This window comes from Oryzias latipes, chromosome 6 (assembly GCF_053564925.1).
Source record: "Oryzias latipes strain Hd-rR chromosome 6, Olatipes_Hd-rR_3.1".
NCBI classification, from domain to species: domain Eukaryota; kingdom Metazoa; phylum Chordata; class Actinopteri; order Beloniformes; family Adrianichthyidae; genus Oryzias; species Oryzias latipes.
This window is the reverse complement of record NC_136242.1, coordinates 3,546,688-3,618,776: the sequence shown is the minus strand read 5'-3', so window position 1 is coordinate 3,618,776 and position 72,089 is coordinate 3,546,688. Positions and strand designations below refer to the sequence as shown.

Genomic DNA, 72,089 nt, shown 5'->3' with positions numbered 1-72,089 from the left:
GTTCTTTGTTTCATCCACAGAAGAGTAGAATTGGTGATTGATTTTGAAAAGCTGCTGAAAAAAGTATCTTTTTCAAATTGCAATTTCTAACTTGGGTTTTACATTTTGTGTTCCATTTTTTGTGCTTTAATTGGGAAGCATTTGTTATTTGTTTGGTGTTTTTAAGGTTCTGCAAATATACACATCATTTTTTAGAGACATTTGTTATCAGTTGTGTTTGTTGATTTGTAGTTTAATTTCATTGGATGTATAGATGTCGTGTGGGGGGGGAGGCTCGAGAGCAGGTAGGACCCAGGCGCAGAGACGGGAGGCAAACGGGTTCAGGGCAAGTGGGTTTATTTAACTAACAAAAAGCGCTGCAGAGCAGGATGACAAAACTAAAAACAAAAACTTACTGTGGCATGGCAAGGGACATGGACGCCAGACAAGAAGACGTGATCAACATGAGCAGAAGTTAATGGACCAGCACAGGAGGAAGGCAGAGACAAGACTTATATACAGACAGGGCAGACAAGACACAGGTGAACACGATTAGGGCAGATGGGGACCAAAGGAAGTAAAACTCAAGAAACATGACAAGACAGGAAACCTTTCAAAATAAAACAGAACCAAACAAGACAGAACAAGAACTAAAGCGAAAAAAAAGACAACAAACTGAAACCATGACAATAGAAAGGAAAAGAAGTTCAAACATTGATTATAAAAAAGGATATAAGAGATAAAAAAAAAGAAAAAGGAAAAGAAAAAAGATAAAATATTGATTTAATTGCATTTTGAATGAATAAAAAACAATGATTAATAGAATCAGAATCAGAATCAGAAATCAGAAAAAGTTTTATTGCCAGGTTCAGTAGAGCGCACTTTACAAAACGAAGAATTTGACTTGGTGTATAGTGCAATTAAGAATAAGTTAAAAATTAAGTTAACAACAACAACACACTATATACAGTAGTGTAAGGTGAATTAAAGTGGGAGCACAGATGGGCTGGGATGGTGGGGCCTGTAAGTGGCACCGACAGTCCTTTGGTGGGCGGGGGGGGGGGTCACCTGGGGGAGTTGGGGTACTGTTCAGCAGGCTGACTGCAGTGGGGAAGAAGCTGTTCTTGTGGCGCGAGGTCCTGATGGACCGGAGCCTCTTGCCAGAAGGGAGGGGCCGAAAGAGATTATGTCCTGGATGAGAGGGGTTGGCTACAATCCTGGCTGCCCGCCTCCAGGTCCTGGAGATGTGCAGCTCCTGGAGAGACGGGAGGTGGCAGCCGATCACCTTCTCTGCTGAGTGGATGACGCGTTGCAGCTTGGCCTTGTCTCTGGCCGTGGCCGCAGCGAACCAGACTGTGATGGAGGACGTGAGGGTGGATTCGATGATGGCGGTGTAAAAGTCTACCAGCATCTTTTCAGGGAGGTGAAACTTCTTCAGCTGCCTCAGGAAGTACATCCTCTGCTGGACCTTCTTAGTGATGGAGCTGATGTTCTGCTCCCACTTGAGGTCCTGGCTGATGATGGTTCCCAGGAAGCAGAAGGACTCCACAGAGGTCACCGGGGAGTCACAGAGGATGACAGGGGGGAGGGGGGCTGGGGCCTTCCTGAAGTCCACTGTCATCTCCACTGTCTTCAGAGCATTAAGCTCCAGGTTGTTAGCGCTGCACTATGACACCAGCCTGGCTATTTCACTCCTGTAGGCCGACTCATCTCCGTCAGAGATGAGGCCGATGAGTGTGGTGTCGTCAGCAAACTTCAGGAGTTTGACAGACAGGTGACCAGCTGTGCAGCTGTTTGTGTACAGGGAGAGTAACAGGGGTGAAAGGACACAGCCCTGGGGGGATCCGGTGCTTGTGGTCCGAGTATCTGAGACGAGCTTCCCCAGCCTCACATACTGCTGTCTGTCCGTCAGGAAGTCTGTGATCCACCTGCAGGTGGAGTCAGGCACATTCATCTTGGAGAGTTTTTAATACTAAAGATGTATGAAAGACATACCGAAAAAATATGTCTTTCAGTGTTTAACTGGCTGTCTTTGGATTATGCATGCCTGAGTAATGGCCATTCTTACTCCTCATCTCTCTGTTCACTGCTTGCTAATTTACATAGCAGGGGTCCCAGCAGGAGGGGGCGGGGTTGTAACACGACTCCTTCAGCAGAGCCAGGCTGAGAGAGGCTTTGACATGTAAGATGTTAGATGTTAGAATGCCAGATGTTAGAATGACCAGTTCATTTTATATCTATGAAAATATTCAGGGAGCTATGGGACATGTTCAGCTATAGGTCTGTGAAAATTGGTGTCGATTGTTGAAACATAAGTTACCATAAAAAAATGTTTGTTTGGAGTCTAGACAGATTTAACACAGGTTTTTGGATGAAAAAGGATTTTTTATAAATCATCTGTTACACTTTTAAGTCTGAAAAAAATATGGAAGGCAGCAAACACAGATCCCTACCGTTTGTAATTTTTTTGTGCTGATATTTGAAAGATAAGTTATGCAAAAAAATAGGTGTTTGCAGTTTTGCCTAAAAAGACGTTTTCGGACCTTTTTGGATCAAATGTTGTCTAAAAGTTCACCTGTAACTTCAATCATTCTGAATTTTTTTAGGAAAACTAAACCACTTCAACTGTGATCTGCAAGGCAATGGTAAAACTATATTTTTTATGGAACAGCCTGCAGTGTTTCTTGTGGGGATCTTTTCTGCCAGGGCTTGCCGGCTTGGTCGGTGGTTGTTGCTGTTACCAATCCAGTTGATATGGTTCTCCATCTGTGTCTAAGTGATAAAATCAGAATCAGAATCGTTTATTGTCATTGTACATGGGGATACAATGAAATTGCAGCAGCCTTGGAGTGAAGGAGTTACATAAAATAAAAATAAAAATAGAATAGAAAAAGAAATACTGTATTTACAACTCTTAACAAAAAATGAACAATATGGACAGAAACTGTTAAATATTAAATATTTGTGAATAAAATAGAATGGAATTACATGAGTTGCTGTGAGCACAGCTTAATAAATATCAAGTTATTGCACAGTGACCCGGTTAGACAGTCAGGATATTGCACGCATTGTAGTAAAATTAGAGTGAGGTGTGGTTGGTGGACGTATGTGCATTCCGTATGATAATTGCCTATGGAAAAAAGCTGTTTCTTAGTCTGTTTGTCCTGGTTCTGATGGACCTGTACCTCCTTCCAGAGGGCAGCAGTTCAAACAGAGGGAAAGCAGAATGGGTGGAGTTAGTGGTGATGCTAGTCACTCTGCTGATGCAGCGAGACTGGTAAATGTCCTTCAGTGAGGGGAGGGGGCAGCCGATGATCCTCTGCGCTGTCTTTACCACTCTCTGGAGACTCTGCCGTTCTGCTTCAGTGCAGTGGGAAAACCACACTGTGATGCCATAGGACAGGATGCTCTCAATGGTTGAGCGGTAGAACGTTACCAGCAGCTCCTGGCTGACGTCGTTCCTCCTAAGTTTTCTCAGGAAGTGCAGGCGTTGCTGGGCCTTCCTGATGACAGTCATGGTGTTGTTAGACCATGTGAGGTCAGCAGAGATGGTGGTGCCCAGGAGGGTGAAGCTGTGGACCCTCTCCACACAGTTTCCATCGATGTAGAGTGGGGGTGGATCTGTTCTGTTTTTTCTGAAGTCCAGGATGATCTCCTTGGTCTTGGTGGTGTTCAGGATGAGGTTATTAGCCTGACACCACCTTGAGAGTTTCAGGACTTCGTCTCTGTAGGCCGTCTCGTCGTCCCCAGAGATCAGCCCCACCACAGTAGTGTCGTCTGCAAACTTCACCACGGTGTTGCTGGTGTGGGCTGGTCTGCAGTCTGCTGTGTACAGTGTGTACAGCAGAGGACTCAGCACACATCCCTGTGTGGAGCCTGTGCTCAGCGTCCGGGTGGAGGAGAGGTGGGGGTCAAGTTTGACTGTCTGTGGTCTGTTTGTCAGGAAGTCCTTGATCCACGTGCAGGTGAGTGGGTGGAGTCCTAGTTCAGACAGTTTGTTGACCAGAATGTCAGGAATGATTGTGTTAAAGGCTGAGCTATAGTCCACAAAGAGCATCCTGGCGTAGGTGTCTCTGTGTTCCAGGTGGCTCAGCGCAGTGTGGAGGGTGATGGAAATGGCATCATCCGTTGATCTGTTTGCTTTGTAAGCAAACTGGTGGGGGACGAAGATTGGAGGGAGGGAGTCTTTGATGTGTCCCAGGAGCAGCCGCTCCAGACACTTTGTGATGACAGCAGTGAGTGCAACTGGGCGGAAGTCCGTGAGGAAGGCTGTGGATGAGGACTTTTTGGGTATCGGGATGATAGTGGATGACTTCAGGCAAGCAGGGATGAAAGCCTGAGCTAGCGACAGGTTGAAGATTTTTTTGAAGACCTGGGAGAGTTGATCGGCGCAGGCCCGCAGAACCTTTCCGGGAACTCCATCAGGTCCCGCCGCTTTCCTGGGGTTTACCCTGCTGAACATCCGTGCCACGTCCATAAAGGCATTGTTTTTATATTTAGAGCTTTAAGCAACCAAACAGTTGTCTATATAAAAGAGCTTTTACAATTGTGCACTTTTAGCAGGCTGAAAAAATTATCTTTTTAAAATTGCCATTTCAAATTTGGGTTTTAAATTTTGTGTTCCATTTTTCTGTGCTTGTATTGGAAGGATTTGTTATTATTTTGTTTAAAAGTGCTACATATTGTATATACACATAATTTATTTAGAGAAATTTGCTATAGGTTGTGTTTTTTGGTTTTGTAGTTTAATTTCATTGGATTTATATTAAGGAAAAGAAGTTGCAGCATTGATTAAAAAAGGATAAAAGAGACATTTACTGTCTAAGTCTTATGTTACATCTGTAGAACTGTACTGAGAGTTGGGTTTTGTTTTGGAGCACATTCATATGTTTTGTTTGTAAAAAAAAAAAGATAAAATATTAAGTTAATTGCATTTTACATGACTAGAAAAGCAATGATTATTCATAAAAATCTATGAAAGACATACAAAACAAATGAAAAAGCAGTCTGCCCTCCCTCTTGTGTCTAAACTATTGTCACCTCACTTCTGGGTTAGTTAGCATATGAACAGGCAGCTGGTGTGTGTGTGTGTGGTGGGGGGGGGGGTGAAATTTGACTCCAGCAACAGGGGAGATTGAGGAGCAGGCTGCAGCATGAGGAAAAGACTGAAGCATGTAAGAGGAAATGACATCCTACAGTTGACCAGTTCATTTTATATCTGTAAAGAATATTCAAGAAGCATTTAGACATGTTCAGCTATATGCGTGTGAAACTTGGTGTGGATATTTGAAGCATAAGTAATTTTAAAACACACTTGTTTGGAGTCCAGACGGAAAAAGCACAGGTTTTGGGATGAAAAAGGATTTTTTTAAAATCATCTGTTTCACCTGGACTTCTGAAAAAAATATGGAAGGCAGCAAACACAGATCCCTACATTTAAAAAAATAAATGGTGTTGATATATGATGATTAAGTTATGAAAAAAAATAGGTGTTTGCAGTTTTGCCTAAAAAGACGTTTTCGGACCTTTTTGGATGAAATGCTGTCTAAAAGTTCACCTGTAACTTCAATCATTCTGAATTTTTTTAGGAAGCAGTAGCACATAAATGCCTATGAAAGTTGAATTCTTGGTGCTGATAACCTAAACAGAATTTATGCTAAAAATCTTTGTTCAGTCCAAAATTGCATAGGAAAAACACCGGTATGAAGTTTCTCGTAGACCCTATAGTGCTATCTATCAAAGTTGGAGATTTGTAAGAGGCATCTAACTCTGAAATCTCAGCTTCCTGAGACAAACGGCTGATTTGCTATGAAGCTTTGTTTTATGAGTAAGTGCAATTGACCACTTCCTGTTTGGGGGGGCCTTATGAAGGCACAGTCAGATGTACACCCATGAAATTTTAGATGATGAGAGAGGACCTTTCTGAGTATCTCCAGTTTTAATTTCATGCACGTCGGACGAAGCGCAGAGAAAAGATAGGTCAGAATGTGACATAAAATGTATTTGTCAATATCTAGGTGGCGCTGTGGAGTTCGTCCAAGATTGTCATATCCATTGGTTCAGAATGGAAGCCTCATTACCTCCATTGAATTTCAGTGAGATTGGACAAGGAATGTGCACGTGAGAGCAACTTTTGTGTGCACGGCGAGACGCCCAACTTCGCCGCTCTGTCACGACCACACCCCTGCGTTGAAAGTTATGGCTTTTTATCAGAGTAAACTTCAATGGCTTTTCAACAGGTGGACATCATTTTGAGGTGTGTCGGCTCATCCTACTTGGAGCAGTGATGCTCCAAGTCAAACATGTCATTTCCTGCTGCCAGCAGGTGGCGCTACACTTGTTCCAGATTCTTCCACTGCAGATGTGTTCAGAGTCAGACTACAATCATGCATATCAACTTTGGATCAGATTGGATTTTGCATGGCTGAGTAATGGCCATTTTTCTTTTCATGGCGTGTTTTCAAAATGACCTCCAAGTTCGACGCGCCGCCACGGTCACAAACATCCGTAATACCTTTAAAGCTTCACAATTTAACATCGGACATGGGTCTAGTTTACAAAACCAAAGTTTGGAGTCATTATTCATAAATCTCTAGGAGGAGTTCGTTCTAGAAGGAGGCCTACAAATGTCCAAAATAGAGCAAAAATGACATATTGACACCAATATAGCAGACTTCCTGTGCGACTGACAGCTTGGTACCAAGAGACTTTTTTGTAGGTTTCCATCTGATGAACATGTCCTGAAAAAATCAAGCTTGTATGTTAAAGCATATGCGGGGGCTCGGGACAAATGTCACTGTAGGTGGCGCTGTCGAGCCGTTTTTGTGCGCCCATGCCAATCTCCTGTAAAATACGAAATTTTTCGCGACTCCTGATGTGTGTGCCAAATTTGGTGAGTTTTGGGGTATGTTAAAGGCCTCAAAAAGGCGACTCTTCCGTCGGAAGAAAAAGAATAATAATAATAACTCTTACAGATACAATAGGGTCCTTGCACTCCGTGCTCGGGCCCTAATAATAATAATAATAAACATTCGAATTACAATAGGGTCCTTGCACTCCGTGCTCGGGCCCTAAATACCAAACAATAATTTAGTATCATCAAGTACATTTTTGACATTTTTATCAATGACTGTTTATCCCTTGTGCTATCCTAGGCACTTTAACATTGAGAGTTGGGTCATCTAGACCCACTAGACAGTGCTCTGAACCTTTTTTCTTCAATGATTTGTGATCTTCACTGGTGTCCATGGATTACAAGAAATCTTTCCACCTTTATCCACCTTTGTCATGGTAGGAAGAACACGTCAATGTAAGGGTGGGGTCATCTAAGATAGCACAAGGGTTATAGAGCAATGTGTTAAATGTTAAAGGATCGATGACTTAAAAAAAATTGCCATTCAGTGATAAAAAACAACCAAAAAACACCTTTTCTTTCAACTTTAAATAATTTCTAAATGTATTTTTCTTAATGTTTGAAATTTTTTTTTTTATCGAGACTACAATATTCAAACTACTTCACATATGCTTTCTAACTGGTCTAGTTCTTTTGTGATGTAAAAAACCTACACTTTCAAAACTTTTTGTACAGATTTAGCATCCACCTTCTTTAGCTGTTTACCCCTGTGCAGAGCCAGGGGGTCTTGGTGAACCTTGGACAGTGGTCCATCAGATGTCCACACATGCTCACACCTGAGCGAAAAATAGTTTAACACCAATCAACAAATAAGACATGTTTCTGGACAGAGGGTGGAAGCTGGAGAGCCTGGAAAAAGAAAAAAAACTTGCATGCAAGGCAAGTCCAGAGGGCCTTCTTGCTGTAAGGCATTACACTACGCCAGGCAGCCCACTAAATGGACACCTCTCACCAGAAACAATGAAATAGTGTAACAGTCACCTTGAGGCTGTTTTTTTAAAACCCAAAAGTAAGGTCAGAAATGGTGGTGGAGACTTTCTTATTGGGCAGCAGTGGCTCAGGCGGTTGAGCAGGTCGATGATCGGCAGTTCGATCCCCGCTCCCCCCAGCCAACTGGTGTTGTATCCTTGGGCAAGACACTTCACCCTCACTGCCTCCAGTGTGGCTCCACTGGTGTGTGAATGTGCATGAATGTCCCGATGTGATAGTCAGAGGGGAACTGGCAGCCATGCCCCTGTCATCAGCAAGTATGAATGAGGAGGGAATGAATAATGGACACATTGTAAGCGCTTTGAGCGTCTGGAAAAGCGCTGAAAAATATTGTAAGAATACTGTCAGAATCACAGGTATGCTGCCTACACTAGACATAGAAAGATTCAATAACACTTGCGATAGATCAAACAACTGGAACAATTGGACTTGCTAAACGTGCTGTAATGAAGCTGGAGTTCGTCCAGACTGCTGCTGCTCTGGTACAACCATATCAGTCCTGTCTCACGCTAGGTGTGCATTTGAGTGTGGCAAACTGGCAAGTTGTTCAGGGTGCACCCCGCCTTGGCCCAACAGTAGCTGGGATGGGCTTCAGAAACCCTGTGACCCCAAAAGGGATTCAGTGGGTTCTGAAAATGGATGAATGAATGCATGATCCCATGACAGGGAGGTTGATATGATATGCTATTGATCATGTCAGTACAAACATGATCGAGGAACTTCTGTACTAGTCAACTTTGCTGATTAATGTCAGGTGTAGTCAAATGTTTTTCAATAAGACAAGAGCTCAAGAGTAAAAGCTACTGTTGGAATACTATAAATCAAAAAAACGGACTTAAATTGTATAAATAAGCTTTAGCTTTGACAGACCTCCAGACCAGATTGTTTTTTACATCCCAAGGCAGATTCTGTAATGGCTCATATGAAATGTTTTTTCATCTGATGTAACATCTTCTAGAGTTCTGGGCCAGATAAACATCGCACACAGCAGTTGTTGAACAGTTGGCTGTGAGTTTCTCTTTATGTTGAAAATGGGGTGAGTTGAACACAGTACATGATGTCATCAGTACAGTTATTGGCAAGCCACAAAAATAACCCCCAATGCACCAATGGGATATCAACCACACCTCTCTCCTGCTGTGCTTTCCAGCAAGTATTATTTAGTCCAACTTAACATCAACTAGGAGTGTGATGCATCCAGTAAAAACATGTTTCTCTGGTTGCTTCTTACCAAACAGATGGATGTCTACAGAAGAAGATGCATGGAAAAAACCCATTGTGGAATATTTCTAAGAGTTAGTAACGGTCAAACTGACTGCTGAACATAAGGCATTTCTCCTTGTTAATTTGAAACTTAGTTAATGGCATATTTCAACAAACTCAGGTGAAAAAATGTAACTCACACTGAGATATAAATGTAGTGAGTATTGTTTTCTTCAAAGTTAAAGTGCAATTTTATTGCTGTTTTAAGGAGCTGGTTTTGATCTGCCACAAACCACTGGCTTTGATTCAGCAGCCAAGCAAAACTGAGCTCCCAAAGCTCAATTGATAAGATGAGATGAGATGGGATGAGAAAAAACTGCATTCATACCTGAAAAGGAGAAATAAATGTTAAAATAAATGTTAATTTCAGTCAATAAGTTTCCAGATACATTATAAAAGATAAATACAACCGTCCATGACACTGTACATGCACAGTCCATAAAATATTAGATATATAGTTAAAACAGCATCTTAAGTAAGGTCACTCCTCCGTCCTTAGGCTTTAGTCGCATTTACCAATATCAGTGAATAGGGGCTGTATGCAGGGAAGAAATAGTCAAACCTGTATTGGAAATGCAGGTTTCCCATAGGAAATATCATGGTCGTAGACTACTCAGTGAGCATGTAGAGATCTAAGTAAAGGAGAAGTAGCATGTATGAATCTTTCATTTTTTTAGCCCCTCCAACCCCTGCAGATTGTGCAAGAGGCCCGTTAGAATGCCTTTAGTGTCACTATACACATGTACAATTCGCATCACACGCGCATACAGTGAAATGAGACATACAGTGCTGTTCAAGTGATACATGTGTGCTCCTTACATGTGGCCTGCCTGACAGAAATGTCCTACGGACACTTATGTATTACGTGCACATCCCGTGAATGCAGCTTTGGCACGCAATCCGTAAGGAGCCAACTCACACCTTATTAACGACTAAAGAGTGGCGTAAGGACGCTACATGACAGCATCCCCTGCATGTTATAAGTCGACATTTACGATACATTTGCCACAAGCAGGACAATGGTACACTCCATTTTCATGACATCTCTTAAGGTGGCCACAGGGAAACTGTAAGACACACCTGCACTCCCTTTAACTCCTCTCTGAGCCTCGATGGGCCTGGATGACCCAACCCATAGCTCAGCATACAGGTCCATGTGACTAAGGCATTAGGTTGCCACATTCCACAGCCTAACTGCAGCAGAAGACCTCCTAAAACATTTCTACATCTCAAAGAAAGGAGATACTCTCTCCTCACTTTTCTGAGCAGTAACTGTCCCAAACATGTAGTTGTGGAGTTAGATAAGTTAAGTCTTCTCTAGGCGTTCTTGTACATCGCCTGTCCATTCAGGGAGAGGATTTCTCCTTCATTCGGATATCCCTGAGGTTTCTTCTTTTCTTTCCTGGAATCTGGGTTTTTTTCCTTACAGAGAAGGAGCGTCTAAGGGCAGGGATGCCCAGTTTAGCTTAGTCTGTTTAGTTTTGTTTAGTTGAGCAATCAGCTGTTATATTTCATAACTGAAATTTATGTTTTGTAATTGTGAAGCCTGTTGGGACCACTGTATTGTAACATTGGTCTGTATAAATAAAATTGAATTGAATTTAAAGAATGGTCCCTGTTGGTAATGATGACCTGCATTTTTTTGTTTTATAAACCTCTCCAGTACAGTCCGTTTAGAGTCCACATTAAGTAGACAGCACATTAAGTATTTTTATTAGTGTAGTGTAGTCCTCTCCCGGGATGGACAGGTGATGCAGCAGGACTGTTAACTGTGTTTTCAGGACAAATTAAGTGATCTCAGTTTAGTTCTTGAAAAGAAATGTTTAAAATGGAATTTTCAAAGCACAGTTAAAATTGAAGTAGTTTTCACACACCTTGATATGTCAAACTGGTTCACTGCATTTGACCCATCTGTTGGGGTAGTAGTAAGATGCAGAAACAGCCACACTTGGTATTCATCTGGTGGTTTAACCCCCCAAATCCAAGCATCTTGGCGTCTTGGGTTTGACCTAACCACAGTTTTGAACCCACAACCTACCAGTCTCAGGGCACTGTTCCACTAGGCCACTGAAAGTTTAAATTGCTCAAATCCCGCTGATTGGTTAGATTACATTGTATTCATCTTTTAACCTAACAACATAACCAATTTCTTTAGAGATTTTCAAGCTTCATTGCTTCACTAATGAGAATTTTGAGCAATAGATACGTGTTATCATAAGGTTGTTATTCATTTTAGACAAAAGCAATCTGTTTGCTTGCAATCCCAGCTCAGCCTTTAAATCCTTAAAACCTGTACAAAGGAGTTGAACTTAACCTTTATGGCCTCTCCATTTAAACGGATCTCAACTGAAAGGTTCATGAACTCAAAGTTCATGACCCTAAAATGTGGTCGTCGCATACCCAACCCCACTTGCAGCAACGTACTGCTGCTCCAATGGTAATCTCCCCAATGACCCTCTGACAAAGGGTTAAAATAAAGCTCAAATTCTTTCAACGTAGGGGAAACATAAGGTCCTCTACTGTTCTGTCAATGATATTTTCAGTCTTTACAATTATTCAAAATTCATTACTTCTTTGGCTGTTCCCTCTCCTACAGTGATTGACAGGTGGGTAGAAGGGACAAACCAACTTTACCACATGACAAACCAAAAAAGTTTATTTACACTTAAACCTTTTTTTTATTGTATTTGAATCATGCATTTTTTTTCTTGGATAAAGTTGAGACAGAAGAGGACGTGGATGCAGGTGGAGTTGGCAGACGCTTGCGGTCAATTAGAGTCCAAGTTGGAATTGGTGAGCGGGTATAAAGTAGGTGATGATCAGTGCAGAAGGTCATTTGGAGCTTAATTTAGTTGGCAGAGAGTTAGTCATTAGGCTACAGAAGAGACAGAGCTGGCAGGCCGGCTGGTGAGCTAAAAACAGGTCACTTCTCAGCAGTAACTAGCAACTAATGAGCAACATTCAAGCCCTTCTGTAGAATCTTCTCAACAAAACTAATGTAAACAATGGGATTCTGGCAACACGTGTTTGTTTTGTCAGTTTTTTCAACATTTTAAAGAATTCTACATTTTCCATCCAGGTTTCTGTGTAACATGTAATACCAGAATGTGCAATAACTCTCTTAGCAAACATGATGAAACTATTTAAACATATGAAAGTGGCACTTTTGTCACTCTAGCACCTCAGTTTAGCTGAGATATTGGAGAGAAGAAAGGGCACTTTGTCTGTTAAATATAAGCATTCTAGACATAGGTCATCTAAATAACAGTTGATCAACCCTCAGTGATACCCTCCACCTGCTTTATTAAAAAAAATATGGTAAATGGCATGGCATGTTACTACCTTAGAAGGCCCAAAGTGCTTTATAGTCAGTCCCATTCACCTATACACACATACAGTGGTGGACAAAATTGTGGGTACCCTTCAGTTAAAGAAAGAAAGCCCACAATGCTCACTGAAATTACTTGAAACGTTCAAAAGTAAAAATAAATTAAAATTTATTGAAATTAAATAATCAAAATCAGCCATTACTTTTGATTTTTTGATTAACAGAATTATTTCAAAAAACAAACTAATGAAATAGGGCTGGACTAAAATGATGGTACCCATAACTAAATATTTTATTACACAACCTTTTAAGGCAATCACTCCAGTCTGTCTTTTTTAGGATTTCCTTTCAACAGTGGTGTCCTCCTTGGTCGTCTCCCATGAAGTCCACTCTGACTCAAACAACCACGAATGGTGCGATCTGACACTGATGTACCTTGATCTAGGAGTTCACCTTTAATGTCTTTGGAGGTTGTTCTGGGCTCTTTGGATTCAGTTCCAACTATCTGTCTCCTCAGTTTGTCATCAATGTTCCTCTTCCATCGTCCAGGGAGGTTGGCTACTGTCCCGTGGGTCTTAAACTTCTGAATAATATCTGCCACTGTCGTCACAGGAACTTCAAGCTGCTTAGAGATGGTTTTACAGCCTTTACCTTTACGATGTTTGTCTATAATTTTGTTTCTAATGTCCTGGGACAATTCTCTCCTTGGCTTTCTGTTGTCCATGTTCAGTGTGGTTCACACCTTTTCACCAAACAGCAGCATGACTATTTGTCTCCCTTTAAATAGGCAGACTGACTGATTATGGGTTTGAAAAAAGCTGTGATGTCAATTAAAGGATGTACCTGAGTTCATCATGACCCTCTGGGCAACTAGTTCTCAGTCTTTTATGGAGGTACCATGATTTTTGTCCAGCCCTATTTCGTTCATTTTTTTTTTTAATAATTCTTTTAAGCAACAACTCAAAAGTAATGGCTGATTTTGATTATTTAATTTTCAATACATTTTTATTGATTGTTACTTTTGAACGTTTCAAGTCATTTCAGTGAGCATTGTGGAGTTTCTTTCTTTAATTGAGGGGTACCGACAATTTTGTCCACCACTGTACAATTAAACAATGATGGTGCCTGCTCATGTGTCAAAGTGTCTTTGGGCAAAACAGTGAACCCCACAGTGCTCCTGTTGGTCATAGGTTGGTGTCGGTGTTGGGCAGTGGAACCTCAGTCAGTGTGTGTGTGTGTATGTGTGAATGGGACTGTGATTGGACTGCACCTAAGGCTTATGAGGAAGGTAGTAAAGCATTATTTAAGTTTTACTATTTAATATGTGTTGTGTTAATCTGCTCTTTCCAGAAAACTACAGGGGTTTACTGCTAATAAACAGTGTTTTTTATTTATTTTCTGCAAAAAATGATAGAAGGGGGCTTTGCCTCACAGCGAGAATCCCAGCTGTGACCCTTCTGTGTGGAGTTTGCATGTTCTACTTGTGCATGCGTGGATTTTCTTCGGGTACCCCGGCTTCCTCTCGCAGGTGTACCCTGCCTTTACCCAACAGTAGCCAAGTCAGTTTATGGCAGCCCAGTGACCCCGACAGGAATAAAGTGGGTTAAGAAAATGGATGGATGGATAGATGGAATGATAAAAGTGGTATGAGGTTTCCATGTTATGACTCATTTATAATTATAAGTACAGAATGTTGATTTTAAGTTTTGTCCCAATGCGACTTTCCAATTAACCCTTGTGCTATCTTAGATGACCCCCCCCCCCCCCGTACATTGACGTGTTCTCCCTACCATGACAAAGGTGGATAAAGGTGGAAAGATTTCATGTAATCCATGGACACCAGTGAAGATCACAAATCATTGAAGAAAAAAGGTTCAGAGCACTGTCTAGTGGGTCTAGATGACCCAACTCCCAATGTTAAAGTGCCTAGCACAAGGGTTACACTTAATTTATTGACCCTGTTAGTATTTGCTGCCCAATGACTCTCTTTAATTCACTTTGTCCTGGTCTCCTGGTTACTCTGAACTTCAGAACCATTTCCAGCTTTTTTATTGCAACAAAAATAAAGAAAATAGTATTTTGGCAAAATTTCAAAAGACTTAACACAAACTAGGCCTGTCAGGTTTTTGTTCTCATCAAACATTATTTAGCAAAGTATTAATTGAAGGGGTAACTAGTAATCAAATTCTTTATCTCATATTTTGTGGAACAACAAACAGAAGTCTGGATTTGCAAGGGCTACTTATTTGCAATCTAAGAACAAATCCAACATAGAAAAGCAGACATCCTTAGATTTCTTAGGCTTGACACAGTAGTTACCAAAGTTGCATGTGAAAAACCTAAAGCCAAATAATTTTATATAAAAGTATCTCTCTTTTGTGTGTTCTTTTAAAATCAAACTCCCGAATAAAAAGTTAAGGGAGCAGGAAATTCTAATAAATTAAAGACATAACGGGCGGGATAATGTTTTTTTTCTGTAAGCCCTTCTGGGTCAGAAGAGGAAAGTCTAAATACACCCCCCACCCCCATTTAAAGGACCACACATTTTTCTAAAACTTTTAATAGAGATTCATGAGACCACTTTCAATCTGTTACATAACACTAACACTGGTGGTATAAAAGGTGTTAAGTTTTTGGTAGTTCATTGATAAAAATAAAAATAAATATAAAATACTGCTTGATTATAGGTTTCATACATTAAAAAAACTGCATTTTTGAGTCTTAATTGTTTAAGGTTTTATTTTCAGAATTAAACAAAAACCTCCAAAAATGGCTTCTGTCAATGAATATAAATTGGGGTTCATATGAAAAAAAAACACAAAACAAAACCAATCAATATTGCTCTTGCACTATCAAACATTCTTGTAAACAACTAACTGTAACCATCGGCGTATGAACCGGGGTGAGACGTCAGATCAAAACAATGATAGGAAGCCTGATCCAAAAAAAGCAAAAAAAATAGTTGGACTTGTGCATAACATGTGCATAACATCTGTTTTATGTGAGTTGTTTTCTTGGTAAACCTGGAAAAGGTTACTTCTCAAAGGATTAAGATGATTATCTGTTTTTAGCTTGAAAAATTCTATTCAAATTAAATTTAACCTTCTTGATCCTTCAGGGGGAACATTAAGCAAATTAAGACATTGCAGTCACTGTCTGGCAGACAGTGACTGCATTGAATTATGGCTGAAGAAAGAAAAAAACCTCCTCTACCAGTCTTTGTTGTCTGCAGAAGTCTATAAGACTCTCTCCGGTCTTACCCGCACATTATAAAAGACATGGCTATCAACCTGCATTCTTCAAAACTGTTTGTACAATTAGCTCTAGAGTTTAGAGAGGTTCTACAGCACAATGTCAGCCTGGCCATCTCTCTTGCCTCTGTTTGAAAACCCTTATTTATGATTGTAGTAGGTTTAGGGGTTGTCTTTTGGACTTAGTTTTTAAAGTTAGAAGACGTTTCACCTCTTATCCAAAAGGCTTTGTCAATTATTTATTATTTATTTATGATGTGACACTTTCATGATTCAGCTGGCAGCTGCACCCTCCTCCTCCTCCTTCTGTGCGTTCACCTGTTTTTCTCAGCTGTTTTTAGTTTCCTGATTATGTGGTTAGGTATTTAAGTTTCTGTGCTTGTCGTTTTTTAGTGTCGCAGAGTCCTGTTTGTTTGTACAACTGGATGTTTGACTTCCTTGAGTATTCGAGTAAACCTGTGAAGTTCTACTTTGAGTTTCGAGTCCTTCCTTCCTGCGTTTGGGTTCCTTCGGTCACGAGTCATTACAGACACAAGGACAGCACTGCAAACTGTAACTACGCTGAACTTTATTTACTTTCACCTAAGACAAAAAATTAGTTGTAGGTATCTCTGATAATAGGGTCGTAGGGTCAGTTTCCAGTATGCCCGCCCATGTATCAAAGGGTCTGTGCAAGACACTGAACCCCACATGAATCCAAATGCTCCGCCAAGCGCACGGCTGCCATCAGTGTGTGAATGGTTGGACAAAGGGTTATGGGACATGTGATTATGAAGCCTTTTGGGCCCTTATAAGGATAGAAAAGCACAATAAAAATAAATGCCAACAGTCCATCTCACTGTCGGATGTATTCGTTGCTAAAAATAGATGGTAAATGGCAAGAAAATTGTTAGGTTTTAATAAAGTAGTTCCAGTGCCGATTTCTTTAAGCTATTAAAACAACACTGTTAGGATTGAAAAGATCATTTAGGAAAAAGCCTGCCAGCCTTTGGTTTTGGTTTTAAACCTAGATTAAAGTGCTCTATCTAAGGCAATGGGCAGCAGTTCGCAGAATTTTTTATTTGATGTTTTTTCTTCTTTTTCTCTTTTTTATTTAGACACAGCTCTTTCCAAGGACACTCACTGTTTACACTGATGATGGCCTACTTTGTGGAAGCCAATTACAGCAACAGTAAGGACCATTCAGTAGATTAAAAAAAATGTTTGTGACAGACATAATTAACACTTTAACAATAATATTTAATGTAGAAGTTATTATGTAACACTCCCCCTCTAAATCATGCATTCTTCTCTTTGTATTTTAGGGCATGGAAGAAGTTTTATTGTCAGTTGTTTGTAAAGATACATTGCACCAAATCCTGCTGTTAAAAATGAGTTATATGCTAGCTTTAGGTTACATCTGAAGGGCTTCCCTCCCCTATGACTACTTATTGCTCCAAATTTAGGAGTATTTAAAGCTGTAGTGGTGTCCAAAGGTGTTTTTTAATAAGCGGTCGTAGCAACTGTGGGCTGGCTATCCCTCCACTAGTAGTGTGATCCACGTCACGCTGGCACAGAGGAGAAAAACATCACTTCTTGTGGGTGTGCTCTGAAGCGCAGAAGTTTAAATTTAAATTTAAGCATTTATTTTTACATGACTTTTTAAAGATATAAAACCAATGTTATACATTTTCTGAACGCCCGGAAGCTACGTGCTAACATAGTTGACTGGCGACTATTGATGACATCATCAAGTGGTTAGTGACATCCAAATTTGAGGACGCTATTCTCTCCACATCTAACCGCTTGAAGGGTAAAATATAGGGATAGGGAGATGCCGTAAGGGTATGGAAGCAATTTGGATTCAGCCTTAGTGTTTAGCTGGGTTTGGCCAAAATGGCATAAAAGATAGAAAAAAGACAAATGATTTTGGTTTTAGTTGCCCAGTTTGGCTGCATTTCATCAGAAGTCTGTGGAAGTGACTGACACAAAAATTACAATGGCATCCCCAATCACCACAACCTTCAGGAAGCCATTTTTGAAAAAAAAAATCCCTGTTCATTTTAAAATGGCTTCCATTAGTCCAAATTTGTTGCAGTACGACTGGTTCAGTTTCACAGCAAAACTGAACCTGTGTCAAAAAGGAAATGTTTGAGTCTGAAAGACAAACAGAGATTTCGAAACACAGCAAGGATTATAAACTTTAAAGGTTCTAGCCCCCTATTTTATCATTAGAAATGCTGGGAACCACAAGATATTCTGAAAACTGGTAAGAAAAATGCTCAGCTTAAACCTTCTACCAGTTCTGATCAAAACCTTGACTGCAGCCCAAGGCTTTTTTTTATTTTAAAAGTTTGGAATGAAAGGTAAAACAGTTTGATTACTGTGTGAGCAACAAATTCAATTAATTTAGTTCAGCGATAAAGCACCAGTTCACAAGAAATGTTTTCTCAAGGCGCAATAGAAAAGAAACAAAGAAGAAAAAAATGTAATAGTGCACGCTAGTGCTGTGTAGGGTCAATGTCATTTAAGGATATTGCTATGAAATTGATATTCACAATAACATCATAAACAGAGGCCAGAACCCACAGTTTTGTCGTTGCAGCTTAGATGACACCTTCAAAATGCTGATGTCAGGATCAGTCTGAAGAAATTAGATTCTATTTTTTCACTGCTGAAAAACTCAGACAAGACTCCGAAACACTGTCTGAGAGTGCAGTGGCATGGGATTGAATAGGAAGAAAGGTGCAGGGAGGAAGAAGATGAGGAGCGGATTGAGCGCCCAAGGTAAACTTCTGACATCTGCAAAAGAAAAACTATTAGGTCCACCTTGCTAGTACCGGGTTGACCCCCTTTTGCTTTCAGAACTGCCTTAATCCTTGGTTCAATAGATTTAAAAAGGTACTAGAAACATTCCTGAGAGAGTTTGGTCCATATTAACCTGATAGCATTGCTGCAGATTTGTCGGCCCGTTCCACCACATCCCATTTGAGTCCAGAGAACTCATGTCATGTTCAAGAAACCAGTCTGACATGATTCCAGCTTTATGACATGGTGATTATCCTGCTAGAAGTATCCATTAGAAGATGGTACACTGTGGTCATAAAGGGATGGATATGGTTAGCAGCAAAGCTCAAGTAGGCTGTGGCGTTTGAACCATGCTCAATTGGTACTAAGAGGCCCAAAGTGTGCCAAGAAAATATCCCCCACACCATGACACCACCACCAGCCTGAAACGTTGATACCAGGCAGGACGACAAATTCTGACCCTGCCATCCAAATGTGGTAGCAGAAATGGAGACTCGTCAGACCAGACAATGTTTTTTCAAAACAAATATAAAAGAAACAAAGGTGACATATCGGACAAGGAGGGGCAGGCAATTAAAATTGTTCAATGTAGACATGTTAGTTGTCATATGAACCAGTTTTTTTAGTGCTTTTTAAACAGAGTGTATGTGGTGAGGTCTCTAAAAATGTCATGAATATGAAACGTACCATTGTTGTGCGAGTGGTAAGTGTATTGTGTAGTATTTGTAAGGATATCCTAAGTTGCACGCACTTATGACGTATGAGTGTGGCTGCCGTGTGGTGGTCTTACACCACACTCAAGTCTTTAGAAAGGTGTGAGTACTGGCTCCTTACTGAATGCCGCCCACACAGGTAGAGCATGTGATACATAAGTGCCTGTAGGACTGTCTAATTTCCTCATTTCTAACAGTCAGGCTGCATGCAAGAAGCGTATCTTTTACAAATGATCAGCACTAAAGGGGTCTTTGTTAAGTCTATAGGATTTGGGAAAGTTGAAAAAATGAAAAATTAGAACGACACACCTGCATCTCGCCTTCTTCACTCTTGCTTACCCTTGTGAGTTGTATGAGTTTTCACTATGACCCATTTTCCGGAGCATTCCCGTAGAAAAATTTTGCATGAATACTTTTACTCTATAGGCTCACCGAGCTTTGTTATTTTTGTTATGGACCACCAGCATGCTCCGCACAGATTTGTCCATTTTTCCCCCATATCCATTCATAAGGGCAGTTGTGACGTAGGCCTCTGCTTTTCAAAGGTTTGTCCTTTTCTTGTTCAAAAAATTTCTCCATGCCCTGAGTTAAGATTTGGAGGTCTGGACTTGATTGATTGAAATATAGGAGACACCTTTTTGCCAGAGGAAAATGCTTTTGCAGCAGTTGTAGAACTGTACTGATTAATGACAGCCGTTTACAAGTTTAGCTTTCTAAATTCTTGCCATTGCGGTTTAGATTGCATGTTTAGATTTTCTCTTAAAGTTCTGTAACCCCACCTTCTTTTTTTGTTGTTGTTTTTAGTGAAGTACTAAAACTGATGACATACTGAAGTTATAGCAAAATACAATAAGTGAAATATGGTTCCCTCTGAGCACAGACATAAGAGTAGCTGGGGCGGCCGTGTTTCAGAGGCAGAGCAGATGACCTCTGATCGGAAGGTCGTAGATTTGGTTCCTGCCCTGCCAGCCCATGTGTCGAAGTGTCCTTGGACAAGACACTGAACCCCACATTGCTCCTGGTTGGCACCAGTATTATGTAGCAGTGCCACCGTCAGTGTGTATGGATGAATGGGACTGTCCCTGTAAAGCACCTTTGACTTCTAAGAAAGTGGCAAAGCGTTCAATACGTATAAGCCATTTACCATTCAGCTGAGTTTCAGCCACAGAAAACTTGTCACCATAGCTCATGAAATAATATTTAGAAAATCAATTAATGCATAAGCCTATGTTTGCGTTATTTTATTTTAATTGAACTTTCATCAATTCTCTGCTCTTGACTTATCATTTGGATTTTGGGGTATATTATTTTACCACTTTCTGCATTTTTACTTCTCTGCCTTCATCCATGCATTGATGGCCAGAGGCACTTAGTCCTTGTTCTGCATTCTTTGACTCTGCTGAATCCTAAATAGTGCTTCTTCCTGCTCCTGGTGCTCAGATCGGTTTTCGTTAAAAAAAAAAAATTGATGTAGTCACGTTCATTTCCTCTTATGACATTCCACTGAAAAGCCTTAAACCACCAAAAGCAATTGCTCAACATAAAAAAGTGGGTAGAAGCATATTGACGCCCACACTTTGTCAATGGAAGAAAGTGATTCTTACTCCTGTTAAAACAAATAAAGTCACAAACGATAAATAGAGTAATGACAGGTAGAACACATGAGAACCGGCTTTTTTCTTGGGAAAAAAAAACAACATTCTCTCTCTCCTGAGGCAAGTCAGTACATTGCTACTGGAATTTCTGAAGCGTGAACTGTTTTTACTACAGTTCAACAGTTTTCTAGATTACTCATAAGGGAAAGCACCTGAAGCATTTCCGTCTAGCACCAGTGTCACAGCATAGACACCCATTAGACCTGAAAAGTTTAAACTCAGCACATCGTAGAAGTGCTGAGTTATGATGTTTATTTTATGAGTAATGATGATTATTTTATCAAAAATTTTAAAAACATTGTGCTCACAGTTTTTCATTTTCTTCTGCATCTTATCTAAAACGTTCCACTCTGTAAAACTGAAACATCATTTTACACCTTTTCCCATGCTTGGAAAGCTTTACATTTGGTCAAAATAACCACAAATTATGGAAGTACATATAATCAAAGTGGGATCTACATTAGACTGTGAGGTATGAGATACCATTTACTGCTATCAGTTATGAAGGAAACTCCAGGAAAGGACTAGTTTTCCTTTAGGGTTTTTGATTACTGATTACATAAATAACTGAGACTATATTGAGACTAGTGAAAATGCTGACCTGTACAGAAAACATTAAGGGGCAAACATGGTGTTCAGCTTTATGTTTTTGTTGGATCTCTACGCTCAAGCCACATTTTTCAGCTTCCTCATTTAATTGAATAAAATAAATTACTTGTTAAAATCTAGAAGCATCTCATCAAGTCGTCAAGCTATTTTGAGAAGATATTCTTTGACGTTTCTAGCACTAGAACCATCACAAGCCATACTAAAACGGACAAAATCTTTATAGAACATCTTTTGAAAATAATCGACAAACATTTAACTTTAAAGTGTTTCTTGTTGTTTTTGTGTGTTGTGGTACTTGTACATCTGTAAATTCTTACGTATGGTTCATTCAAGCAGCTCAGAGTCTCTCTGGACTTCAGGGGTCTTGACTGGAACAGGACTGAGGATAGGGAGAAAGAGATTTTTTAATGCATTTCATTCACTAACATTTCTGAATGCAATTCAGTGAGATGTTCTTGTTCACCTTTCAGCACATCCCCTCAGGGGTCACTACCACGAATCAGCATTCACCGATCCACAGATTTGGTTTGGCAGACAGTTTTACGCAAGATGCCCTTCCTGACAGCTGGGGACCAGCACTGGGAGACCCAGACTTGCCTCGTTTTTTTTTTATACCTGCTTATTTCTGTTTATTGTCACAGGGAGGCTACTGTCTGGATAAAGGTGGTCCACACCTCAGACAGTTTGCCAGTCCGTTTTTCAGAGGGAGCTGGAGTTCTCGAATAAAACGCATCCATGCACAGGGAGAACATGCAAACTCCGCACAGAAAGAACCCAGCCAGGATTTGAACCAGAACCTTAATACTGTGAGGCTAGAGGGCTTGCCGCCGCAGCACCGTGCAACCCAAATGGATGTTAAATTATTTAAGGTTCTGGTCGGAGTCAAAATTCTTATGTGAGCTTTGTGATTTACTAAGCTTAAACAGCCAAATAAAGATATTAATAATCTATTTTATGAATAGGATGCCTTTGAAAACTCACTACAGTAAATAGGACACTGAGCATTCACTCACCGAAAGGTAAAAGGTACTATGCAGAGCTGTTCATAAAACAGAGGCAGCTAAGACAGTACAGTACAAGTTTTCACATACCATCTGTATTTCACTCTCTGTAGCGGAGGAATTATTAACCCAGGCCAAAGTGCCCAAGGCTTGGGGGAGGTCAGAGCAGATAATAAATCTTGGTGGCATTTTCTGTCAGCCAGCCATGTCCTTGACTGACAGACTCTTTGAGACGCTCAGTGACATACTTAGCAATTTGTTGTTCACCTGGGGCCCTCTGCAGCGGTTGTATATATTTTTTTTTGTTCTTAACTATAGGGTAAAATGTCAAAAAACTTCCTTACTGATTAACTTTTAGACAACATCAATGTCAAGAATCCAAATGTATTGATTATTAGAATTTAAAAACAGAAATCACATTTCAATATCATAGAAATGCATTTTATTTTATATCCATTACTTTTACTTGGAAAAACAATAAATGTATTAAATGCAAGAATTTGGTAATCCCTCACTTCCTAAAAGGAACAAATAATGATTTTCTACCTGTTCTTTACATTGTTAAGTTTTACTAAAGAAGCAAAAGAAACTGAGTTTTTTATAGAGTTTTTCTGTTCTGTTGTTGATTATTATGTTTTATCTGTCTTCCAGCACTTTTGGAAGTTTGCCATCAAACATCTTGCTTTCTCTTTGCTTTTGCGCAACACCAACAGTAAAAATCCTCCCAAAAACGTATATCTGCATTCATAAAATAAATGATGTATTGTTTTTATGAATATAACAAATATCTCAGTTGTTTTTCTGCCTCATTCTGTCTTTTCAGTGCAGCTTCACATTAGATCTGAAGTGAAATATATGGACTATCATATAGAAAGGAACGACATGGAATAAAAATGTCTAGAATGCAAAATAATAATAAGCTTTACATTTTTAGCAGACGCTAAGTAAACTAAAGTTTCAATCAACATGACTTCCCTCAAAATTGCGTAATCTCTTGTCAGTTTGCCAGTCGGCGTTTTGGGGGATGGGGCACCTGGGCTGAGGAGACCTGGGGGGGTTTGGGGGGCTGTTTCACCACCAGGGGACAGTCTACCAGCTGTCCCCAACTTACCCTCTTCCTCATATAATCACTTATTAGGGTGGGGGGTCGGGGGGTGCCAGCCTGCGATGCACCTTGGGGGGAAGAGCTACTTGGCAGTGGTCCCTCCTCCCATGGTTGCCATATGAAAACCCCCTTGTCCAAAGTTCCAACAGTGAGTGAGCCTGGTCGGACCATGTTTACATCACTCCTTGTGGACCCCCACCACTCTTGGGCATCCTCCTCCTGAGCAGGGGTGGCTGGCCCCTACCTCTCTCTCCTGGACCAACCTGGGTGGGTGGATGACTGGAGCATGGGGCGGGTCTCCCTTGGGGCGCCCGTGCATGGGGTCAGGGTGGGGGGATGCTCAGAACTCCTAGGTGGTAATGGGCTGCTCGTCTAGGGCTGGGGGTGCTCTCCCGGGGCAGAGCCAATTCGTTGGGCCCTCCTGGCGTGGGGGGGGGGGGGGGGGGGGTTCCCCTGGTTGGGCTGGAGCTTGCACTCTCTGTCCCCTCATGCCTCCCTGCTCTCTGGCATTGGGGGCCCCGTTGCAGTCCTGCTGGCCCTGACCTGGGTGGCGGATGCAATTACTCGGCGGGCGGTTGTTCTCTATTTGCTACTGTGTGGGTTCTGGCTGCCGCTGATGCTGCAGGGGAGGTCTTGGTGTGGGGATGACTGGGTACTCTCCCTCCTGCCTTTTAAATTCCATAATCCACCTCAGAAGAACAGAAACACTCACTCGAGCACAAGTGCTATCTCACCTTTCCACAAATAGTTTGGGTGACTGAATGAAATGTTTCACATGTGTTGGTCTGAAGGCATAAGTATGCGTGTGTGAACATGAGTTGTTTTGTGTACATGTTGACATGTTTGTATGTGAACATTTTTGGAGCCAACAGGTATGTTTATAACATTTGAGTGTCTGTGCAGACAGGCTCCGCCCCTTCTAGATTTGTATTATTTGTAAACATGACTGTTATGACTATAAACATCCAGCAACTTGTTGGTTTATGCTGCTTCATGGTTTTAACACCCCCCCTTTAATCATCCCCCTCTAACATCCCTCTCTCTTCCTTCCTCCTTTTCTTTTCTGTCCCGTCCAACAAATATAAGTAAGATTAATAAAGTCTATCCTAATTTACAAAAGGGGTTAATTCAAATATACACCTAGTGTATCAAATGTTTCATAACCCCTATTGTAACAGTGAAATATGTCCAACACAAGGCGCTTTCAGCTCTGATCTATCTGCCCAGCTGTTGGACACGACAAGTTAAAAAAAAAAACTGGAAATACGCAAAATAAAATAAAAATTATAAAAAATAAATCTTCAACAGACTGGCAACCTGTCCAGAGTGTCCCCTGCCTTCACCCACAAGTGGCCGGGATAGGCTCTGGCAGCCCCGTGACCCCGAAAGGGACAAAACAGTTAAGGTTTGTGTGAACACATATTTAATTTCTTATCAGTAGGCTTTACATCTCATTACTACAGGTGAGGAACATGACAGGTGAAACGCTCCCTGGTATCTGCCTCTCCTGAGACCACACTTCCCTGCTTGAAACGTGTGTCAGGAAATAAACCCGCCCAAATTATGTCCATCCACCTGAAGCAATTTTTGCCCAAAGTCAGAATTGAGCAGGAAACCTCCCAGACTGGATGAACACAGAGCTGATATCCTGGACATGGTAATCGCTTTTCAATCAGGGAAAATGGGCCATTTCCCACGGCACACCTGACCACATCTCGTGCCGTGGCACACCAGTTGAAAAACACTACTCTAGATATATCACTGTACACATTGTTTCAAGCTGTCCTCGCCCCACTTAATGTTGATTAGTTGAATCAAGTAATTCATGGTTTTGTTTCACTCATCTTACATTTTCTTAGTAAAAAGCAGGACGTAGAACATGGTTGTTTGAAAGACAAGCAGATATTAAGAGACATGGTTGTAAACCTACTGATGGCTTTGTTGCTCCCAGCAGAAATGACTAAAGTGTCCTGCACACATATCTTATGTAAAGTCTGCCTGTAATCTTCACTTGTTTTTAAAACAATGAACCCATTGTTTCAAAGGAGAGAAACATCCATATAATTTAGAAGACAGAATGCTTTAGCGGAGATAATAAATATTTTTTGAACAGCAAAAGGAACACTGGGTTTTACAAGAGAAAGCCCACCATTTCCTGTAGTAAAGAAAAAATGAAGTATTGGAAAGCCTTTCCTTAGCGATTTGATTTAATCACAGCTGCCGTCTACTTATGGGTCATTTAATGCAGTTAGGATCTCTTCAAAGAAAAAGCTGCCATCTGGACGGACCTGTGTCTTTGACTTCTTTTTTGTGTCTGGCCCCTGGCGGCCAACAAATAATTACAACAGCAACTACTAGGAGGGCCACTTTAGACTCCCATACTACACTTCAGACATGCTCAAAGTGTTAAGTCAAGGAAATCCAGAAAAGCTGGAGCACATCCATCAACCATGAATGCCTAGTATTTGCAGAACAACCACATTGTGCAATTATGCCTGCTAGACAGATGCCTTAGACGAGAGGTACATGGGTGCTTTGTTTCTCAATTAAGGCAGTGGTCACTCTGCAAACAGCTCCACTTTGTAATCCGATTTTCTCATGTGCTCAAGCCAAAGCCTTTAAAATTCAACAATCACACCAAAGGCCTGTGAAAGGCTGGAATGAGATACATGACACCTGAAGTCAGACGTCTCACATCCTCTTCCTTTGGATTCGGTACGTTCTTGACAACCAGGCAGTCAGACAAGTTTCCTCAAAATATAAAAATACTGTATACTGAAAATGCAAATTGCAATGGTATTTAATTGCTTGAAGGGCAACTGCTGTTTAGTTTGATGCAGGAAATAATAAATGCATGTGTCTGCAATGAAATGTAGACCCTTAAAAAAAACATCTATCTTAGATGACCCCACCCTTCCATTGATGTGTTCTCCCTACCATGACAAAGGTGGATAAAGGTGGAAAGATTTCATGTAATCCATGGACACCAGTGAAGATCACAAATCATTGAAGAAAAAAGGTTCAGAGCACTGTCTAGTGGGTCTAGATGACCCAACTCCCAATGGTAAAGTGCCTAGGATAGCACAAGGGTTACACATTGTTTTATTGGCAGTGAAAGCATGTGCATGCAATTTTTATGACAACCCATATTGTAACATTTAGAAGATTTTGTACCATTAATAACTCTGCTCTGTTATCTGCTGTCATCTTTTTTACTGAAGCTTAACTGACTGTTTTATTACACTCAACATCTCAGATCATAAGCAGACAGACATTTATAAACTCTGCAGGAAATTCTGAAGAACAACTGAATTTTTAGCACCTCTGATGTGGTCAAACCTCCCAAAATGTCTTTTTTTTTAAGATTTACATATGAAAAGCGGATTACTAAAACATCTAATACAAGGTATTAGTGCATTTTGTTGTTATTAAAGAACAGAGTGAGATCACATGACTGGCTGGGTTTACCTTGTTTTCTTTTTTTTTTGTTTGTTTGACAAAACTTTTTTTATTCCTGTGTTTTCCACACAGGCTCAATCCCTCAAATTCCGTGACAAACGCTTTGACTCACAAAAATGAGTCATTTGCTCTGTGAGCCTCCATAGCAGCACAGAAAACCTCGCCATCTGCGATGTTGTACAATGCGTCTTTATTAAAAAAAAAGGAAAAAAACATGATCACAGGCCGAAACATCAAACTTGAAGCCTTTTTTTGTCTTTGTCTGAAAGAAGCTCTGTTGAAGCACTGGACCTGTGTCTCCCCTGAGATCTGTTTGTACTGGCAGCAGTGGTGTCAGAGGAAACCTTTTCACACTCTCCAGCCCGTCAGAGGGCGGCTCTTTGACTGCTTTTTACGCATCATTATAAAGGCTTAACTCCCTCCCTCTGCGCGCTGTCCCGCTCCTCCGCTGCCAGCCCTCAGTGTCTGGATCCATGTTGTAGCCTAGATTGACGGGTTGACATAACAGCCTATAAAGATTGAACGTTTGTTTACTTTTTACCTCCTTTTGGGTGCTTTTTCCCCCTTTTTATTCACCTGCATTTGGATACCTCTGACTCACTTAGGCATTGGATATGTGCACACAGGATGATGACAACCCCTTTCCTCCCCGTAGAAGTAAAATAAAATAGGCTTTCGCACACACTGGATTTAGGCTACTCCTGTCGTTCCATATGAAGAAGTCAAAAGTAAGTGTCAGCCTTTGCTGTTTTGCTGTCCTCTTCCTTGCTTGAGCCTGGGGATTAGCCGTTTGGGGCTGCAGCGCGTCACGCTCCTGCTGCGCTCCAGGAACCGGGAAGACGTTTGAATCAGAAACGGGGGTCTTTTTTGCGCCTTCCGTGAGAGCAAGAGCAGCGCTTTGGGGGACTTCAGGTGGACTCGAACGCGTCAGGGATCACAGCCAGCGGCATGGAGGCTTCCCTCCATAGTGCCACGCTTACCAAAGGGTTTCGCGTGTTCGCGCGGCGTGCAGCTCTGTGGAGTTTGTGATAATTCTAACTGCGCCAGTCTGGAGTCCCACCGGACTCTCACTTTTATTCATGAACGAGATTGTGGTCTAAAGTCACTTTTGATGCGCTGCAGTTATCCATCCAATGTGATGGAACAAAACCCAAATCGGGGCAACAGCGTACGATGGGGTTCGTTACGGTTGCCCCCCCCCCCCCCCCCCCCTCGTTAAAGCTACAGTTCTGAGGTGAGAATTCGGCGTCAGGTGAGTCCTGAAGCTGATCTGGACAAAAGCTGAGCTCCGGCGGCTTGACCCGCTGCGCGCCACCGCAGCCCTGACCAGCCTGCAGACTTTTAGCTTAGGTTAAAACTCTGCAAGCCTTGACCCCGTAATCTGTGGCCTATGACGTCCCTGTCCTAAAATGTTTAAACACTAGACTACAGACTTATTTTCAGATCGATGTTACTGTTCAACAGTGCATTTTTCTTGTCCACCATAAAAGCAAACGGACTGGCTTTGCGGTGAAGGAATAAGTGAAAACGTCATGTCCTTTAAGTGAAAACATATTTCTCTCCTGCTCATTGGGACCTGAAGGCTTTTTGAGGAGGAGCTGGTAGATTATTTCTTAAATTGGTTACCATGCCAAAACTACATTAAGTTACATGGATTTATTCTGTGGAGAGGAAAAAGGCGTTGTTTAAACTGAACATAATGTAGGTTTAATCCTCTTGTGTTATCCCCAGGCTGTTTATCTAAAACCAGCGCATTTCAGGGTTTTCTCTGCTGCAGTCTGTGCGATATCTTAAGCTGCTTAAACCAGATTTTAAAATAAAAGGACATAAAGCACATTAATATGGTTCTAATAGGGTGTGTACGTGGGTGCATGCAGGGGTAACACGCCTTTGAAGTTCCTGGAAACTGTGTGGGCATCTGATGTGAGACAGACTATCTACAGTTTCTTTGATGCCTTTTTTGAATCAAGTTCAACTGCATTAACAAAAATGTTGTCATTTATTAATGTGTGGACATGAATGAAGTGATCGATTCTTGTAAATCCGTTAGTGGCTGTCTGAATTCCACTCCCAAGAAAGGCCCAACTCCTTCTAAGCTTTAGAATTTTTTGTGATCTTCCTACAAAATATATTTTCTGGAGAAAATGGAAGAATTATTGCAAACTGAAGATGATTTATCTTCTGCAAAGTCTTTCTGAGAGCAGGTTTTTCATTGGGTTTTGACAATTGTGCTGAAGTGAAGGATTTATTGAAAATTCTGGAAAGTTCTTTTTGTTCTTTTCAAGAATCAAGTCATATTTTGAGGCAATCCAGGCAGCCGGAGGTGCAGAAGGTGATTGACAGAGAAAGCGAGAGCCTGCTCATGTTTTGACACCTTCACCAAACACTTGGCACCAGTAGGGAGCGCTAGTATTCCTATGCCAGCTGCACAGGGCTTTGAGTTGTGGAGGTTTAGAAAGGCGTCACAAAACAGGCCTCTGTCATTCCTGCTACTAAAAGGGATTTATCTTTATGTGTGGAGAAGTTGGTTGGCCTTGCCTTTCCTCAGACGGGGTCAGAAAGTGTCCATGAATCTAAAGACATGTCTTCCTTCTCAAATCTGTCTGCGATAGGCAGAGGGGGATCTCTAAAATTTGACGTGTAGCAGGTGAAATGATGCAAAGCAGGTGAAGAGGCGTTAGGAGGTTTTTGGCAGGCGGGACGGCGGAGACCTGGATGTGGACTGTGCAGAAGAGCCAGGCCTGAACGGAGGCAGGCTGTAAATCTGCTGGCCTGTTGCTCACGCAAGCAGGCTCAGTTTACCTCCTCTTTATTGTTATGGCTTCTCGCCTGCTGGGGGACCAAGAGGCTTCATCAGAACCCCTCAGGATAACTAGGTCAGCTTCCAGAGCCTCAGGAGTTGTATTTTAAGTTTTTGTCAAGAAAGTGCAAGCGAAAAAGAAAAGAAAAAGGGGGGTGACAAGTAATCAGCAATGCATCATGAGATTTATTTTGTCACATGTTCCACGGAAGCAAACAGGAGGTCAGCATTGTGGCTAGAAGGGTGTTACTGTGTAGGAGTTAGACCTCCAATAATCACTGCCGAATGAATTTGCTAAGTTGTTAACCAGATTATTCTTACAGCAGGAAACTATATAACAGTAAATCTGAACCGGTGTGACAGGTTGTGGTCAGGCGCTCAAACTGCAGAGAGGTGCAGCTGCTGCCGTAGAAAGGACATGTTTACCCCCCTCAAGTTAATTCCATGACTTCAACATGCACTTTGAAGTGCTGTTCGAGCTTTGCCATGCATTACCACTGCCATGCACATCAGCTCCAGCAGACAATTTATGTCATGTCACAGAGCACCTTGTGGAATCTGTAAATAATTGCTATCAGTTGTGGATTTTTTTTCAACGGAGGTGCAGGTTGTGCTAGCAAAGGATGTTTGTCGGATCAAAAAGCCACCAACGATACAGGTTTTGTTCATTCCTCTGCCTTGCCTGCACGCCGGTCTTCATGTTCTTGGCCAAACCTATCCCTTTTTGCATCTTTTCTGCCTTACTGTTGCACATTTTCCATTGTAGACATGTTTCGATCAACCTCAAAATTTATTGATGTAGCACAATGTTTTATTTTTGACTGCAGTGTAGACTTCTTTGGGTTGAAGAGTGAATGTTCCAGGAAACAAAAAAACATTCATCGCGTCTCCTCACCTTTTCCTGCAGCTCTGCTTGTCCTTAAACTGTTGTGAAACTCAATGAAAAGAAATAAAGGAAAATAAAACATGACAATATGCTTTTTTTAAGACTTGGCTAAGCTTTTCAGAACCTTCACAATACGTTTCCCACTCACTTAGTCATCACAGTGCCCAGTGTCTTACACAAGGACACATTCACATGTGCAGGAAGAAAAGGAAGAAGTGTAATGCGACATCTAGTAAGGGGACATGTATATGAAGGTATTAATGTTCCAAAATGGACGAGCTTGTGGATTTGATTTGAGAACTTATAATACAGAATGTGAAAACTTGTGCATCAAAAATCTGCATCTGTGTGTAAAAATCTTCTGCTGTGAACTGACAAATTTCCATTTGCATGTGTTTATTTAGAGTTACAACTTCAAATCTGTGATTACAACTGCTCAAATGTGCTTCTGCGTGTGCTCGAATCTGCTGGCGCAAATCACAAGTGCGCTACAGCTGCACTCTCCGTGTTAATACAAAATGATTGAGATTCTCTGTCACATTTTAACGATTATCGGAAGAGTTATTAAAGCAGGAAGTCCGAATCTGTGAAGATCTTTCTAACTTTACCAAGTCCTCTAAGTCCTGCACTCTGATTGGTTGACTCCGCCTCCTCTAACCCTCCCTCCCCCCCTTGTTCCATTATCGGACACAGATCACTTTTGACACAAATTTCTCGCAAGGAATGTATCAGAATTCAGGGCGCAGTTGTAGCGCACTTGTGATTTGCGCCAGCAGATTCGAGCACACGCAGAAGCACATTTGAGCAGTTGTAATCACAGATTTGAAGTTGTAACTCTAAATAAACACATGCAAATGGAAATTTGTCAGTTCACAGCAGAAGATTTTTACACACAGATGCAGATTTTTGATGCACAAGTATTCACATTCTGTATTACAAGTTCTTAAATCAAATCTACAAGTGCGTTCTTTTTGGAGCATTTTTACCTTCATACATGTAAGTCACTTGTGGATTTTGTGACTCTGTGCTGATTCAAGACCTATTCCTGTAGAATACGAAAACATGGAGCGTTTTAAGGTTGAATTCATTAAACAGGGAAAAGACAGTTTACTGAAAAGACGGTTATCTAATTCATGTAAGTGTGCTGAGGTTTAATGCATGATTTTATAGTAAAAACAAAAAAGAGACTATGTTTATATTACAGAGAAAATTATGTATTTTTAAAGAAAGTTAGTTTAAAATAAGAAAAGTTTAAAGTAAGAAAATTATGCAGTATATACCAGTATAAAGGGAAATGTTTAATTTTACAATATCTTTGTGAACAACAATAAACCTTTTAGGTCATATTGCTTTAATCCATCCTCAGTGGTTTTCTTAGCTAATTTGTTCTAATTCAAATTCAGATAGTTTGAATGATATATGCACACAACTTAGCCGTAAATCAGCTTAACAGCAAGAAATATGCATCAGAAAAAAACTGCTTTGAAAAAGGCCTCACTTTGAGCTTTACATCTATCTGAAATATAAACCCTAAACCCAGAAAATCCCAACATGAAGCCATTTATCAAAGTGTGTCAGATAACCAATAGGGTGTTTGTCTTCATATAGGAGCGCAGCTTTCAAGCTAATGAAGCCTTCCAGGAAGCTAGAAATCTCACCGGAGGAGCTGGAATCCATATATCACTGCACACTGAGATGTGTCAGTCAGGAATTCACTTTAAAAGTATCATGCAAGCAGGACATTTCAGATGGAGTCATTTGATCGCACCTGGTTTGGGGCTTGAGTCTCTGCAGGAAGAAACGTCTTTAGTTGGGACTGGCAGGGTCTTTAGCTATCGTGTGAATGCGAACATTAATTAGGAAATAAGTGCCATATGGAAGCAGCGCCGCATCAGATACAAGTGTTTCATCAATTGGCAGGAAGTCAGAACCAGAGGCCAGAGTTTTGTTTTTTTCCTAGAGGCAGCAGACTTAACATTTCAACTTTTAACTGGGAGGTCCAAATGTGTGTAACAAACATGCCATAAATTTGATGCTGACAACAGCCTTACTCAGTGTCTGTTGGCTGGGGCCTTGCATTATTGATAAGTCTCGGCTAATTTCCCCATTCCAGTTCTATTATTCATAACTATATACAGTATGCACTAAATCATTGTGTACGTATTTAGAGTTATGGAGGGGTTGTCTGGGGCTACATCACTCTTTATGAGCAACTCATTTGAAGGCATGACTAATAGAGATCATTTAGTAAGAAACAAAAAATAATAAAAACAGCCACAAATAAATGGGTTCCCTTTCCGAAGTGTCCAACTAGATTTTCCAGTTTGCATTTGTTCCATCGGGATCCTAAAATGAAAAGTCACTGAAAGAACCAAGAAACTTGGCCATTTCCTATACATCCACTCTGACGAAAATTGTGTTTTTGGTGTTTTTAACATGTTCATGTAGCATTTTCTTGATGATCAATCAGGAGCAGACAAAAAACTGCCATTGAAAAAAGCTTGTAGGTGTGACATAGAAGCTTCTTGTGGCGGCCACAAGCTTCCCATTCGGATGCTTCCACTTGTAGACGACTAGATCCATGTACGTCTTTGTTTTCCTCATTTGAGCTGGAATCTGGATCTAAACTGTACGGCTGGATAACTCCAGGCCTTAGGCTAGCAGGAGAGAGTGCAAACAGATGGATGATGGGAAGGGTGCGGGAAGGAACTCCTGCTTCTCTGAAGAAACCATGTCCTAAAAGATGACACAAGTTGTTGATTTTAGCTAAAAACAGCATCAATATAAGTAAAAGACCACTAGGAACACTTGGAAAATAGATAAAAAGATAATCAGAGTGGGACTTTATGACATTTGGAGACGCTTCATAGTTTACGGCAGTTAGAGATTCCATGAGGCTGATGAAAGGAGCCTTAACAAAGACATTAAAAAGTAATATGAGGGAGAACCTTCAGAATCTTCTGGCCACGTGTGATTGTCAAGGTTTTGTTTTATTAGAAGGTCTGCAGACAATGAACAGAACAGACTCTGTCCTGAAGTTGACTGTTTATCAAAGGGTTTCTCCTTTTGTCTCAGAGCAGGTGCTTCTCCCAAAATCTGATTAACTGAAAGTGTGGAGAAAAGAGGCAGCGTCTACTTCAATTATTTTCTCCCATGTGTTTTAAAGCACATGCAAATCTTCCACTGGTCTTTCTGTTTTAGCCAAGTTACACAAGCACAGTGTGAACAAATGCTGAACTTACAGCTCTCCTTTAATCTCAACGTCTCTGCTCCCTTCCTTTTCCTGTCTCATCTGATCACTTTTGTCAGCATTACGAGAACATCAAGGCAGTTTCTTGTTGTTGCGTGGAGATTCATGGCTCACGTTTGGCAGGTGAAACCCCTTTTTAAATCCTAGACTCACTGTGGAAGTCAGTATCAGCCAAGCAGCAAAGTCAAACAAGTCTGTTTAAGTTGGTCTATGGATTGTTGACTCTTAGTGGATACTGGGTTTTTGTAATAGCCATAACATGCAATTAAACATATAGGGAGATTTGAATTTAACCCTACAGTTGGCTTATACCATGCAAAACAATTTTTTAAAGTGTATTTAATGTTCATACCAAAAATAATACAAATATGAATATTTAGAACCGTTTCTGAGTATTTCTCTAAAAACCTGCGCTCTGAGCACCAGCCCCTCCCAACCCACAAAAACAAGTGGGTTCTCACAATCTGGGATAGACCATTAAGATCAGCCCCTTCCATCTTTGCAAAAGTTCAGATGCTGTTTGTTTTCGTGGGCGAAACGCAGACACGCTGCCGAGGTCGACTCTAGGTTGCCGTCATGAAACGGGGTACTCTTTTGTGTGCCAACGATTATGTGTTATCATATACATGGATATTGTTTACTATAAAAGGCTTAAGAATAGCATGATATAGGTCCTTTAAACTCAATTGTGTTTTTAGTATACAATCTGAAAAAAATGATAATTCAAAACTTGGCTTCTGATAAACCAGATGAGAATTTTCCCATAAGACCTAAAGACCCAGTCCAATCATATTTTAATCCATTGTAAAAGCATTCCCAGCGGTCTTTTCATTCTGATCATGCTTTTTTTAGCCAAAACCAAACAACCTGTCATTTTCTTGGACATAGTTTATGCAGAGTGGCAGGAGTTCATTAGAAATTCTCCTCTGAGTTGGGAGCTGTTGGTGTGGGGCAAATTCACCCTCAGAGCAGAGATCTTGCAGTCAGACCAACAGACATTTTACGTCACAACTTAGCTCCTTTTCAAACTGCATTTCGTCTTCTGCTCCTGATTCACAGTGATTAAAATAAAGAAATACTCTGAAAAACAATTTCAAGCTTTATTTTCTTAATACATGTAGTCCACTATCAGTTACTTTTACGTGTAGCATTCATTATCAGTCACTATTAGTAAAATTTAAGAACATCCTAAAAACGCCAAAGTGGGACTTCAATTACATCTACTTTCAAATAGACCTGGAAAATTCACAGTGCATGGCACTTTATCTCCTACTTGGTAATGTCTTTGGTCTTTATTCAGCAGTTTATTGCTCAGACGTTTTAAGACGATAATCATGGAAGTGTATTCAGTTCCACTTTTTTCTCTTTGGAGCAGTACGATCCTCATGCCACAGTTGCCTGAAACATTTCCTCCTTCGGGGGTTTTTCTGTCCTTAACATGTCACATCAAGTTACATCATAGCTACGGTTTCTTAGTCGTGACAAATCTTTAGATATTTTTACAAGCGCACATTCACGTTTTGCAATTATTTTCCAGTTCTGAGTAATACCACGCACATCCGTCTTAGAGCACATGCCAGAGGGAATCTTCCCTTTCTGGGCATTTCTTTCAACTCAGAAATTACTATTTCCACATGGTCCACGTGCTTTCAAGACTGAAAAAGGACAGTTAATCGGGATTTGTTATGATTATATCCCTTTCTGTGTGGAGAAAATGCTGATAGTTGTTTTTGGAAGTTTTTAAAGCATGATACGCTGTGGGTTTGGAGGCTGTCAGGTTTCATTACCACCTATAAAATAGAGAAAATGCAGTTCCTGCACCCCCCCCCCCATCTCATTTTAAACGATGAAAAAACTTAAATGCTGACATTAAAAGCTCTTCATCTATGATGACAATTGCCATGTAGCTAAAAGGTAATTGTAGTGCAGCCTACCCTGTTGAAAACGGTTAATTACAACGTAAAAATCAGTTTTGCCGCAATAACTTGGTGCATGCTACAGTAACGGCATGCACAGTAAAATGCCCCCCTCACCTCGCAACACTGACAGATTTGGTTTAAGTGAAATTTCTCTAGATCATTGCCCATACGTTTTAGCTGCAACAACACCAGGTGGCCCCTTTACTTCAGCGCTTGGCTGAGCCTCTTTACAGTGACCTGTGGGGTGAACAGTGGCAACAAAACAACTTAGGCTCAGTTACTTGATTGCACAAGCCAACATTTCAACACTGCAGTTTACTTTAAGAGTTTAAAGCAGTATTTTTCAACCTTTTTTGAGCCACTGCACACTTTAACCTTCACAAAAATCCTGTGGCACAACAGCATCCCCCCCCCCCAAAAAAGGAGAAAGTCATAGTCTGTATTGATCTACAGCCCCTCCACAATCTCACATGCATTTTTGTGATAATTGTGGCAGAAAAAGCTGGAAACTGCAGCTGTTTTTTCTAAAAGATGCAATAAAAGTTAAGTTAGAAGATTGAAAAACTGTTTGATGTGTGTTTGTTGTGGTTTCAAGACGTTAAACAACGAATGTTCATTGTGCGCTGAGACGCTGTCACTTTAACCCAATGCATCATGGGAGATGTAGTGATGGCAGACAGACTCTCTTCTCTGAGCTTCATGGTTTTGTTCACTTGTTCCACGGTCTGACACCGGATTCTGTGGAAAGCTACACCGCTAAAGACGAGCTTTAGCTGGAATTTTTGTTAGAACTGAGAGACTTTAGGAGCTAAATCAGAACAAGGAAGTGAAGACTTTATCCACTTCTGATTGGTCAGACTGATGACATGTGATTAAGCCTCCAAGAATGATTGGTGGAGACAGTTAAGGGGCGGGACCTTTCCTAAAACAGAGCTGAAGCTGCAGCTAAATCGCGGTACTGTCATTCTTATCAAAATGTCTTTAATAGAATCAAATAAAAACAAATAAAAAAGTATTTTATGATCTTTTATATTCCCAACTACTCAGTGTTTTATCAGGACCTGTTTGGATGAACACAGAGCTGAAATCCTGGAGATGGAAAATGTTTTTAGATCAGTTAATTAGAGCATTTTCCCACGGCACACCTGGCCATTTCCCGTGGCACACTAGTGTGCCACAGCACACTGGTTGAAAAACACTGGTTTAAAGCACTACATTTAAAAATGGGCTTGTAATTAAATGTGACGGTTTAATCCAAAAATAAGGTGCCAAAAAAGAAAAACATAATTATTTAGTTTAGTACAACTCTCTCTTTTTTTTTTGTATGTTAAAAATCACTTCCTTGTACTTTCCCAAATTCCCCCTTCCTGCATTTATCTAGTCATGCTTGAGATTAAAGGCAACTAAAAACAAGTAAAATTCCACTGCAGCACCAAGCACCGGTTGAAGTCTGGATCAGACAACATGCCTTCAGAGATCAATGTCAGGCTGACACAATCTCAATCAATGATTAAAACTGCTTTTCTGAGGTTTCCTTCCCAGGAGCAAGATTTTCCTTTTAGAAGAATCTGAATGGGAGTTGCCTCTGTGTCTCAAAGTATTGCCATTTAGTGTGAGATCTCCTTTCTAATGGAAAAAAGAAAAGAGACACATCCAGCCAGGCGGTGAGGTGAGAACTTGTGAAGGTAAAAGTTTGGCGAAGTGTGTCTGCAGGGAATCTGATAACAAGCACAATTGCACAACTCAGCTCTCTTCCTTGTTGGCCAAGACAAATTCCCTAACTGCAGTTAGTGCATATTAACTAGATCTGTCCTGTCCTTGGTTTGTTGACATTGTAAATAATGCGGCTATATAAAGGGGTTGTAAGAGGATTATAAAACATTACGTTTCCTGTCCAAGGAAAACAAGACAAAGCACGCTGTCATCACACACATTTTATGATCATATTCCCCTGTAAGCTTTTCTCTCTGTAGTCAGATCAAGTTTCTTTCTTGACATGGAAAGGACAAAGTGGTTGTAGCTTGAGCATCAGTAGTTCAAGTCAAAATGTACTCTAATAAAGCAGCAAATTATTTGGATAAATTATGGCCAGGTTCATTTTGGGGTTGCGCATGTGTATCCATCTCTGTATCAGATGCATTAAAAATTACAGCTCTGAGAGAGAAAGACAAACATACAGAAACTTGACATAACAAGGACCATAAGTCTTCAATCACATGCTGGGCAAATCTACTGTAATCAGATTAAGCTGTTGCTTCATCTTCTCAAATAACAAATATGCAGAGAAATTCTTTACAAGAAAAGTAGCAGAACAAGATCTCAACAAGTCAGCAGACCATGACTTCTAACCAAAAGCCTCAATGGAGAACTTTCCTCTTTTTGTTTTCACTGTTAAAACATAAATGTTGCATTTAATTTCTGCTCAGTTTCTTTGATATTTTATTCATGATTTGCATTTTTTTTGGTTAAGAAATTCAATCATGGCTGCTGAAATATACATCTAATTTTTATACAAAAACTCACATATTTGACCTTGTTTAACATATATAAACATGTTAGTTATGCTGATTAGACCTACCAAAGCTATGGAGCAAACAAGCCTCAGTAAGGCAGCATTTAGCAGGTCGTGGGTTTGAGTTCTGGTACAGTCACAGCCGTCACCATGGAAAGCCATAAACATTGCTTTTACTGTGGCTGCCATCATGAAGCAGCGGGTAATTAAATGAAAGTAGTGAACATTTCAGGGAAACTTGCCTGTGAGCTCAATGTATCAGCAGTACCAGTTTCAAAGTGGTCCAATTTTCATTAATCCCACTGCAAAATGTATCAAAGATTAGACTGCTCTGTAGTCAAGGTGGAAAATCTAGTAATATTCAGAAAAATCTGCACATTGACACAAAGTACTATGGGTTCAAGATATATTTAGTAAACTTTAAACTAATCTAAAGCAACTACATTTTAGATATTTGGGACTTTTGGTTCCCGTTTTCTTGGAAATGACAGGATTGTCCTGAATGTCTTAATGTAGTAACCATTTCTTGTGTTCATGAGTGACTTTTTGCGCCTTAAGAGGAAAGGGTGTAAGTTTTTTTTTATGAGAGAGAGAAAAGAAAAATTGAAATCTGCTTATATTGTCTCAATTTAGAGCATTGGGACAACACTTGTTAGAACAGAACAATCAGAGGAAGGATGATGGATGTGAAAACATGACTTGTCCTGTTTGAACAAATGCTTTGACATGTTCTCTAGACCCTAAAGAAGATCAATTAACAACTGATGCATTTACTCCACTTCTATATCACTAGTTTATACAACATTAGTGGAACAACATAGAGAAGGCAAATTCAGTAATTTCTGCATAGAAGAGGTGACAGGGAAGCAGAAGGCAATAATCCCTTGGTCAAGAAAATAACTTTGTACCAACCAGGGACCAACCAGGAAATTAAAAAGAACTTAAGAGTTGATGGTTGAAAACGTGATATCATCAAAAACTGGCCCTAGAAACTAGTGTCTGTGTATTTTACATATTATAACTGTTACAAAGAGTACTCCATCTGTGTTATTCAGTTTTCATAGGTTACTGTAGGATTGGGGGTCAGGCTGTAGTTGTGTTTCCAGTTTTTGTTGTTACCTTCTGTTACCGGCTCCTCTCGTCTCAAGGTTTCTTTTCCTGTCTCTTAAGGCCCGTACACACCGGGACGAATATTCGCCAGGCGTTATTCGCCAGCGTTTTTCGCCACGTCTTTTGTGTTCACACCCAGGCGATTTTCGCTGACGATGAGCCGAGCGAACATGCAATTTCATTCCCTGACATTAGATGGCGCTTAATGTAAACAGAAATACTCCTGTACACAAGGTGGCGCTGCGCAACTTTACGATTCTTAAAGTCGCTTTTCACTCAGAAGAAGAGAGCAAGTATTTACGCGCTTGTCAGAATCAAACAAAGAAAACATGAATATTTCAAGCATCAGTAGCTCCAACTGGTACTTGGTAAGGGGATATTTAAGAATGTCCGTCATTATTTCTTCGCGGCAGTGTAGACGCTACTTGGCGTCTAACTTCTTCGCTGGTATGTGTGCTTAGCAAGGCAGTTTTGTGTTTGAGCGCCCCCAAGTTGTGTTTTACTGTAACTTCAGAAGCTCCAGACACGTGTGCAAAAGCGCCATTCTCATTGGTCGAATAGATTTCGACGCGACGCGTCGAAAAAAAAAAACGAACCCGAGGCGTTTTTTTTTTTTGACGCTTTGGCGCTTGGCGTTTTTTCGCCTCGGTGTGCACACTCTCATTGGTGCCCTTTGTTTAGTCACGAGGCGTTAAACGTCGGCGAAAATCGCCGGCGAAATTCGTCCCGGTGTGAACAGGCCTTTACTCTCTCTCCCTTAAATCCCCTGTCATCTTAACCCTTCTGCTATCTTAGATGACCCCCCCCCCCCATTACATTGACGTGTTCTCCCTACCATGACAAAGGTGGATAAAGGTGGAAAGATTTCATGTAATCCATGGACACCAGTGAAGATCACAAATCATTGAAGAACAAAGGTTCAGAGCACTGTCTAGTGGGTCTAGATGACCCAACTCCCAATGTTAAAGTGCCTAGGATAGCACAAGGGTAGATGACTGCTTGATTGTTTCATCCTTCCTGCTGTTATAATCAAGATCATTTTGTGTGCCTTTCTCAAGTGCCACGAGCCTTCTGGCCTTGTTTCCAGTGTTCTGTACTGAATATAGGAGATCTCTTTTTGTTGGAACTTCCTGCATCTTGCGTTTGTGTCTGCACCTGGATCCTGATATTTACAGACTTCTATAGGTTTTTATGGTATAGAGAAGCTTTTGGAGTGGAAATACATTTTCAGATCATCAGGACAACTATTTTGTTTTGTCTTTTGTTTCCACCTTGTTTTTTTGATCACTAGCAAAATTGTAACCTATAGTAAAACCTTAGAAAAAGCCTCAGATCCAATTTTTGTCTCTCATTTTGTGGCTAACGCTTAGCTCAAAAGAAACGTGTTACATAAGGACAGCTGGAACTGTCTGTAAAGCACCCAAAGGATTTTCTAATTGTAGTTGCAGCTCACACTGGAATGTTTCTGCTTTCATTAAAATTAAAGAAATTAGTTTTAAAACTTGCATTTTTATTATAAGATTCTAAGATTATTGGAACCATCTTTGAAAAACTGTCAGCTGCTGCTTCAGCTTAAATTTTGCTGAAGCAGCAGCTTCTTTGTTAGCAGATTTTCAGCTCAACCGACTTCTGTGCAGCCTTTGTCCCAGAGTCAGAGGTCCCAGTAGAGGGAGTCTGGCTGTTTGGGATAGTTTTAGAGGTCATTTTTGTATCACATGCATTGGTCTTTCAGTCAGTCAGTGTCACCTCACAATATTCCCACTTTCATCAGAATGTTTTAAGCTTTTCTTGTAATTTTTGGTTTTAAGATGAACGTAAAGGTGGCAAAAGACTTTCTTGATTTAGTTTGATTGAAACTAACTTTGGTGCATTTGGTAGAGTTGTCCATCAGACTGATCTGGAGATGGGACCTGTTGGAAAGAAATAAAAGCAAAAAGCCAAACGTGCTCAATCTAAGTTTGGAACCCAACATTTCCCTCATTTGTACACTATTTTTGTCTGGTAAATGTTTCCTACTAAATCCGGTGTTCTTTTTAACCCACAAGAGAGCTTTAACAGACTGAATCTAGTTGGTTTTGTCATAATTTAGTTCAACTGTTTATAGAAACATTTTTGAAGAGTCAAAATAAGCCAATTTCCAACCAAGACTGTATTTGACTGAGGAAGAGCTTCCAGATTTTTCAAAAGTGGTTTTAAAATAAAAAAAAAATTTTAATCCACGTGTATTTTCTGCAGCATTGCATCCATAGATAGCACAGAGCTTTGGCACATTCGAGCTCTTATAAAATTCTGACAGAAGAGGGTGACTTGTACAAGTTTCCTCGAGGTTGTCCTTTAGATGTCCTAAGGCCACAGTCTGGCTAATGTCCTTTGCTGAACTGTTTATTGTGTTAGTGTTAGCAGCCTTAAGTGCCCAAAGTGAATATTCTTAGCTCCTTATTTGATTTCTACTTGAAGTAAATCACGTAAGTGAGTTCTAGTCACTTGAAAAATTGAATTGTGGTTCCTCATTCTCCCCGAATTCATGTGTTGTGTTCTTGTACCTCTGCTTAACTGTCAATTCAAATTACTTTTACACATGAATGTGGTAATTGATGCAACTGGTTTCTCTTGCTGAAAGCTCAGCAGGCTGAAAACATGTTTTGATAGGAAGCATTGGGTTTCTTTGCACAGCAAACTCTCTCTAAACGCTGACATGTGAAAGTGACAAAGACACTGCCTTGTGATCTTGTTTGAGTATTTGTTAGAGTGACAATCAAGAAGAACATCTGGACAACAAGCCCTGTGTTTTTTCTTCATCTTCCCTCCTTTAATCCCTATTATGAAACCTGGGATCTGAGGTCTTGTGGAAAAAATTGAAAACAGTGGTGTGGTGAGACAGCAGATTAAGATAAAATACCCATCTGTTTAACAAAGCAGGATAGTCGTTGCTATGGTGCACTTATATCATGCAAGGTCTTGTGTTCTGCATTTATAAGATTATGCGGATAGGAGGTGTCACAAGACTGTTGATCTGGAGAGCTCACTCAGCCAATGATGTCTTGGGTTCAAAGTAATGATGTGAAATGAGGCGAGGATAATCGTCTTCTGCCTCGGTTTGATGAAATAGAGCAGGCCTTCAGCAGACCTGGAGAGCTGTGATGTTCCTGACAATCTGGCTACTGTCACAATCCCATGAGCCTCTTGTGTTCCTTTGATAATTACACTCCCTGATGTTGCCGCTTTTATTATTCTATAAAGAATGGGTCACCATCCGGCTAAACACTTCAGTTTAGTGTCAGGCTGTAAATTGAATCTCCTAAACTGAATGAAAGAGCTTTATGATGTTTAGTCAAGATGCTTTTCTCACCTTCATTTGGTTGCTTCCAAATGAAGAAAAAACAGTTTGTTTCCTTGTTGACATCAGATACTGTCCAATCAGATAAGAGTTTATGAAATTAAAATTGTGTTTTGCAACACTGGCACAAAACTATGGATTTTGGGTCTATGTCTGTATATAGCATTATGTATTTTGTCTGGCATATGTTCTTTTAAAATAAAGACAATAACTCTTCAGAAAAAGCCGAAAGTAGTGTTTAGACGTTTATAAAGGCCAGGCCACATTTTTGTGAATGTTCTAATTTCACAGTCATCATACGTACACATAGTTGCTGGATCACTTGTATTTTTTTCTATACTGTGCATTATTTTTAAAGCCAGGGCAAAGAAAACCAGTTTTATTTTTCATAAAAGACAATAATAATACTAGATAATAATTATTTCTGTTGGTAGATAGTTTTTGTAAATAAATAGTGGGTGTCAAATCTCCACTGGTCAAGAACATTACTGGTCCAGCACCAAATTAATTATTGGTGTTTGATTTGTGTCGGTCAAGCAAGCATGTAATAACCTAGATGCAGGAAAGAAAACCTCACCACAGACCAGTGGCGGTTCTACACTAACTTACTCCCTGGGCGAGTAACCCCACCAGTGCCCCCCCCCCTGCACACATACAAAATTTGACAACATCCTGTTGTGTTCCCTATCCTCTATTTAGCCATTTTACTCAAAAAATGCATGAATTTTCTAGACTCGTATTACAGGGGGGTCAAACTCAGTCACACAGGGGGCCTAAGTTAAAAACACGCTTAAGGTTTTGGGCCGAAGAAGATAAACATTTACTGAACACACTAAAGCTAAACTTTTAAACCTTTTAAACTGAAATTTTTGAACATAAATATGAATAAAAACAGGAACATTAATCCAGAATAACTCAAGTTAAACCTTAAATAACTTGTAATATTTTGTTCTCCATAGAAATATATTCTGTCAAAATTATACAAATATGAACATGCTGCAGGACAAAACAAAGAAAACCTGGAAATATTAATAAGAAATTACATATCAAATAATTCCATTTTTGTTGCTCTTTCATCATTTTTTTGAGCATTTTTTTTTAGAGCTGGACTCCTGCTTCATTTTTAGCAATAATTTCTTAATGTGTGACGTCCTGTGTGTGTCTTTGTGAAACATATCAGAGGGATTAGATCTAAAAAATAAAACTTATTGTGATTAATATGTTTAGGTCTTATAAAACATTAAAGACTAAATCATAGAACTCATCAGTGGGATTACTCCAAAAATATTTGGCATTTCCCTAAATTTGTGCAACACCAACAGTAGAAATCCTCCAAAAAAACTGAATCCTAAAAAAATGGTCTGATCTCATCCCCCCTCCCCCTCCCCCTCCCCTTCCCTCTGACACACGCGGCTCCGTCTCTATGACGGGAGGCGCAGCTGCGGCTCAGAGTTGATTGGGAGTCCTTTTCTATCTGACAATCCCCTGTTAGTGTGATTCAGCCAGCCACCGGCGAGCTGCGCTCCCCTCTCGAGTTTTTTGACTTATGTTCCAAAGACTACCGCAAAGAGGTGTGGCCGCAAGCGTCTTGCAGCAGAGGGCGGTGGTCACGTGCGCATCGGGTCTGCTGTGTCGGAGCAAAGAATTGTGGGAAATAATCTCCATTGCCTGCTTTCTTCGAAATTGGGTTGAGCACGGATGTTTGTTCTGCCTAATTCCTTTTCATGTGCCTGTTTTACGTTGTTTCACTCTGAGGTATTCTTTTTTTTTTTTGTTTTTTTTTTGCACCATAAGTGTGAAGAGCAAATAGGAGGAAGACATTCTTAAAAGTCTGATGTGTCAAACTAACAGCATCAAGCGTCGGTTGCTGAAGCATTTTCAAATTAAAAGCTCTAAGCTTCCTCTTTGAATATAGTATGTAGCACATTATGTGTAACGCCTCAGGCACGGCCCCCTATGTATTGCCGCCCTGGGCGACCGCCCACATCGCCCATATCAAAAACCGCCACTGCCACAGACAGTGGGAAAAAGACAAGAAACTTATACCCTTCAAACAATTATGCACAGAGAACTTAAGCTAAAGCAAGACGAGCCAACACTGAAGACAAAAACAGAGTTCCTTAATGATTCAGAGGAAAATGGTGATTCTGGTATTTGTAACATGTTCATGCTGAATTTTTCTGATGATGTAGGACACATTGGAAAAAGTTGCCTTAAAACTGCCTTTGAAAAGTGTTTCTAAATCTAAATTGTTGTGAATCAGGAGCAGACCAAAACATGCAGTTTAAAAAAAGATCTTATTTGTGGAAAATGGCTGTGTGTCACAAGTTCTCTGCTCCGTTCAGATGGACTAGCAGACAAATAGATCCATGGACGTCTTTGTTTTCCTCGTCTGAGCTGGAATCTAAACTGTATGGCTGGATAGCTCTAATATTGATCACCGGTACATGGTACAGTAGGTTGAGGGTGTGAGTGTGTAAACAGAGAGCTCTCAGCAACTGTGAGGCAATTACGGGGATGGGGTTGCTCTGCACCAATAGTCCCAGCCTCAACTTAGACGTGAATTTCTAATGGTCTACTGCTTTGCTGCAGAAACTATGTCCTAGACGACACAGGTTTTTTTTTTTTAGGCTAAAAGCAACATAATAATAATTAAAATACCACTGGGAATACTTTGAAAATAGATCAAAAAAAGATTGCAGTGGGACTTAATATACAGTGTGGGTCAACAGCACCGTGCAGGCAGCTGTGACTGCTCAACAGGATCCACAGATGAATGGATGGAGGCACAGCAGCCTGTCCAGAAACCCTTAGAAATACCTAATGAGGAAAAAGATACATATTTAAACAAGAAAATCATGACAGGATTTCACAGCAACTCATATTCATTAAGAATTCAATTCTATTAATAGTGTTATCACAAAGTTTGAATTTGTTACAGACTCAACTTCATGATTTTTGTATTGGAGTGTGAGCGCTGGTCTCACCGGTCATTGATGGAAGTTGGAGTAGTAATGTTTTAGCGTCTTTTAGTCTATTGTGCCTGGTGTAAGTGTCCGTCGCCCTCAGCTAACATTTTCTACAGTAAGAGTTTCCAGTTGTCACCACAAGTCACTTATGCATTCCTGTCAACTTTCACAATTACATAATTGTTCCATGATTGTTACTGTTACCAGCTTGTTTCATTTTCAAAATAAATAGACAATTTTGTCTGAACTTGTAAATCTTAGGCCGACTGTTTTACAGTTCAGAACAAACCTGCATGGTAGAACTGCAGATGAACTGAGCCTGGATGAGGGCCGACGAACATGTTACATATGGCTGTGGGACATTTTATAAAGATTTTTTTAAAAACTGACAGAAAGGTTAAAGACTGAGTCCAGAGAAGTCTGTCTGTCTCCTGTGTTGAATAGGTTTGCATTGGTAAGTCATGAATAACAGTTTATTAGTTTGTAGCAAAATAGATCTCTGGTATTTTTACATTCAGTCTTTTCAAGCTAAACATTCTTAGCCTGATGGAAAACTGGAGAGCTCTTGAAGAGTGTTAACCTGTGCTAATGTTACAGAAACGTAAGAACTTTACCGCCATCAAATCATGCACTTCTCCTCAGAACTCATCTGCCCACCAGATTCTGTAAAAATATGTTTTCGATAGCGGCCTCATAACTTGTCAGCACCAGGAGGTACAGCGAGATCTGAACCTCTGGCTTGTAGTCAGACCTTGAAGCTCCCGTAATATTACATTTCATCCTGCTGTTTTCATGTGCTGTGAATCTGTTCCATGAAACCTGGGGAATGGCAGCTAATATCCCTGTCTTCACTTATCACACATTTCACATCCTTATGCAAATTCTGATGTCAAAAGTGGAAAAGATTATGGTCATTATCAATCTAATTTTATGAAAAGCTCTGTAAAACAGCAAAACATAAATTTATATCATATAAATTGGTAAACCTAGAAGATGTAATGAGGTTTCCACCTGACTAGTTTACTTGTGACCAAAATGACGCCGTTTTCAGCTTAAGGCAGAGCTGAGCAGACATTCGCAGGCACTTTTTCACAGTTTTCTCAAACAAAACTTTAGTCCCAATGCAGCACCCAGTTTTAGTGTTAACTTTACTTTACAATCACATGTGACAGCTCAGTTTTCAGTATTAGGAGAACCCTCATTCACTGGCAACAGCAAAGAAAAGGCAAAATGTTTTAGTTTGTGAAAGAAAACAATTCATCTTGTACATTTCTAGCTTGACAGACTTTTGTTCAAACGTCTAAAAGAAAATATTTGAATCGTCTAAGATGGCAACAGTAGTATAAAAGAGTATCTCCTGTTTAATCTATGTCCACACAATGATAGCTTCAGTTTCTCAGCGGCATTTCTGAAAGCTTCTGCATTTGAGGACATCAAAGACTGTCAAAATATTTATCGCATTTCTTGTCAGCAGATTAGGCACGAACTTTTATCAAAAATTTTGATAAAAGTGTAAATTATGTCATAAGTAAATATTTAAAATGCACAGGCATTTTACTTAGTATAATTCATCAGTATAATTTCAAAATAGCGCCTGGTATCACTGCTAAAAAAATTGAATAAATTTACATATACAATTTTTAATTTCATTGTTTGTCAGTTTATTGTTTGATTTTTTTTAAATTGTGTTTTATGTTTTAGTATAAAATATATGCTAAAAAAAGTCAAATGTGAGCATTCAAATTTGCGTTAATAAATGTATGAATTCTTACATTAAAAACTAAATGAAAGCTTTTGGCCTAAATAACTAAATCTGAAGAAAAAAATCATTAGAAGTTTGATTAGATGTTTATAAATGTTTTTTTATTATTATTTTCTTTTTTTGGAGAGGGAGAAGCCCTTGCTCAAAGGCTTAATGTGTCATGAAGTAAGCCCCACTCTCAGACCCACAGTGACCAGACTACAACCATTAACTGCACTGGAAACGGCCCATCGTCACTCACAGGGAGTCACTTCTAAACTCTAATACATTACAGATTACTTGTCATTCAATATACTGAACCCACTGTCTCCGTTTTGGGGTCAGAAAGGGATTTGCTGTTGGGACTGCTGTCCCAGCTACTGTTGAGCAAAGGCAGTGTACACCCTGGAGGGGGTTGCCAGTCTCTTTCAGGGCCAGGCCACCACACACCTAGGAACAATGTAGATCTTTTAATCAACCTATGAAGCATGTTTTTAGAGAGGAGGAGAACCTGCAAACTATAGATTTGAACCAGGGCCTTCTTGCTGTGAGGTGAGCATTGTAACCACTGCACCATGCTACTTATTTAAGTTTAATCTTTTACCCTACAAAGTTACTGTTTCAGAAATATTATGGGTTATTGTATTACTTTAAGTTACTTTCTGTGTAACAACCTGAAGATGCTAAATAAAAAGTAACTTAATATAAAGTGATTAATACAAGGTTGGAAATGTGGTTTAAAAAGGACTGCTAATAATATTGTATAATTATATTGTATATTTTGGGGTAGATTTGAAGCCCCAGACAAAGAACTGGATGACCAACCAGCTGTATCCAGTGTAGTCCATAAAAAAACAAAAAAAGGCCATCCACTTTGAAAATAGAAACCAGAGACCACATTAAAAAGGACAGATTAGGACTGGGTATCACCAATAATTCCCAGAATCAATTGGATTCAATTCCCGATTCTTTTGATAAATTCGATTCAATTCAATTTAGACAGTTTACACTTTTAGACATATCTGTATAGAAAAAAAATAATAATCTATATATGTTTTGAAGATATTCATATTAATTTGATGCAGTTTACATACTATGAAATGTATTATTGAAATAATAGTCCAATGAGATTGTTGACAACATCCAGTTTACATGGTTTCTCAAACAGAGAAGCTCCAACAAAAATGTGCGGATCATTAACATTGTAAAGGCTCCAAACGATCTCATATTGCACAAATAAATGCTCTGCCTCTCCTGGAAGGCATTTCAGTTAGGCCTCTTGGTGGAGCTGGTGCTTTTGCTCAAATCTTCCTTAGAGTTTGATTTATTGAGCTTGGATTGATTAAGATTGATTAATCGTTTTTATCAATCCAGCCCCAAGACAGATAGCTAATGACTCAACCAAGAAACAGCAACAACACTAAAGGGGAACACAAACAAATAAATGAAAAAGCGTTTGGGCCCATGAGGCTTAAGAGAACATTTTTATTAATAACTTAGGCTACAATGAATTCTAAAAAAGCTTTAAGCGACTGACCACAAGCAGAAAAATAAATGTTTTATTGCCTTTTTGTCATTTTATTTGTTTACACCTTGTGGTCACCTTTTCTGAAAAATTACATTTAAGCCATCTAGTTTGTTGTAAAACGTAAGTTAATAAACTAAAATATCACCAAAAATAGTACTCCATTACATTTCTTAGTTAAATTATAAAGTAAAATGTTACAGTTCCCCTTTGTAATGAATTACAGTGCTCCAAACAATGCCTGAAGGACATGAAGTCAAGTTAGAGTTTCGCTGAAATCCACCCACTTACCACAGAAAAAGCATTTGTCTCAAACAAGCTACCACTTTCTTTCGTTATTCTCTCTTCTCTAACCGTTCACATCAGGAACATCTCAAAAGGACAGGAATCTAGCCATCCCAGTTTCTATTGATATAATTAGTATTTGTTTCCAATTTAGAGATTATTGCCAATGCTGCAATTTAAGCTTGATAATTACAAGTGCTGTGTTAAAAAAGAGTTAAGGACACTGTGAGGGAACAAAATCAGCAGAAAAGTATATGAAAAAACCACCCAACGAATCAAAGCCTCGAAGGTTTGAAATTGATCAAATACACTAGCAAACTTTTGGCAAAGATGTGGGGGAGAACATGAAGTATCAGTCAAAACAAGTCAGCATGTCTCATTTGAATAAGCCCTGTGACTACATTTGTTGTAGGAAGTCTACAACAAACTCAGAGGGGATTTTTTTGTTAGAAACACTAAAGCTTGTTTATTAAAGAGTAAGCTGGAAAGCAGGGTTGGTGACCTGACTGACCTGAATTGGTTCAGGCAGGGATCCGACAGTTTCTAGTCTATATTAAGAGGAGAATTTTAGGTCCCTTGCATAATATGGCCTGATTGGCACAGACAGCAGGAAAGAGATTAGCCAAACAAATTGCAACAGAGTTTATTAGTCTGTGAAGTAAATGTAGGGAAATTTCACTTACAACACATACAATCCCATTGGTAATAAAATACCTTTGTTGTAATATTTAAACTGTTTAAGTCTTTAGATCCTTGTATTTATCTCAAGTCTCAAAAATTAAGAGGATCGTATTTATTTTTTTGCTCTCTATTTTCACCTGCCAGAAGGTTCTGTTTTATATTCTCTGGCAGTCTTTTAATCTATGTTTAAAAATCCTTAATGTTAGCATGAAGTACTAATCTACAAACGTCACCAAAAAGCTTTTCCACTTTGGGTTCAGGATTTCATGAGTTGCCCCTCAAGGTACTGTTGAAATTCCTGAAACCTGTTTTTGGAATGAAAAAAAGAAAAGAATTCAACAATAAGCCCAGCAACTGCCCCTGGTTTATTGTTTAATATCAGTCTGTGTCTGTCACTCACTGAAAGATTGAAGGTTTCTATCAAATTAACAAGAGACACTGATACAATCCAACTGCCATCTTTCACAGTTCCCATCAATATCACGACACATAATGACTTTAAAGGTGAGCGACCGTTAATATGACTCACCCTCTCATGCCGATTGTAGACAAACAAACTCAGACTTGTCGAAACGTGAACATAATACAAATCAACTGTTGTGTTGACTTGATCTATTCAAGATAATTATTAAAAGGTGTTTCTAAGCATCATTCCAAACCTTTCACTGGGATTAATGTGTTATGTGCCATTACCTTCAGGATGTTTCTACGTAGCCATTCAGAAACGTGATGTCATTTTATACCCTCTTCTTACTAACCTGCTTGTTACGACAGTAAATACTCTATTTAATCCAAGTTTCTTTTTCTCACAGTCGGGAAACTTGGCAGATGATCAACTTGTTGGCAGCTTTCTTGTCTGGAAAATGCCAGTCAGACCAATTAAAAAAGAATGAAAGCTATTAGTCTGCAAACTGCAAACAGCTTCTGTAATTTTTATGAAAGGGGACTCTGTTCAGTTGAAAAATAATGTTTATTATTCCATAACTAAGAATAACTAGGTATAAAGGCAACGCATTGTATCAGAAGAAAATAGATTTGGTTCCTAGTTTGATTGTCTTCCTTTTGAGATTGGTATTTACTCAGTCATCCGGTCATTGTTTTAATATCAGAAATTCTTCATCTTAGTCACCGTCAAAGATGGAGGAATCGACACACATAAGTGAATAGTGTAGATGAAGGATAGATTTCCAGTGTTACAACTCACTTTCTTTTATTTCATTTTTTCCATTCCCTTTTCTGTTCACTAGACCAAACATCATCTTTAACTCTTCATGCTATCTAAAGAGCCCCAACTAGCACAGACATCAAAAAGCAACTCCCCAACAAAGTAACACAATGATAACAGATCATACAAAAGGGTTTGTTCCCATAGGTTGTATCAGGCGATAACTAATACAATACCATCAGAAATAACATTTTTATCAACACTATATCTCTTTTTACAGCTTCAGCTGGAACCACGGTAAACTCACACATGAAGGAAACTGTCTAGAAGTCAAAGAGGAGAAAGCTGGGGAGATGATGGCAGACTTCCATGAAATAAAAGTAAAAAAAAAAAAAAATCATTGTGTAGTATGAAACAGCCATTGATGTGCAAAAACAATTACTATTTACCAATGGTCATTCCCTCTGCAGTGATAATATTGGTTTGGTCAATCATGAATTGATTGGTAAAATAACCTTTATTCCCAACTATACTGGTAACAGGAAGGTACCAAGACGAATGAACCTCCTGACTGTTATTTGATCTCTTCAAGCATATTTTGTGAGACCCACTGCTTACTCTTGATGTAAGACTGATACTTAAAGTTGGCGATCTCGCCTCACAGTGAGAAGGTCCTGTTTCTAGTCTCTGCTGGGTCCTTTCTGTGTGGAGAATGCATGCATGTTCTCGTTCATACGTTTGTTTTCTCCTGGCTTTCTGAGTACCTCCCATAGTCCAGAATGTGCATCAATAGTCAACTGAAAAGTTGAGCTAAACCTTTGCCTAACAATGGCTGGGATAGGCTCCATGACCCCAAAACGGACTCGGTGGTATTGGTAGATGGATGGATAGAGGATGCTAGAAGGCTGGTTCTTCTTCCAGAACACTGGAATTTGATAGATAGATTAGTTCTTTAATGTTGTTGGTCAAAAAAACTGCAATAGATTGGTGTTTGTGTCAAATAAAAAAGCTTTTTTTTAAATAAATTTTGACTTGTTTCTATTCATTTTAATTTCCTGCTTTTTGATAGTTTCTGAAGTAGTAGAATGTTTAGACAGTTGTTTAACAGTTGTTCAGACAGACATTGTGTGTCACTAGGTTTTGATCATTTTCGGGGTACATTGAAATAAATATTGTTTTCCAAATACAAAAATTTCAGGCCCATGACCGGTGTTTCTTTTATGATCTTAGTCATGTTTTTGAGCCATTATTATAATATAATACTGTATGTGTTAGCGGAGAGATGGGACGGAGGGCATGGGGGGGGGGATTTTAATTTGAAAAATTTAGTTTATGTTTGTCTGTTGGTTTATTATAACTATACAGCACTTGACCAGCTTAAAGCATATACATAAAACTTGATTCGATTTGATCTGAGATGTGACTTTTTGTCCTGCAGAGTTGGATACGCGTCTGTGTCCGTTTCCTGCTGCTTATCACGCTTGGGGTACCTTCATGTACTTTTGGTTCCTTCCAAATCACAGATGACATCTCAAAACTTTCTGTTTTGGTAAGGACACATTTTGAATTTTGTTCTTCTAATTCATTGTTCTGGCTGTATTAAATAACCTCTTATAGCATTTTTTTCTGTGTAACTTTGTAAAGAGAAGATTATTCTCATGACCTTAAGATTTAGCATTTCTAGCCACTAAACATAAAATTTTTCTTGTCAAAGACACAGTATAAGCTGTAAAGCAATTTTACCATTGAATATAACCAAACACTGATGTGATCTGTGTTGGCATAGAGTTGTAATACACAACAACAGCTTTAATTTGCAATGAAAAGTTTGTATGTCTAAAACAAGATAGATACAAGAGGAAAAAAAACATTTTTGCAAAATTTTCCAAAAACAATGAAGCAAAAAAGAAACATAAATGTTAAGGACTTATATAACATGAAAATTCATCAGTAAACCTATAATATGCCTCCATCTGCACGGGACTCAAACACAAACCCTCGCAGATTCTTAAAAGATCCTTTGTTTAGATGTTCCAAGTCATTGTTGAAATAAAAAAGCTTAACATAGATTAATTCTGTTGCACTTTTTTCACAGAAACAAAATATTCCAAGAGATTATAATATTTCTGTGCGCTACATTCCAAAAGAACTGGTAAGAATGTGTTATGTTTCCTCTCATAAAGTTTACATTTGAAATTAAATCATCTCAAAAGCATCCATCTTTTTTAAATGTTGTTTTCCTTCTTACATATCTTTTCTTTTCTTCTAGGCAGGGATGTGTTGGGTAAAATTAAACATCTTTTTTATGGAGGAAAGTTTAAACGAACTGGCAAAAAAATTTGGAAATGTTTCATCCAATAAAAATGACATTAAAATATTCATTGACATGCTTCAATATATGCGATTGCCACTAGGTAATCTGGTAAGTTTGTCTTTTTTTTCTTCCTACACCTTCAACACTAACTTGCCAACAAAAAAGCAGCACATGGACTTATTCCCCTCTTTGTAAAAATTAAAAACATGTTTGAGTTTGAAATGTATGCATGAGGATTTTTAGTTCTGTAGCTCTTATTTAACGATAAAAACATATAACCATGCCAAACCGTATTAGGCAGTAATTTATTCATCTGTGGAATTTGAAAAAAATGTTGCAAGCCATTGATTCTAGTACTATGTCTGTCATGCTTTAAACTCATGGAGGATCATTTTTTTGTTATGATACAGGCACGTGGCAAGCTTAGCTTACCTAATTATCCCAGTGAGGGACCCCTGTTTAACTAACTGCTCACAAATGTTCCTATTAGCTTTCAAACTGTTCCAAAAGAGGTTTTAATGTTTTATTTTTTTGTGTGTGTTCTACTTTCTTGTTTTTGCAGGAACCATTAATGTATGACTTTGAGTGCCACTTCAGAAATGAGCAGTGGCAAACAGAGCAATACTTTGACTATGTCAAAGACCTCCTCAAAGCTGCAGAAGACAACATTTCAGATGACTGTGATCCCCCCCCCTGTCCTACCAGTCTTCCTACAGGTAAAGGTTTTAATGTTATTTCAACCTGTTGTGTTTTTGCTAGATCAAAGTTCATTCAGGTGAGAAATGTTAGATAGTTGGTGAATGAATCTATCTGCAAGTTAAAAAAAAGATTACTCGCGTATTTATTGATTATTATTTAAAGTACATCACTTAATTCTACTTAGTTGAAGAGGACAGTGGTTATAGATTCACCAGAATTGGGACATTTATTACTGTTGTGAGTGACTGTTGCTTCTGTTTTTGCAGGAAATTTATGACGGCAACAAAATGACAAATAATCTGTTTCTTTGTTAGAGGGACAAAAGACTCATTTAAATTACCGGTACCTAGGAACTGACTGCTGCTCATGGTGTAACCCTGCATGTCTTACTCGTCATGTCTCTCTAAGCAATTCATTCAGACAAGTGAAGTGTTACCACTAAACACAGTAGGCCTAGAAAGCTACCTTGAATGTAGTGGATCTTTGCTCCACACAAATGCAACCATAGATAAAAAATATTATGTGACTTTTACACTGTGCTTTTGTTTTTTGTCAAAAAGCCAACGCTAATAAGAAAAGTCACATTCCAGGAACATTTAATACTGTTTTATTGCTTTAAAAAGGTAAACTGCATTCTTTTCTGCAGACCCTCTCAATAAGCTTTTCAATTTCTGACTCTTCTGCCCTGCAGTATCTGCTTTCAATACAGTAGTGCCTCTCTAAATCTGCAAAAGCCAAAAATAGGTGTTACATGGGACAATTTTTGAAGCACAGCAGCTAATGTTCCTCAGAATAAGTAGTAAAAAGAGATATCAGCCTTGTCAAAATGCAACACTGCAACCTTTAAAGTGCTGCACACAATACTCACACTACTACATTACTCACAATAAGTATGGGATATTGTTATTTGAGTGAGTGCTTCTCCTATTTGGCCTCAATTTTAATAATACATAATACATTAAAGTTGCCTTTGATATTACTATTGATCAATGAGAGAAAACACTATTTTTATTAGTTTTATTCCCCCAAAATGTAAGGCAACAATAAATATAGCCTCAAACAAACAAACATTGTCATTAATGTGGAATTTCCCCCATTTGCTGCAATGGCAGCTTGACAGGGACGTCTCGTGCTCCTCACTAGCTTAATGGTGTTGTTCTGAGGCGTTCCACTCTTCCACAAGTGCTACATGCAGTTCTGCAGGTCACTTGGGGGTGGACCATTATCCACTCTCTGCTTTAGATGGTCCTAGAAATGCTCTTTGGGGTTTAGGTCAGAGTGTTCTGGCCTTACCATATGACGCACTGCCATTTCTTGAAGTTGAGTTGTGACAATTGTGGCACCATGTGGTGGAGCATTATCATCCATGAACAGAAAGTTGGAAGTGTGCTGGTGGACTTGGGGGATGATGTTAGGTTCTATGATATCTCTGAGGTAAGAACGTGCTGTTATTGGACCGTCTACAATAATCAAATTGGTTTTGCGCTGACAGGTGATATCAACCTAGACTGTTGCCCTTGCTTCACCAATGTGAACACTGGAGAGCATGTTGACCTCAGCGTATCACTCACCTCGCCATCACCAGCAACGCCGGTGACCCAAATTTCTGTAAAAGGTGACCTGGCACTCATCAGGGAAGAGGATAGTAGACCATTGCTGCATTGTCCAGGTCACATGGTCTTGTGTCCACTGCAAACATTCCAGGTGGTGTCTTGGTGTCAGTGGAATCACCTACGATGGTCGTCTGTCATTCAAGTAAAAGCGGTGGAGTTGGTTGTTAATGGTTTGTCTGGAAACACCAGTACCCCTCATTAAATGCCACACATCTTGCAGCTGTGTGGCATTTGCTGAACCATGTCTGAGATCGAAGGTCCTTTAGCACTGATCATGATTGACATCTGACTGTCTACTACCAACCTGAAGGTGCTATGGCCAGGTGGTGCTGCTGTTCTGTTAAGCAAGGTCATGTTTTCATGGATGTTGGAATGATGAACTTGGGCTTGCTTGCATAATCAGTTTATGATACCTACAGAATGTTGAGATTGATGCCATATGGGAAAGGTTTTTATTTCAGAATTGTTTTAATTTGGCCCCAATAAGACACACTGTACATAGTGAGACTATTATGTGTAAAACACACAACGAGGCATGTCTATCACCCCAATACAATTGCCTCCGTATCCCAAAAATCTGTAAAGTGAAGCAAACACTTTGCACATGTCTTCACTGAGTTATTCACCATATCCCTACCTTTTTGTGAGTGGTGTCAATGGGCAAAACTGTCAATCAGGCTAAATAATTTGATGGAGATGAAGGAGCCAGATTTACTCCACAAAGACATCCAACTAACAAAAGCCATTCCGATCAGGGCTTCTTCCAGATTTAGCTGCTCCAAGTGATTTTGGTTTTGTCCTTGTTAAATAAAAACTGCCACTATGAAAAGGCTATGTGCTCTACTACTAATGGGAAAAGTCAGTTGGTGTTGCTACCATGTGAGTTTGGACTCTGCAGTCACAAAAGACCAAAAAACACTGGTTTTCATCTCTGTGCAGCTGTTTTGCCTTTAATACGGGCCTGGAAAAGAAAAAAAAATCAAAATTGCACTGGCAACCCCAATAAATGACTCAGGAGGCAGTAAGCTAAGGGAAATATAAAGTTTAAGGAAGAAAAAAAACTGGTCAAAAACTGTTGTAAGCGTAAGTGCAGGGCAAAGCATTCTAAAAGGGAAACAAAAAGCTGTGGGACTTTAGTTGACATGCTGCTGATGTCTTCAATTCAACACAACAGAATTGTCCCTCCCAAAAAAAATGATTTGTACTCTCTTATAGAAGAGCAACGAGCAAAAGCAGGATGTTGAGAGTAAACAGGGCAGTGTTCCAGTCTTTAATTTAGAACTTCTTATCTTTATCATAGCTGGAGTTTCCCACATCATGTTCCAGGAATCCTTAGGTTCCAGCATAAGCTGAGCATAGTTGGACCTGCAGAGATGGGCACGCTCTCACATTCATGCATCACACAGCAATAATATCACTTTTGGCACTGACCACTGTGTGCCATGGCAACAGTGACAGCCATAAACCATCCTCATTCAGGATATTGCAGAACTCAGGACATAGTTCTCTACATGTACTATAAATCCTGCCACTTGTGATGTCTGCAATTGTTTGATCTTCTTATTTCGCTCAGCAGTGGCTAAAAATTCCTGTCAGAAGAAGTTTGTTTTCATTGAGCAAAGGGCTATGCATGATGTAAATCTTTCATCTGGTGGACGTACAAACAAAAAAGAGAAAGGAAGAAGGAAAGCAAAGCACACACACACACACACACACACATACAGTTACAATAAATCAGAAGCAGCTGTGACTTCTGCCTCTTATGGAGAAAATCTCAAGTTATAAATTGTTTGGACTGACATCTCAAGCGTTATTCTTTTTGGAAAAATGGTTGTAACATCTCCACAGCCCAATGTCATCCCATCTGTTGTGTTATACTTTAAGCCAAAGAACACCACGATAAAATGATGAGACTGGCCAGAGATCTAACAATCTGTCCAGCTGTCTCAAAACCAAACTGATCATTACTGAATGCTTAAATGCCATGGTGAATTCTGATTCATTTCCGTCTGCTGTATAAGAAGAGTCAAGAAATTTAAACCGGCAAGCTTCTGAGTTTCCACATAGATATTTCTTGAATCGGTGGGGTGCTGGAATGCATTATGTGGCGGATAAGGTTGTGGTATTTTCCCAATTATCTGCAGCTTCAAAGGTGGGGGCGTTAGCGGCTGTTATTGGGTAAAGACACATTCTCTTTTCCTGCTCAGATTAGTTTGTATTCAATCCTGCTCATGATTGTGTCAGGAGAAAGATAATACAGTGAAAGAGACGTCCAAATTGAAATTGATTGTGTGATTTGTTTTGTTTTTTCTAAATTTGCCCAAAATTCTACTTTCTCTTGCTTTATTCCCGTTTGCTAAGATACAAATACTCCCCAGAAATGATAAACAAAAGTGTGCTTACAGTACCAATCACTTTTTCTTCCCAATCCTGTCGCATTCCTTCACAGTGCTATTGATCTTTTTAATGCATACATGGTCTTATCCCCTTGATGCTTACATTTATTTCCAACTTTATATATTCAAAAAATTGTTAATGTTTCTGCTTTCAAGTAAATGCAAAATTAAGATAACTTTGACGTGGTTTGGTGCATATTTGCATCAATAGACGTCAATAGATGTGGGGTTAAGACATAGGCTCACTGGTTCAGATTTATACTACTCACGTTTTCTGAAACCGCTTTACACACTTTAATCTAAAACTATGGAGCTCGCCTCACTCTGTGTACTATTGTGTAGCAGCTCTATGTAGGCCAGATCTCCTGTGACCGTTGGGAAAAGCTTTTAATGTGGAATCTTTGTTTCTTAACAAGAACATTGCAAGATAAAAACGGTTTCAGTGTGTAGACAGCCCATTCAGAACAGCTGAGTCACAGGACTGAGGGAAGATGTCCCAAGGTAGCTGAAGTGAAAAGGTAGAAAAGGAATGAAGCCCCATTGTGTAGATGTTGATTGCATTGCAATCTTCTAATCTTCCCAAGCGGCCTTCTTTTTGTTTGCAGGAATAGTTGGATCAAGTCCTTTGTGCATTTGTGCATTTGTGTATGCATGTCTGTTTGAGGGAGGTAGAAAAGGTGGCATTGAAGTGACTTTTTAGCACCTGACAATGAAATGTTTTCATCATCAGACAGTGATGTTCCCACTTTTTCTGCACTTTTTTCTTCTTTTGGAAAGCGGTTCCTCCTAACACTGGACTTTCTGTTGTGTCTGTTCTTTCCCCAGAGACATTCTCTACCTACAGTATATGCACAGGATGTTCTCCCCGGACAGCAAGTTAGTATGCGCCTTTGAATATGTCTGGTAAACGTTTTAAAGCAAGTTGCAAAAGCAGACAAAAAAGTTCCTCAGCACTTGTATTTTTACACATATGATTGGCTCCTTAAGGAACATGTTTGATTTTATTGAAATTTGTTAGGCGATATGTGAAACCCACAAAGTAGTCAACATTATTCTTTACAATTCTTACAGATTGTTTAAGGCTGTAAAGCTACCTCACTACACGCTTTATAAACTTTTCTCAGGGGGACATTAGGTTTCCACAGCCCTCAAAGTTCATAGAAAAATAAGTCCAGTATTATAGAAACATTTGATCACAATCAAATATTTATGCAGATTTAGGAAACTAAATGCATTCTGTACAGGAGGAGACGTAGCATTAAGAGTGATTGACAATGTCAATAGCCAATCAGGGTGCAGAACACAATTTCCTGTCTTAAAAAAATCCAATATTGCCATAAAATATCTGCAAACCAGTGAATAGCAATAGGTGAATCGCGATATATTGAGGTGACACTGTCTTGTCTTTCTTAATTTTATTTTGGTTTGTTTATGTCTGTCCAAAGATCAATATATTTTAAATATTCCTTTTCATTCTAGTGTCTACAGTTTTATAGTTAAAAACAGATGCTTTTTATTTAATTAATTTATTTACATACACATTCTAGCAACAGTTATTTGTACACGAAATATGGATAATGTTATTTAGATTATAGAGGAAACATGGTGGAATAGCAATATCCATGAAAAATAGCTCTAAGAACACAGCAAATAAATACTGTATTTTCTTTTTATTTATCTTTTTTATTTTTTGCTAAATTGTTTATATAGGCAAAAACGTTAGGATTTTATACACATTTAATGTTCTCCAAATGAAAGTAAATTGTGACTTTTATTGGATGTTGAAGCTTTTTTCTATCCTAAATTAGCTGCCATTGGGGCCTTTAACTCTGCTAAATTCTGTAGAAACCAGAAATACTGAGGAGTCACAAACTGGTGTGAGCACTTCCTTAAGCAGATGAAAAGGCTGAGATAAACTGCAAAAAGAACATGTTGATGATAATCTTTTAGATTATGTATGTGATCACAATTTGCAGTAAATGTACAATCTCTGTTTTTGTCTCCTGTTTAGCGTACTATGGTACTCCTGAGAAGTTGCTACAAAGCCTTCCCATACTCTTTATTCCCCTTCTTGCCCTTGTTTTCCTGCTGGTGTGGAAGGTGAGTCAGTCTGCAACCCCTGACACAGTCTGACATAACTTCATGTCCGGATGGAAGGATAATCTGCACCTTTATGGTTTTGTCGGCAGATAGGGCTTTCTTCTTTTGAATTTATGATAGCGGGGGGTAACTTTGAACTCTGCACAGATTGTGTGTGATATTGCTGGAGCTGAGATGTGTTGACATGAGCTTTGAAACTGAAAGCCCTTTTCTAACCTAACACAGCTCCAATCAAAAAGGAACGAGGAGATTTCTCAACAGTACCCTTTAGATGGACTCTTCACTAGAACAGAAGGGACACAACCTCCTCAAGATGAAGCATCTGAAACGTAAGTCCTTTTAAAAAATTGTTCTTCTTTTCTTTTTTTTTCATTGCACAGCCTGCTTTGCAAATAAGTAAAGAGTGTTCATACAATAATTATATTAGGCTTAATAATTTAATGAAAAAAATACAAAAGCTATAGTATCTTTCTGCTTTTTAAGACATTGATGTTTTCTATGACTTTTTTTGTTGTGACATGAAAGAATGTTTGTCAAATTACTCTCCTCTAAAAATTGTTGGCCCTTTACTATTAGCTGGACTTTTCATAAGACTCAAATCAACAGAGAAAAGAAAGGGGGAAAAAGATAAAAAGAAAGATTTAACTATTAGTAGTTGATAAAAAGCAGGTGTGCTTTGGTATGACAGGCATGCAGTGTAAAAACGGTGGTAGTGTGGATTTTCGGAGAAGTTGGGATTTAGTAGATTGTAGAAGCTATTCGGTTACATTTGTACCATAAAAGGGCCCACAAATCTGGATCTCCAAGCCCCAGCTGCTTCAGTTCTGACAAATTTTTATGAGTTCCTCCACTTCCTCACTGGAGGTGTGATTTTAAATCACTGTTGTATCCCTTTAAAAAGGGCCCCGGGAAAATGTTGCTTCATGGCCAATTACAAACTCGCAAGGGTGTAGGCTGGAGGAAAATATACGGTAGTTAAACTACATAAAACATAACTATGAAAACACAGGTTACTATGGCTTCAGCTGTTCAAAACATGAGACTTTGTTTTTTAGTAGTCCTTTGATCCCTGGCAAAAAACAACTGTATTCCTAATGTGAACCTTTGACAAGGGATATGTATCTATATGGTAAACATTTCAGGGGGAAAACAAATGGTCAAAATGCAGTTGTCCCTCAACCTCTGACAAACCCTGTATCGTCACACCAGCTTTTTCTGACTCTTGTCGCGCATTTTGTCAAAGCTTTTTATGTGACAATGTAAGATGTGAAAAAATGAGACGTTTTTTTTAAACATGTTCTTCTTCCCAGTTCCTGCTCTTACTTGAATTTAACCCTTTAACACCAGAGCGTTAGCTCCAGAGATGTTTTTTATCTGAATTACTTAAACTTTTCAACCATTTACACAATTAACGCTATTCCAACGGATTCTGATGCAGAGAAAAGCAACTTTGCGCCGTTATGCAACACTTTATGTTAGCAATGAGTTGCATAACAGCGACGTTGATCGTGTAAACAGTGGAAGGGTAACGGTATGTCAAAGAGTGTGTTAGATGTCGTCTGCAACATTTCTGGTGTTGAAAGGTTAAAAACCACAAGGTGTGATGATGTGTAAAGTGGAGAATGTGTGTAGGCAACAGTATGATGACACGGCACAGTTGTGTCTATAGATAATGCTAACAAACAGCCAGTAAATACTTATCGACATGAGCTGTGTGGTCTTTCAATACATGAGGAATTATTACAATCCTGGTATCAATATAATTTTTTATTATTTAGACTTACATCATGAATACAATTTCAAGACAAAAAACAAAGGTTGAAAATGTTAAATTAGTTGATTGTTTAACTACAAAATTGAATACATAAATTGATTTTCCTGGCCCATAAACCAATATACCCTCTACTCGACCTCCTCCGCGTGCCTCTAGAGGTGCTGTCTCCCTGAGATAGGATGAAAAGGGCCCCCAGTGTCCCAGGACTTACAGTAATGGTGAAGTAAACATTAAATTGGGGCCCCGTGATGTACAGCTTTCTTCTGATGCTATACCTGCAGTTACACCACGTAAAATGCTAAGCAAGAGGGCAGTTAGATTGCCCAATCAAAGAAATCTAGCTCACATCCTCTGCAAGAAGGCCATGACCAGTCCCACTGAAACTAGTCTCAAATTTGCTGCCCGTAACCCTTGTGCTATCCTAGGCAATTTACCATTGGGAGTTGGGTCATCTAGACCCACTAGACAGTGCTCTGAACCTTTTTTCTTCAATGATTTGTGATCTTCACTGGTGTCCATGGATTACATGAAATCTTTCCACCTTTATCCACCTTTGTTATGGTAGGGAGAACACGTCAATGTAAGGGTGGGTCATCTAAGATAACACAAGGGTTAATATCAGATCTTTATGTAACAAATCATTTTTAATCAATAATTTTATCTCTTCTTATAATCTTGATTCTATGTTGTTAACTGAAACATGGCTTGACAAAAACACAGGAAACATCGCTCTAGTCGAATCATCTCCCCCAACTACAAATATGAATCTGAAATACGAGAAAGTAAAAAGGGTGGAGGTGTTTCTGCACTGTTAAGAGATAATATTGTACCCCACAGATTATCATTGGGTGCGTTTTCATCATTTGAGGATGTTTCCCATAAAATAGTGTTAAAACAAACTTATTCCTTAGTCTGCATAGTTATGTACAAGCCTCCTCAGCACAGCCAAAGTTTCATTGATGATTTCACTGAAATGCTCTCAGTTGTGTGCACAGTCTTCGAGGGTTTAATCATTACAAGTGACTTTAATGTTCATGTTGATAATGTCAATGACAGAAATGTAAAAGAGCTCAACGCTGTTCTTGAAACCTTTTTTCATATTCAACATGTGAGTGACCCCACCCATAGCAGAGGACACACTCTGGACCTGCTCATCACAAGGGAGTTATCATTTCCAATGTCAGTGAGGTTGATGTCTCCCTGTCTGATCATTTCTGTGTGTTCATTGACCTGTCCGTTGCTCCTAGACCACCACCTGGTCCTGCAGTTGTCCGAAGGAGACATAAATGACAACACTAGGGCACAGTTTGCAGAAATGATAAACTTTGAAAACGCCTCTGGTGCTAATGTTAATGAATTAGTGAACTCTGTTACTATTTTAAATGTCCTGGATGCCATTGCCCCTATGAAGATGAAAATCAGAAAAAGTAGACAGAAAGCTCCCTGGATGAACGATGATTTGGTCAAGGCACAGAAAAGGTGTGTCGCAGAGCTGAGCGGAAGTGGCGCAAATCAAAACTCCAGATTCATCATGAAATGTATGAGGGGGGGGTTGTACACCTAGAACCAAATCTTAAGCAGAACAAGGGTAAGGTACTTTTCGGAAATCATTGCAAGTTGCAGCAGCAACTCTCATGTCTTGTTTGCAACAGTAAACAAATTAACAAACCCTCCAGCTCAGCTGCCATTGGAACTGGTTTGCACATCTAAATGTAATGAGTTTGCTGTATTTTTCAATGACAAGGTTCAGGGCATTAAAAAAAGCCATAAACTCCACAACACAAATAACTAATAAATAATTCATTTGATGTTTTCCAGTGTGGCTTTAGACCCCATCATAGCACAGAAACTGCTCTTATAAAGGTAACTAACGCTGGCAAAGTCTCTGTCTTAATCCTGTTAGACCTGAGCGCTGGTTTTGACACTGTTGATCATAGGATCCTTTTACACAGATGCCAAGACTGGGTTGGAATTTCTGGCTCTGCTCTTAGTTGGTTCAAGTCCTATCTAGAATACAGGAAATATTTTGTTGAAATTGGGGGTTGTGTAACAGACTATATGGCCTTGAACTGTGGTGTGCCTCAGGGATCAATCCTGGGACCCCTTTTGTTCAACCTCTACATGCTGCCACTAGGTCAGTTAATTCGCAGTAATAACATATCTTGTCACAACTATGCAGATGCTACTCATATCTATGTGTCACTGACAGCAGGTGAATAGCAGTTGTTGCATTCAACAGATCAGTGCTTGGATGCAAAACAACTTTCTACAACTAAATTCAGACAAGACTGAAGTCATCGTCTTTGGCCCACAGAAACAAAGAGAAAGTGTCAGCAGTTACCTTCACTCTCTGTCTCTAAAAGCTTCAAATCAAGCCAGAAACCTGGGGGTAATCATGGACTCTGACCTGAACTTTAACAGCCATATCAAGTCAGTAACATCAGCAGCATTTTACCATCTAAAAAACATTCCCAAAATCAAAAACATAGTGTCAAAGCCAGACTTGGAGATACTTATTCATGCATTTGTCTCCAGTAGGTTGGACTATTGAAACGGCCTGCTAACCGGCCTCCCCAACCGAGCTGTTAAACAGCTTCAGTACATCCAGAATGCTGTAGTCCTGACTACAACCAGGAAGTACCATTACATCAGTCTTGTGCTCAGGTCTCTGCACTGGCTTCCTGTAGCTCAAAGAATAGACTTTAACCCTTGTGCTATCTTAGATGACCCCACCCTTACATTGACGTGTTCTCCCTACCATGACAAAGGTGGATAAAGGTGGAAAGATTTCATGTAATCCATGGACACCAGTGAAGATCACAAATCATTGAAGAAAAAAGGTTCAGAGCACTGTCTAGTGGGTCTAGATGACCCATCTCCCAATGTTAAAGTGCCTAGGATAGCACAAGGGTTACAGCAGCTCTGCCTGTTTCCAAGTCTCTCCTCCATGGCCGCGCACCAAAGTACATCTCTGACATGTTAGCGCCATATGAACCATCTCGGACTCTGAGGACCTCAGGGACCGGCCTCCTGCGGGTGCCCAGAGTCAGGACTAAACAAGGTTGTATCAGCGTTTCAGTCTTATGGAGCTAAAAGCTGGAACAGTCTCCCTGAGGTTGTGAGAAAGGCCTCTACTGCTGTGCTAAGGTTCAAATCAAGACTTAAAACATTCCTGTTCAGAAGGGTCCTTTTTGACACCTCTTTTCTTTTTTTTTCCTTCTTTTAAAGTAAATTTTATTATGATTATGTTTGTTTTTAATCTTTGCACTGTTATGTATTGTGATTTTAATGCATTTTCCTGTTTTGTGAAGCACTTTCAATTACTTCCTGTACGAATTGTGCAATACAAATAAACTTTCCTTGCCTTGACTTGTAGAAGAAACAATACTTCAGATAGATTTGGAGCCATACAGTAGCCTATGTATCAGGATTTGTTATCAAATCAAATCAATCTTTACTTTTATTTCACATTTCTTATAGAAAAAAGTGCTTTACACCAGAACAAACACATAAAACGAGCACAACAATATAAAATTAAAAATAATGCCCCCATCCCCACACAGAACCCCTAATCCCATTTAGCCTCCCACCCACTTAAATTATGGATATAAACATTTAGAAAGAGGCTAAGCACGGAAACAGTTTGTTGTTGTCAATTTTAATATTTGGAACCTCCATCTCTGTAGATAGCTGCATAGACAGCCAGATGCAGCATCACAGACCCTCTGGGTCGGCTGAACAGCAGCCGACCCAGAGGGAGAGGATCCAACTGAGGAAGCTCTGGAAGAAAAAATGAAAATAAAAGTGGAAAAAAAAAATTAATTAATAAAAGAAAGAAATAATTAACCATGCTGGCCCCCACGTCGTAGGCTCGTAACGTTCGACATATTCTGCTGATTTCTCTTTCAGCGGAAGGAGTGTGGACTTCTAACTAGCTTACTCCTGATTGACCACAGTATTTGTACTGCTGACTGACATCCTCTGGCTCCAACAGGGCGGAGGCCACATTATGAAAAAATGGCTACTGAATTGACTTCATGTCCTTGAAGCTGGAATTAAGCTTTTTTTATGGGTGACGTCACAATCACTCAGTCCAGGTCTCTTATACAGTCAATAAGTACAACATGATGCGCATAGCTAAGTTAACACATGAGTGCATTTATGTTCACCGTGCTTTAAGCCTAAAACTCCCAACATTCAGAGAGAAATGTGTTAATAAATATACAGAAATTAAAGGACCTCAAAAAACAGAATCTCAGTCCAAAGAGACAAGGACCATGGACTCATGTTCTGTCATTGGCCACTGTACAACAGATGGGATGAGTATTCATATCCATGCTGCTCATTAATGTGTATTGTGATATCAATGGGACAAAATTGTTGGGAAAGGAGGTAAAATAGCAGACTTTATTCTGTCTGAACAACAAGACTTTGGCTGCATTTACTCACTGTGTCAGTGTGTAGGCAATATATATACCTGTTAGGTGTCACAGACTTTTCAGTGCAATGTAACTTTAGTGGAATTTTGTGATTTTCAAAACTCAGCACAGCTATTTGATGCGCTCGCACTGTGTGCTACTGCTTAAGAACCAAACTCTCCCAGTGGAAAAAGAAAACAACGTTGTCTTGATCTCATGCTGTAGATTTTGCCATAATTCTGCCGTGAACAGAGTCATGAGGAGGCCTTGCTGAGATGTGATAACAGAAGCCAGCAGACTCAGTGGAATGTGCATGGATGCACCACCAAAGTGGATAAATGAGTGTGAAGATAATAGCAAATGTCAGTGAAAAATAAACCTTTTCTCTAAATTAAAATGATCAGATTTTAGATAAAAGTGTTTTAACAAAAAATGTTAAAAAAGAAAGGTAATACAGACAAAATGTATTATGTGAAAAACTGTGTTTCTATCTGACAAGGATCAATGCATTTGAACATAACTCACTGCATGTACAACTAGCCACTAATGAAGTCCTGCTGCAGAAGAGCGTTCCAGAAAAATCTCAGATGCCAAGATGGTTCCAAACAAGTATTTAAAACTGAGACATCAACTGACTTCCTGAAGGTGTAATAGGCGGAACCTGAAATGATCTTGTGTAGCTGCTCAGCTGCATCTACTGCTTGACTCCTGTCATGTGGATGGCATTTCTCTTGGTGAAGAATGCTTTTTGTGTGGAGGATCGTGTCTAATGCTTTTCTCTGTGCTCCATTACAGACTGAACATCACTGAAACAGTGTAAAGTTCTGATTGTTGATGTAATCCAGCGTTAAATGGTGAGATTTTTCACATCTCATATGTCAAATATGAATGAAAAACAGATTTAACAACAGATTTCTTGCATTAGCATTCATGTTTCAAACGTTTCACACTCCTCTCCTGCAGGACTCTGCTCTTTTCCCTGTGTTGGTGTCCAAAGGTGGAAGAACAAACAGGAAAGTAAATACTCTAATGAGATCACTGAAGTGGAAGTCCTTTTTTTGACCTCTTTTCTGATCCTGAGTGGCAATTTGCCACAAACAGAAAGCATCTGGTTAAATCACGGCTGACACTGTTTGGATGATTGCCTTTTACTATAAGACTGCATTTAGCCTGTTATTTGGAAAATCATAAAAAGACTCTTTACACCCTTCCGGCCCCTCGACCGCAAGCCCTGGATTCTCCGGCTCCCATTTTATCATTCACCAGAACCTGCAGCAGCCTCTTCAACTGCTTTCTTTTTGTTTTGAAGCATGTTTCTTCAGACTGCCCATGATTGTGGCCATCACGAAGAAAAAAGAGGAGAGACTGACTCTGGTGATGCTTTATTTGAACTGAGGCATGAATTACTACCTCTGATGACCCACAAGTTAACCACATCCTCAACAGCTCCCTAGCTCTCCTTCAAGTCCGGGGTTACCCAAACAATAATAATGTTAAGTGTGGTAGTTCCAAAGTGTAGTCCTGTTGTCTGGTTTTAGGTTTGTACCCATTTGGGTGAACAATGTATTTATTTATTGATGGTGACTTTTAGCTTCTGCTTTTCTTTCAGTTGAAGTGTTTCAAACAGTCATTTAAGAGCACCTTTACTAATGGGCCGGATTTAAAAAAAACTGTCTGTACTAACTCTTGTAACCCTCACTTTCCTCCTGAAAAAATTCTATTTCGGCGATTGATGTTGTTTATATGACCTGGGCAACTTTGAAAATGTAAATGAGTTACACAAACAAAAAAACATGTGTGAAAGAAGAACCCATGTCTCGAGTTTGTAATGTTAAAAACCTTTAAATGCAATTCTTTAATGAACATCAAGTAGGGTTTTAGTGGTTCCTCCTAGAACAATGTGAATTCCTCAGAGTTTCAGGCTCAGAGAAAAGAACGCAGTCTCCCCTTCATGCCTGCACCGGCTCTGCTTTTCATACCATGGTGTACTTCAGGAAGCATTCAGTAACAGTACTCTCTTTGCTCCAAAATAGGCCCAAATCGAAAACTTAGACAAATAATTGGATAGATACCTAAATTATTTGAATGGTATATTGAGTGTTCATTTCTGGACCAGTCATGAGTCGAACAAGATCATGTTCAATCTGTTCTGTCTGGCCTCACCTTGTCCAGTGATTCTGCTTTCCTTGCATAACAAGTCAGTCTCAGAGTGCATTTGAGGTATTGAAAAGAAAAAATAAATGCTATTTTTAATGTTTTTAAATTACTTAGAAAATGCACTTTACTGTGTTCCATTCCCTCCAAAACTCCCAAAGGCAGAAAGAAATATAAATGAAGCATATTTTTGCCTTGACGTTTTGACAAACAAACACATTTCCGTCCTACTTCCATTTGGCGCAACTTTAAAGTTGCAAACTTTAAAGTCTAATAGGCTAAAATTGTGGAAAATGAGGTATTGCGATTCAAAATTTAATCCACAACAGTGCTTTATAGAACTCATTCCTATAGAGGTTTTGAGAGGAGTGGCACATCTATACATTTCAGAGATATGAGACTGCAGAAGCTAGATGTGCATCCTGCAACAGTTCCAGCCCATCTGTTGAGGAAATACAGGCAAAGTGCTCCCTTGTGAGTAAAAAACAGTTTTTATGTTGAATCTACATGGAAGTATGCTAAGTTCAATGGCTTTTTCTTTAAATGCTTTTGTAAAAGCTAGTGCTCACACTTCAATACTGTTAAGCCAGTACCATCCGTTTTGATCATGTTTTATCTTTCTATAACTCCTCTGCATAAACCTGAAAATCATGTTTTCCAAGCAACGAATAGAAAGCAGCTGAGTCAAATATACATGTCTGTGGTTTTCTTTTTCTTTTTTTTGAATACGGTGGGTGACTGGCAAAAATCCTCGACCAGGAAGGAACCTAGTAGGTCAGTGACAGATGCTAGAATTTCAAATCAGTGTGAAAATTACAAATAAAACTCAGTGAAAAGGTAGGAGTGTGAACAGGACACGCTGGCTGTGACCTTTCCCATCAGTCAAATAACTGAAATTAATAGAAGTGACAGGAGAAAAAAAGCTGTTTCTGTATCTTGTTTGAGTATTTCTATCATGTCTGTGGTCTTACTTTGTACCGCTTTTGCTTTTGTGCCTTGTTTGACTAGTGTGAGTGACTCATGTGTAAATGTGTAAAAGCCTGTATGTATTTTTTTGTGGTAGCAGAAAGTTTAAACCAACCCACCTATTCCCCAGTCTCCCATGGCTGTTAAACAAGAATTTAGTCACAACCTTTATTGAGTTATGATATGGTACAACATTCCCTTCTTATGGAAAGCGTGATAATTGACAAATATATCAGCTGGATAAATGTATGTGCTTGTTACATTTCTCTTCATATTTGTACATTTTAGAAGCCACTTCAGCAAACTGCTGCTTACCCATGTATTTGGAGCTATATATGTTGAGGGAGTTTTCTTATAAAAGGCAAGAGTATACTGTGCAACAGGGAGCCAACTTAAAAAGAATAGATAAAAAACAAAAGAAATGAGCGTATACCACATTGGTGTCCATATAAATGAACAGTACCTTTCAGCATTAATAGCTGGAGGTTATTCTTGTTTGTTTTTTTAAGATAAAGTTTATTGTGTTGAAGAAGATCATGTGAGTTCCAAATTGTTGAGAACAACCAATGGCAACACACTATCTGTGCCATATTCTTTATGGCAGTTTAGAGCTGAGTATGTGTTAGAGAAGTGCACATCTGCATCGTTAGTCCTTCAAGAAGAACATCAGTGGAATGGTGAAGTGCTATGATGTAGAAATCTTTAGACAGTTTTATCTATTTGACGATGCATTCTGATCTATATCAGTGTACCTCCTATGACGGTTTAGACCTGACTTTCTCTTGCACCACCCTTAAGTGGGACCATCTCAAGCAGTATCCAGTATTCTGACAGAGACACAATCTGGTCTATCCACAAACTAACCATGAGACATACCATTATATTTGAAAGTTGCTTTTTATACATAGTCTTTGAATATAATGAGCTATAACAGTTCTAAGCTGTGAAGAAACATAAATAAATAACATGGTTTCCCATTTTCCTGACTTTGTGAGAGCCAGAAAAAGTTGGTGTGTCTGATGCTTCGGCATGAGAAACCATGCATTGGTCGAAAGAATGACTGCCCCGAAATGCTGTTCCTTTGTAGGTCTATGTGAGGTCTGGGAGGGAGCAGAGTTGCATCCGTAACAGTGCTTTAGGGCACGAGTGTCCCATCCTGTCCCACTAAAGTGGGCGATTCAAATGGCTCTAGGCAGGAAATAAGTCTGGGTGCCAAAAGTAAATATAATAGATACCCAGTTGATACTCTGGGTGAAATCTCTACTGTATTCTGTATTTTTGTATAAATGTAAACAAACATATATGAAATATTGAATAAAGTACATGTATCCAAATGTCATCTGACTTCTCATTTAGTTGCATAGATAATCACTAGTAGTTCAAGCAGTAGTACTTTGTATTTTAAACTTTTCCACACTGTTATACAGTCAATAAAAAGCCTGATTATGCTATTCTTCCATTTTCTTCCATTCATTGTGTCGCTTGGGCAGAGGTCTAGGCAAAGTTTCTTAGACTTCCCTTTCCCAGTCCACTTCTTCCAGCTCCTTTGCATGTGTCCCCAGACCACCTGAGAGACGTAGTCTCTCCAGTGTGTCCAGGGTCTTTCCAGGGAGGCATCCTTCCCAGATGCCCAAGCCACCTCAACGTGCTCAGACAATATGGAGGAGCAGCTGTATTACTACTACCTCTTTCCGGGTGACCAAGCTCCTCCCCTTATATCTAATGGAGCACCCAGCCACCCTACAGAGGAAGCTCATTTTGGCAACTTGTCTCAAGATACTTCAACTCCTCCACCTGAGGGATAAGCACTCCACCCACCCAGGGAGGACAAATTCCCTTTTTCCAGCCAAATACCATGGCTTCAGACTCAGCGGGGCTGACCCTTATCCCAGCCGCTTCACACTCGGACACAAACCGCCCCAATGCATGGCAAAGGGCTGGGTTCGATTAAGTCAACAAGGACACCATGACTGACGCGGTCAAACGGCTTCTCCAAATCCACAAAGTACATATGGACTGGATGAGAAAATTTCCACAAACCCTCCAATGCCTGAAGGAGGTGTGGAGCTGGTTCACTGTCTCTCAGCCAAGACAGAAAACCGTTCTGTTGTTCCTGGATCTGAAGCTTAACTATCGACCAACCTAACTCTCCAGATTAATCTATCTGATTAAATGACAAAAAAGTTTACTTTTTCAAAATGTGGCAGTTATTTGGCATTCAGAGTTCTATTTGCAGTTCCATCACAGTTGCTATAATGTCTCTTAGATTAGAATGAATTAGCATGAAGTTTCCCAATGCTTTTATGAAGCATTTTGTTAATTAATGGCAGGCAAATATTTATTTAGGTAATGATACAAAAAAATAAAAAATTGAAAATCCTTATCCTGGGATTTTCAAGCAAAAAAACAGTTTCCTTTTAAA

General features: G+C 39.5%; 1 protein-coding gene across 1 annotated transcript; it reads left to right on the top strand.

Annotated features, from left to right (window-relative positions):
- The first annotated feature begins 27,469 nt into the window (after positions 1-27,469).
- On the top strand, positions 27,470-71,006 carry kitlga (kit ligand a). Its single transcript, XM_011472884.4, has 10 exons — positions 27,470-27,781; positions 52,672-52,782; positions 53,329-53,385; positions 53,503-53,655; positions 54,110-54,263; positions 59,081-59,131; positions 60,267-60,355; positions 60,581-60,684; positions 67,343-67,401; positions 67,511-71,006. The coding sequence occupies exons 1-9, from the start codon at positions 27,767-27,769 to the stop codon at positions 67,365-67,367; spliced, it is 759 nt and encodes a 252-aa protein (XP_011471186.1). The 5' UTR covers positions 27,470-27,766; the 3' UTR covers positions 67,368-67,401; positions 67,511-71,006.
- Positions 71,007-72,089: the final 1,083 nt, after the last annotated feature.

Coding starts and splice junctions, on each gene's coding strand:
- kitlga (XM_011472884.4), top strand. Junction 53,656..54,109: donor GATTGCCACTAGGTAATCTG/GTAAGTTTGTCT, acceptor TTGTTTTTGCAG/GAACCATTAATGTATGACTT. Junction 54,264..59,080: donor TCCTACCAGTCTTCCTACAG/GTAAAGGTTTTA, acceptor TTCTTTCCCCAG/AGACATTCTCTACCTACAGT.